The following is a 72,089-nucleotide window of genomic DNA, read 5'->3' as shown; positions in this document are numbered from 1 at the left end:
CCTTTTCTCGAGGCCACACCCCCTTTTCGTCCCGACCTCCCAACTTCAAAAGTTGAGAGGTATGCTATGGGGCCCACAAAGTTCTAGTTACGCCCCTGTATACGAGGCCATCAATGCTATTGACATTGATGATTTTAACTATTGATTTTCTGACCCATGGGGCAACCAGATCCTGGGGGCGGGATTTACAAGTGTCAGGTGTGGAGCTATGCTCTGTGTCCCGGCTCCCAGGCAAAAAAAATTATTCGGTTATGCTTTCACATCAATGAAGGGAAACCCTCTGTTTCTCTCCAATCGATGGCAAAACTATTCTATATCGGTCAGAAAGCAATGATGATTTTGAGTCAGCGATGGTTGATGGTTTTACTCGGTTATGTATGTTCTTATTTGTTCAGCTCACGGTTTAAAAAAAAAAATATTAAAAAAAATGGCAATAAATGATTGTAAAACAAATTATGCTTCGTTATTTCAAATTACCATTGTTCTTTCAAAGTTAACCGTTGACCCGCCCTAAAGATCCGGATCTTGTCACTTACGGGTCTGCTGGATCCCAGCTCTCGTTAGTGACCCGTTTTGCCCATCACTAATTACGACGCTAAATACACCTGGAACTAGTTAATCATGTGACAAATGCTGGGGTCCTCGGTCCAGGCAGGCGCAGATATTGCCCGTCGAGGAAAGGTCATAGGAAAAACAACGCACTGAATGGCGATAAGTGGATAGATCAGCTAAAACAATGTCATAGGTAGTTACCATAATTTGCAGACATAATTATACAAGAAATCATCTGATGGAATAAAATAAACCGGCATATGTGAAGACAGCTAAAAAGTAAAGCCTTAGGGGCCATTTTGTTAAGCGCCGCAGGTTCCTAGTAGTAAACGCCAGGTTAGGTCACATTGAGACTGACACTAGAGCTGGTGCCATGCTGATTGCTAAGGCGCTGGGTCCACGGTACCAGCAGTTGGCGAAGAGTTGGTAAGACACGAGGCCGTTTCACTGATTACACTGTGACTCTCCTGCTGTATAGACAATGCGTGTTCCCTGTTGTACAGTCCGCTGTGCTGTTCGGCTCCCTCATTATGTCCTCCATATCAAACTGTGTAGTAGGGTTATTTAATGTAAGCAAATAAAGAAAAGGCTGTTTATGTGTGTGTATATAATACGTCTCCCTTTTCTTTCTAGGACCCCCACTCTGCTCACATGGGGCTCCGTTGCAGGCGTGGGGCTGATTTGGGTTACAGACTGGAGGCTTTTTCTGGATTATGTTCCATATGTAAATGGCAAATTTAAGGAGGATAAATGAGCTTCCCACAATTTATTTGTGAGTAATGTATAAATTATAGTCCTTTTCGATTTATTTATATTCAAACATAGCTATATAGGTTAATATCTGCTTAGCGTTCTCATTTGTATACACATGGGTCTGGAGCAAACTAAAATATTTCTGTGATCCCTTATAGATGTACAACATCTCCTTAGGACCTTGGTTATACTGCAAATATGGAGTAAAAAACAATGGTTACGGTATAAAGGTGCCCATATACAGTGCGTTTTCACCGTGCGATGCACGCTTCCGCGGGCATCTCATCGCACAGTACAAAAATTATGTGCTGCACATACTTTTTGTACTGCCCTCGCATTGCACGCAAAATGCATGCGTTGCGATCCAGCCCATATCTGGTGCGATCATCGCACCGTATATGGGCACCTTGAGAGAGAGAGGGAAACAATGTCTAGGTCAGGGGTTCTCAAACTCGGTCCTCAGGACCCCACACAGTTCATGTTTTCCAGGTCACCTGACAGGTGCATTCATCACTCATTGACACATTTTAATAGAACCACAGGTGGTGCTAATTATCTCACTTGTGATTCTGTGAAGAGACCTGCAAAACATGCACTGTGTGGGGTCCTGAGGACCGAGATTGAGAAACTGTGGTCTAGGTCACTAGGTTTGCTACTAATTGTTGATACTGACTAGGTTGACAGCAGAAAATGGTCAACATACCATAGGTTGACATTGGTAGAAGGTCCACATGGGCATGGTCGACACTCACAAGGTTGGCATGAGTTTTTCCGGTTTTCTTTGGGGTCTATGTTAGCATATGACAAACACTACGTTCTTTTTGGATACAGTTAGTACAAGAACAGGGGTATGAGTGAAAACTGCAACCTGACAGGACGCCGGACCGATTCCATTCATCAATTTCTGTCATTTCCGGAGCTTGTAGTGTCGGTGAAGGGGGGCTGCCTGTGACTCCTATCGCCAGGGAGAGGAGGAGGAGGAGGGAGAGAATAAAACCTGCCTATATGGTCCTGGCATGTAGCAAAAACCAGAATGGTCTGGACCACACAGGGAGGCTGTAATATCCCGTTCCCGGCACCTCCCCGGTCTGGACTCTACAAGCTGCAAGGAATGCAGAGTTTGATGTCCATTCCGGGGTGTTGTCCAGTTATATTCCTTAACACTTTTCAATTGCACGTGCCACACTGAACAAAGTGACAACATCGTTAGTTTCCTCAGTTTATCTCGCTCTTGCGGCCGACGTGAGGGTCGCTTGTTTTCAGAGATCCTTGCCATTTAATCCCCTCGCCGGCCTTATTGAATACGGCCTTAAAATAACCTAATTGTGTATGTATATGCCCATGGTGTAGTGTACTTGCATCTATAGACTATGAAATTATCCTTATGGTTGTTTTTTTTTTTCCTTTATTTCTCAGATTACTTGTGGACCGTGGGATTTCAGAAAAAGTGAACAAACATTCATATGAACTTAGTTGGCTGTGACAGCTGTGTGCCCTGATTTATTTTTTCAATGAAAATCTTAAATTAGAGATCATGTTCGCATAATACTAATAAACACTTTATCTCTACTATTGATTATTAGTTTTGTTGAGCTGTTGAAAGTTATGCAGTTGTATTGATTATTAGGCCTTATGAGTGTATTTACTTAATATAACACTATTACTTTAATGTAATATAGGCATCCATATAAATTGCTGGTGTACAGTTATACCCCTTTTACACCGCTGAAAAATCTGGGTAAGCGGCGGGTCAGACCCGTATCTGCGGCGGTGTAAATGGGGTCAAGCCGTGTCCATTTATACTGGTCCTCTACCCAGGTCCTGACCAGGGTAGAACACGGTCAGGACCTGTGTAGAGGCCGTTGTGAATGGTCTCGCTGCAGTGGGTCCACGGCGTGCTGCGGGAGGAGCGGGGTGTCTGCGGCTGCTGAGGGGGAGAGTACCTGTCAACCTGCTGAGTGGGGAGACTGTGGGGATACTGTCCGCCGACGCCACTGCTGCTGTTCCTCTCCTCTGCAGCAGGTCGTCCACACCCCCCCCCCCCCCCCCCCTCAAGTAGAAACTTTTATTCACATATAGTGCATAGATTGACGTTTTAGTCCACTTAAAGACCTTTTTCAAGACCACCATAAGATCAGCTTCTATCCTTCTAAAAGCCTATCCTTTACCAACCAGACGCCATTTAAATACCCATGCAGCTCATTAGCAAGGCACTCCGCCCCGGAAGTCCACCTCCGTTACTACAAACACTTTATGTTAAAGACAAGCCCAGTGCTTAATAATTAGTCTCTATCACTGGTTAATAATATGATCATATGTTTTTACTTAGACCAAAAGCATTAGTTGCTAGCTCTCTGTATTCCTGTTTATGCGGTTTGCGTTTCACAGTGCTGGAATGCAGGCCACAGGAAGTCTGTCATCATTCAATGTCCTCCTTCCCTGTTAGAGGAGACCAGGCGCGTTACTGAGACGCATACTGCGGTCCAAATGCCGCTACTTCCGCTCTCAGGCTCCTATGTAGCACAACGGACACATCAGAGGCACACTATTATTTACAAAAGGTTATAAATAAACCACTGGTAATGATTAGTCTATATCTCACTCTCGCCTAACCAATAAAGATTACAGCCAGGGTATAAGTTACTTATATGCTAAAAAGGACTTCCAGTAACCATGGTAACTCGCCGCATAGGCATTTCCTGGTTCACCATTAAAGTGCATTGTGCAAGAAAGCAGCATACCCTATATACAACAAACATGTTTAGCTACTATAAACATACTGTAGGTTGAACTAGATGGACGCAAGTCTTTATTCAGCCTCACCTACTATGTAACTATGTACAAATATACAATATTAAAAAAATGAAGAACCTATTACCACCAGCAGCCCCTAATACTATGACAAAAAAATCTATTACTAAAAAAAATATATGTAGTAGACTATATTGGTTATTTGTTCTTCCATATTTCAACAATGGCACATTTCTTCCACATCACCAATCGTCAAAAAATATTTCTCTTTTTGTCATATGTGTCACAAATATGGAGAGGTGATTCACTTAATTCGGGCCTATCGTGCCAGAGTTTCCAGCTTGTGTATCCACCTGGCTTCAGCTTTAAGAAGAGTGAGTCCTCTATCGCCACCCCTGGGTGGAGGTGGGATCCAGTCTATAATCATTCCTCTTAATGTCGAAATCTGGTGTTGACATTTCAGGAAATGGGAGGCCACTGGTTTATCAGTAACCCCTGTTTCATTGGCCAGACGAATTGATGACCTATGTTGGGCATTCGGATTGTCTTCCCGACATATAAGAGCCCACATGGGCAGGTGAGAAAATAGACTATATGGTCCAGCTGACAGGTTAGTCTATATCTCAAATAGATCTTTTTCCCACTTTGCGGATGACAAAAAATGTTTCCAGTTTGCATGGCTCTACATGTCGTGCAGCAAAGCGGGAAAAAGATCTATTTATAATCTCTCACGCCCCCCCCCCCCCCCCCCCAGACGGCGGCATCAGGATACAAACAAGTCATACATCACAGTAACCTATTTATACATACCACCAAACGTAAGCACCGAATCAGCGTGTCCACAGCGTCCCGCCAGCAGTGTGCTGTCATCGAAGCCGCCGTCGCACTATACAGTTGGCGCCGCTGCGTCAAGCGGGTCATCTGAGCAAGCTTTTGGTTGCTATAGTAAATGCTACAAGCAAGACAAAATGTGCCATAAACCAATTAAAAAGCCACAGTCCGTGCCCGTATAACAGGCATCCAGGCTTGCTGCCAACTTACTAATAGGATTTACAATTACTAAAGCACCACATCTAACATAAAAAATGAAAACATACAAAGACAGATACATTATAGACAATATTTCAGACACAAACAGTATCAATCCAGCCAATTCACACTATCTACAAAGATTACTTTTTCATCATTGTCACGTGTTCAATAATATAACACCAGTATAGTAAATGTTAGCCCACATTCAAGAAGGACTATATTGTAAAGATAATGAGAGTGAAAGACTGGATAGTCAATAGACGAACTACAACAGCATCAGGGATACGACTATTATAAGAAGCAATGTAAACCTCTGTTCATTAAAGCCCATTGGGCGCTACCGTGTTCAAGCGCTGAATCCAATGTGCCTCACATTTAAGTAGTTTGAGAGACCAGTTCCCCCTACATATAGAAGCAGGAATGTGATCAATTACCATGTAGCGTAACATGGGCTTGGTATGGTGAGCCTGTAAAAAATGTCTCGCGACCAGCTGGTAGCTGCAACCTTTTTCCAGTGCCTGCTTGATGGAATGCCTATGTCCAGCCATGCGCTCCCGAAGGGTGCGCTCTGTTTTCCTGACATAATGTAAGGAGCACGGGCATGAAATCATGTAGACTACATTGAGTGGTACAGGTGACTATGCCTAAGAAAGTTTGCCACTTTATGGGTGACAAAAAGACTCACCTGTAATCAGTGCCCTGCATGTAATGCAACCAAGGTATTTAAAACACCCAGGTCGTGCCCCTAGGAATTGTACACTACTACTGTTGCAAGGTAGAAACATCCGTCTTGATGACCATGTCATGCACACTCCTGCCACTAGTGTAGCATATAGAGCAAAACTTGAGCGCTAGGGATGGTGTATTGTGCTTATACACAGATGGCTGCCTTCTGGGAGACGGTTGCCGCCCCCAATAGAAGAGATACCAGAAACAAGAACCAGTAGGCGCCTCCTGTATATCAGTATAAATTTATTACACAATTAACAATCACTAAATAACACACATAGAATAAAATAAAGGATAAAAGGTATTGGATAAATTGCATGCATGCACTATTCAATTAAAAGAAGGCCATATCAATGCATTAGCATAAATGTGTAACAAACAGTTACCAAGTCCTGGATTGGACCAAATGGGACAGTAGTAGCAGTCACTCCATGGGGGGTAATCCCAAATACAGTCTGTTTTGGTCGAATATTTTTTTGTAATCCTCCCGGCAAGGGTAAATGCTGGAAAAAATGGAGTGGATCCCTCACAGCTGCAGGTGACCGTTTGGGGATGGTGCCTTGGTCGCACACAGGCGGCTTTTTCAATTCACGAATCAATTCCTGAATTGAAAAAGCCGCCTGTGTGCGGCGAAACCGGTCTTAAGAGGAGCTTTCCCCTAACTATCGGCAGACTGAGGACACAAAGGGTCGATTGGGAGCATATACCCCCGGCAAAATTCCCCCTTGTACACTCTGGTCCAACCCACGGACATTCACAAGCAGCACAGAGTGTTCCCCCTGCCGATGCTGATACATGGAGGACCGTGATCAGCCAGTCTGCTTCCTACAGCAGCACAAGTCTACACGGAGTTGCGCCCGCCGGAGACTGTGTACTTCAGCCTACAGTCGGCTTGCTGGCCGCTGCAGCAGCTGTAGCTTGCACACCAAGGCAAGGCATACTGGTCAAGTGTTCCCACCCACTCCGCACTACACACTGTAGATTTGTGAGACAGTGTCAATCCTCCAGCCAAGTGACCAAGGCACCATCCCCAAACGGTCACCTGCAGCTGTGAGGGATCCACTCCATTTTTTCCAGCATTTACATTTGCCGGGAGGATTACAAAAAATATTCGACAAACAGACTGTATTTGGGATTACCCCCCCCCCCCCATGGAGTGACTGCTACTACTGTCCCATTTGGTCCAATCCAGGACTTGGTAACTATTTGTTACACATTTATGCTAACGCATTGATATGGCCTTCTTTTAATTGAATAGTGCATGCATGCAATTTATCCAATACCTTTTATCCTTTATTTTATTTTATTCTATGTGTGTTATTTAGTGATTGTTAATTGTGTAATAAATTTATACTGATAAACAGGAGGCGCCTACTGGTTCTTGTTACTAGTGTAGCATGGCATGATTGCCGTACCTGTCAGTTTCAGTGAGCCATCCATTTGAAGTAGTGGCCATAATTTCTTAGTAGTTGCATTAATGCCCGTACTGGCAACATTAAAATGGTTGACCCACAGCAGCCTTTTGATTATACACAAGCAGTGAATTCCTGTCACGGGATAAAACCTTAACCTTAGCTTCCTGTAAAAGCGAGGCCTTATAATCCCTATCCAAAAACTTGACAATCATGGAGTCAATCTGCTGTATGGCCAGCGCATCTGTGCTACAAATTCTCCTTGCACAAAGGAATTGGGAATAGGGTAAACTGAACTTGCTAGACTTCGGATGACAGCTGGTAGCATGCAGGATGGTGTTGCGGTCGGTGGGCTTTGTGAATACTGAAGTCACCACCTCACCGTCCTGTATGGTCAGAGAGACATCCAAGAAGTTAACTGACACTGTATCTACAGTAAATGTGAATTTCACTAGACACAAGGTTTTATTATAAGTTTCCACCATATCCCTAAAGGCTTCCTCAGTACCTCTCCATATCATGAAGAGGTCATCGATATAGCGTGCATAGAAAAAAATATTGCATGCTATATTGGGATTGCCAAAAAACAGGTCCTTCTCGACTTCCATCATAAACGCGTTGGCGTACGATGGGGCAAAATTGCTCCCCATCGCACAACCAACGAGCTGCAGATGGAAGGACCCATCATAAAAAAAGTAATGTTGAGTCATCATGAGGTGCATACCACCAGTGACTCTGATGGATCAGCCCGGCCCGCTAGATGTGCAAAGCAGCCAATTCCCCCTTTAGGGGTTCGAACACGACAGCTGCTGTCTTGATGAGAAGGTACAGGATGCGGAGAGGTGGTCAGTGCCAAAGGGCGAGGCAGAAGAGGCAGACCACCCCTGAGAGCTTGATTTTCAATCTGTCATCCCACACATTGACTGTTGCTAAGCACTATGTATTGAGCAAGGGGTTGTCATTTGTCCCCACCACACGTTTCAATGACATGCAGTGGGAAGTTGAAAAATACAAGCTTAATAGAAAGAAACAAAGAAGTTTATCAATCGCTCAGGAAAAAATAAAGTTTTATATCATGTGGTGGACCCTCTTTATTATCTTTTAGCAGATAGTTTTGCACCAATGAGGGTGTGATACCAGTGACACTAGTAACGTATAGGACTGGGGGACAGAAAAAAGAGTGTCTTGTGCTGGTGCACCTAAGAAACAAATTTACTCATAATATATAACTTTTAATGGTTCTTAGTTAAAAAATGTTGCAAAATAAAACCAAACATAAACAACATATGTATAACAGACACAATTAAAAGGGGAAGACCCCTCACTCAGCGTGACCCCCTTTCCCACACTCCCTTTTATTAGTAGTTGTCTATATGTACCGTGTGCAACTAGATTTATTATAGGGAATACACTGTCCCCGTAAAGCTATTTAGGCTGGACAATTATTAAGGCATATGAGTCTCTGCGTGGACAGAGGGGGGCCCTAGACTGCACACCCTGTAATGAGAGGTGCTACCTTGCTGAGATTTTTAGCTATATGCAAGACAGAGAGGGTTTGCAGGTGCACTATGCAATCATTACTGCTAAAGGTGCGTACACACGGGGGCGATTTTGTCCAAAATCGCGGGAAATATGGTCGCTGAGCGACCATATTGCCTGTGATGGGAGTGTGCACCAGCGATATATCGATGGGTGCGCGCTCCCGATTTTGCCCCTGTGGTGATCGCTGGTCGCAGGAACATGCTCCTGCGACCAGCTGATTACCACTGCCGGGCTCCCCCGGCAGTTTCTTTTTCATCAGCGACCATCTCTGGTCGCTGATGAACAGGAGAAACTGAGCAATATATGGCTCAGCCATATATTGCTCAGCCATATATAGCTGAGCAATATATCTCCCCCGTGTGTACGGGGCTTAACATGTATTCCTTTTATAATTAATTTATGAGGATGTTAGCATACATTTGGGCAAATATATCTACCTGCTCACCACGTTAAGGTCTCCTCATTAGAGCAGGTCCCTAGCACTATGGGGTTCATGCCTGGGGCGCAGGGCACCCCCAAGCCAGTCCAGCAAAACTACCCCAGGGCATCACATAAATAAAATAGAGCTGTGAAGTGTAATAGAGTGTAAAGCAGGGCTGGGCAACACCGGCCCTACAGATGTTGATGAACTACACATCCCAGCATGCCTTGCATCAGTTTCAGCATGGCCACATAGCAAAACGAATTCAAAGCATCCTGGGATGTGTAGTTCATCAACATCTGGAGGGCCGGTGTTGCCCAGCCCTGGTGTAAAATGTCATAGAATGTAGGGTATGTGTAAGCAACTAATAGTGATAAAGGGTGTGTCAAAAAGAAAAAAAGTGAAAAAAGACATACATAGAAAAATTATATGTTTATGTGAGTCTATGTGTAAAGTAGCGATGCCCTGGAGTGGTCCAGCCAGACAAGCTTAAGGGGGCCCCACACCCAGACAATTACCCCAAGAAAACTGACATTTATAAATTATTAGGACTTACTTGAAATTATGCCTTCATCACAGTTGTGCAGTCATTGCTAGTCCCTGCTTAAAAACATTTGAGAGTGGTGGGGGAGGGGTGCTAATCTAGGCAGAAGCAATCTCAGGCTCCAGGTGTGTACGAATACACAATATAGACTATGGACAGAGGGGGGCCCTAGACTGCACACCCTGTAATGAAAGGTGCTACCTTGCTGAGATTTTTTAGCTATATGCAAGACAGAGAGGGTTTGCAGGTGCACTATGCAATCATTACTGCTAACATGTATTCCTTTTATAATTAATTTATGAGGATGTTAGCATACATTTGGCCAAATATATGTACCTGCTCACCACGTTAAGGTCTCCTCATTAGAGCAGGTCCCTAGCACTATGGGGTTTATCGGTTCTGAGACACATAGACATCCTCAGAACCAATAAAGACCTGGAAGAGATCCTTGGCGACCAAGTGGACATCAGTTGGAGGAGATCTAGTAATCTCAAAGACCATCTGGTACATTTTGAGAAACAAACTAAGACCAGAATCAACAAAAAAGGCTCCTTTAGGTGTGGCACCTGTAAAGTATGAACTTACATGACAACCCTGAAAGAATACACTGACAGATATGGCAAGACATGGAAGATCAACCAATATATTACCTGTGACACCCAAGGAGTTATCTACAATATAGAATGCCCCTGCGGGAAGCACTATATTGGGAAAACCAAAAGACAACTCAGGAAACGTCTAACAGAAGCTTGAGCATCAAAAATTAAAAAAGAGGCCAACAATTAGGAAAGACCCTAACACCTGTGGTGAAACATTTCCTAAAATATCATCAAGGAAGCCTTAATGGCCTAAAAACCTATGGAATGACACATGTAGTCATGGGCATCCGACGGGGTGACTTAGACAAAGAACTACTCAAACAGGAAACAAGACTGATATTTTTGATGGAGACCATGGGCGAAATGTAATAGGGTGCGATTTTTGGACGAGTTCCAAACTCGCCAGAAATCGCACCTTTAAAAATCGCGTTTTTTGACGCTAAATCGCATATGTAATGAGATGCGAATTAGCGGCAAAAAATGCGATTTGCCGCGATTTCGGGCGATTTAAAGTCCTGAAAATGTGCGCATTTTCAGTCCTGAAAATGTGCGCATTTTCATATATGCGATTTTGGTTAAAAAAAATAAAATAAAAAAAACGGCGTGCGGTCCCCCCCTTAAGCATAACCAGCCCCGGGCTCAAAAAGCCGGTGCTGGTATAATAAAATCAAAGGAACAATCAAGTTGGGGTTCCCTGTATTTTAAGAACCAGCACCAGACCCACCAAGCCAGCAGGGTAATGCCACAGCAGGGGGACACTTATTATATAAGGTCCCGCGGCCAAAGCATTAACCCCCTGGCTGGTCATCATGGGCAGGGGTCCTGGGGAAGTGGGGACCCCCCAAAGAAGGGGTCCCCCCCCCTCCAGGACTTACCAGCCCATGCTGAAAGTCCAGGGCTGTCCCCGATGCCCCTGGGCGGTGGGCATCGGGCTGATGTAAAGTGTAAAAAAAAGATTAAAAACTATTGTCTTATGCTGAAGAACTATGAGTCCCAGCAAGCCTACCCCACATGCTGGGACTTGGAGAACCACAAGTCCCAGCATGCGGGGCATTAAAGGGCCCGCTGGTACTTGTAGTTCCATAGTACAAGAAATAGTTAAATAAAACACACTGACACCCTGAAAAATAAAAGTTTAATACATACACAGCCCACACACACTGATACTTACCTACCTTGAGCCCGTAGGTCGGTCCCTGGATCCGGGGCTCCAGGGCAGAAGAGTCCGGTTCCGGGGCCTTGGTCCTGGTTCCGGGGCTGGTCCTGGGGTTCCGGGGCTCCAGGGCAGAAGAGTCCGGTTCCGGGGCGTTGGTCCTGGTTCCGGGGCTGGTCCGGGGTTCCGGGGCTCCTGGGCTGAAGAATCCGGGGTCCAGGATCCAAAGTAGTCCCCAGGGGTACCTGAGGAAGGAAATCCTACTCACCTGGTCCCCGGCGATGACCCCGGCATCTTCAGCTCCAGGTGCGCTGCTCCCGGCTGCTGTGGTACCCGCTCACGGACTGGAGAGGCGCAGAGATGTTATATCTTCCGCGCCTTTCCTCCGGATGATTCTATTGGGCGCCTAGCGGCCAATCAGGAGCCGACTTTCTCGGGGGACCAGGTGAGTAGGATTTCCTTCCTCAGGTACCCCTGGGGACTACTTCGGATCCTGGACCCCGGATTCTTCAGCCCAGGAGCCCCGGAACCCCGGACGAGCCCCGGAACCGGACTCTTCTGCCCTGGAGCCCCGGAACCCCAGGACCAGCCCCGGAACCAGGACCAAGGCCCCGGAACCGGACTCTTCTGCCCTGGAGCCCCGGAACCCCAGGACCAGCCCCGGAACCAGGACCAAGGCCCCGGAACCAGACTCTTCTGCCCTGGAGCCCCGGAGCCCGGACCCAGGATCCAGGGACCGACCTATGGGCTCAAGGTAGGTAAGTATCAGTGTGTGTGTTATGTGTGTATTAAACTTTTATTTTTCAGGGTGTCAGTGTGTTTTATTTAACTATTTCTTGTACTATGGAACTACAAGTACCAGCGGGCCCTTTAATGCCCCGCATGCTGGGACTTGTGGTTCTCCAAGTCCCAGCATGCGGGGTAGGCTTGCTGGGACTCATAGTTCTTCAGCATAAGACAATAGTTTTTAATCTTTTTTTTACACTTTACATCAGCCCGATGCCCACCGCCCAGGGGCATCGGGGACAGCCCCGGACTTTCAGCATGGGCTGGTAAGTCCTGGAGGGGGGGTCCCCACTTCCCCAGGACCCCTGCCCATGCTGACCAGCCAGGGGGTTAATGCTTTGGCCGCGGGACCTTATATAATAAATGTCCCCCGGCTGTGGCATTACCCTGCTGGCTGGTTTGGTCTGGTGCTGGTTCTTAAAATACGGGGGACCCCTAGTCATTTTGTCCCCCGTATTTTGGGAACCAGCGCCGGACCTTGAGGCTGATGCTGGTTTTATAAAATCCAGGGAACCCCAACTTGATTGTTCCTTTGATTTTATCATACCAGCACGGGCTTTTTGAGCCCGGGGCTGGTTATGCTTAGGAGGGGGACCGCACGCCGTTTTTTATTTTTATCTTTGTTTTTACTCTTTTAACAGGGTTTTGGTAAGGTCCCATATGCGACTTTAGAACTCGCATCCTATTACATATGCGAGTTCTATAGTTTCCTATGGGAAAACATCTGGATGCGATTTTCAGTGTGACTGAAAATCGCATCTTTTAAATGTGCGAATTCACGGGAAAAAATGCGCTTTTTCCTGCGAATCGCACCCTATTACATGTGCGATTTTTAGAAAAATTGCGATTTTGGCCGTTTTTGACCAAAAATCGCAAAAGTCTAAAAATCCCACCCTATTACATTTCGCCCCATGTCTCCTCTAGGTCTTAATGAAGAAAACTCATACACAGTCTTCCTATAGAGCTGTGTATATATTTCTCATCACAGCCGATTCCGTATCAGCAATTTTTATGGTGCATCTTTCTTTCCTCCTACCAGGAGAAAACAAATAAATAATCTTTCGGAGATACATAACAAAAGTGACTCCAGTTCACAACAACACCAAGAATAAAATATCAGATTAATAAACCTCTTTGCAAACATTACCCTCAACTCATTGAGTAGTTCTCTGATAAATCAATTTGCTAAGACTGAAGATGACATAGTCGTTCATGCTACAAAGACCTATTAGTGGATAATTATCTGTATCTTCCACAGCAATGGTAATTGACAATATAAGGCACAGGGTGCTACGATATAATTCATATCAAACCCTGAAGTTATATTAGACTCTCACCATACCGCACCAACCACTATATTCAATCAAAACAACTATAACTTTCAATAAATTATATCCTATATGAATAATTATAATGGGATGCAGTTAAAATCCCGGCGGTCGGGATCCCGGCGTTAAGAATCCCGACACCGGAATCCCGACCGCCGAAATCCCGACACTTTCTCCCTCCGTGGGTGTCCACGACACCCCTGGAGGGAGAATAAATTAGCGTGCCGAGCGTAGCGAGGCACCGGGCCCACTGCGTGGCGAGCGCAGCGAGCCCGCAAGGGGGGCGATCCACGTCCCCCCCCCCTTGTTGGGATTTTGGCGGTCGGGATTCCGGCATTGGGATTTTGAACGCCGGGATCCCGAATGCCGGGATTTCATACTGAATCCATTATAATTTATGCTTCAATCACAAATTAAACTAATAATGGAGTATTGAAAATGCAATACACGTAACCTCACCGATTTGCACACTACACCTAGATATCTGGGACCCACACCTTTCTGTATAACATGCACCCCTACGAATGACACTGGAGCCACACACTGGGCAATTTCCTATCAGCACGATTGCACAATTTGATTTTTACCAGCACTGATATTTTGTTTAATTACCCACATTCACATCAACACAATAATTGACCCAGCACTGGCCCTCACAAGCCCAATTCCTTCTCACATCACATTTTATTGTTATGAATGTCAGTAATAAATCCAGGTATAGATCAATATACTCCGGATGCCAAAGGGTCTAAAGAGAGAGAGAGGATAGGAGAAATGCATATGACGGATGACTAACATCATGAGCTCTTACCTAATTTAAATAAGGATCAGTCACATAAGATCAAGGACTCTGACAGGGTATATCATTGCAAAATATATCCACCGATTTGAACGCCAGGACTTACACAAATACAGGAACATAGATGACCTCCAGGAATTATTATGTATGCAATGCATTTCCATAACAATAGACAGTTAGATTATAGATGGACAGATAGAGCGCAGCAAGGAGTTCAGATTTTTGCGATTAAACACCATTTCGCTGCAGATAACTGGTAATAAGAATCCCCTTATTGGTATAAGAAACCCTGAATCTATAATTTAATTTGATCCATACAGATATAAACCCAGGTCTTTATCTAAAACTACGCACCGGTAGATATACTAACCAAGAAAAACACTATACGGCAGCGTCTGTCTATAATCTGAAATGCGTTCTACAAGAATAAGTAACAAGTTTATACAAATGAGTGATTGCTAATACTCAGCTATCTACCTACAGAACGGATGACAGAGATACCCCCATAATTTTCAACTGATTAAAATGAGAAGGCAATTCACTAAAAGGTATCCAATTGAATGTAGTCGATAATGACGTCGAGACAATGGGCCTTATTCTAATTCACTCTTTCTGACAAAATCCTTCTTAGATGAACAAAACCATGTGCACTGCAGGGGGGGCAGATGCAAAATGTGCAGAGAGAGTTACATTTGGGTGAGTTATTTTGTTTCTGTGCAGGGTAAATACTGGCTGCTTTATTTTTACACTGCAATATAGATCGCACTTTGAAGTAATACCCCGCCCAAATCTAATTCTCTCTGCACATGTTACATCTGCTCCACCTGCGGTGCACATGGTTTTTTCCATCTAAGAAGGATTTTGTCAGAAAGGGTGAATTAGAAAAAGTCCCATTGTCTCGACGTCATTGTCCACTACATTCAGTTGGATACCTATTAGTGATTGCCTTCTCATTTTAATCAGTTGAACTAGAATAACCCCAATGACACACCCCACAAACAATTAACATCTCATGAATATGTATGAAACAGGTGGTATATAAAGAGCTTCCGGACGCCCAGCGGGTGGTCCTGAGGAAGCGTTCTTGCGAAGCGTACGCTGACCGATCACACACTCAGTGTGTTAAAACCCCCCTATCCCCTCCCCACATACCACTGTTTTTTTTGATCTGCACTGTTGCGCAAGTGAGGTCTCCGGCTAACACCGTGCCCACAAGTGAGGGACGCGGTCTGGCGCCAGATCCGGTGCTCTCACAAGCTTGCCTGGCTGGGTGAACGAGGTAGGTGCACGCCAGCACACCTCAGATCCAGTTCACCAGCGGCAACCAGACGGGGGACTAGTGGCTCCTGGAGTAAGCGGAAGCTCTGTAGCGGGACCGTTACCCGTGTTCGGCGCCTGCCGGTACTGCCTGTGCAGCGTCTGATTCTCCCTGATCCACACATTTATGTGCATGAAACTCGTATGCCTTAATAATATATATATATTTTTTTTAATTTCCACTTTATTTAACTTTTTCTTTTTCATATCAACATATAAAAACCGTATGTATTTTGGTTCACATGGGGGTTTATTCTAGTTCATTCTTTCTGACAAAATCCTTCTTAGATGGACAAAACAATGTGCACTGCAGGGGGGCAGATGTAACATGTGCAGAGAGAATTAGATTTGGGTGAGTTATTTTGTTTCTGTGCAGGGAAAATACTGACTGCATGATTTTACACTTCAATATAGATCTACTTTGAAGAAAAACCCCACCCAAATCTAATTCTCTCTGCACAAGTTACATCTGCCCCACCCGCAGTGCACATGGTTTTGTCCATCTAAGAAGGATTTTGTCAGAAAGAATGGACTAGAATAACCCCCATGGTTATTTACATAAACATATCGGCATCCTCTCTCTCTTATATGCCCACCATATACACCAACCGATAAAATACTAGAGTAGATCAAAGCATAAGTGACTGGTACGTCAGCAGAGAAAAGAGTTTGACAAATACATAAAATCCCCTCCTTTCTATCGCGTGCTGTGCTACACCATCTTCCGCCCTGTGTGATATTTAACAACTCCTTTCTTGATCAGCTGAATATCAGCTATTATTTAACTTTAGTGTTTAGTGTCTTTTCTTTTACGTGCGTCTTATTTTAATAGGTGTGAGTCTTTAGTGTTGTATCAGTTTATATTGCGTGCTTTCCTAAAAAAAATAATTATTTTTTTATTTTATTAATTTATTTATTTATTAATTAATTAATTTAATTATCTACCTATATATCTTTTCGTGGGTCTATTTAAAGCGCGTGTTCATTATATAGTGTATTCCTACCTTGTTAACCAGAGACAGTGGAGCACACCATGCGATTCACATCTTGTTTCTAAGCATCTACCCTTTCCCTCCCACTCCTATCAACCATCTTGATTTACAAGAGAGATTCAATCCCTTTATGCTCGCGTACTGTATTTCAAATCCCTGCATATGTAAAGATTTTCCGGCTGGTGAAAAGAGATTTAGAGGGCCCCCTCCCCTCAGGTGGGAGGCCCAAATGAGGAATGGTGCCTAATTAAACCAATCTGTCGATAACCTGCGAACCTTTATACATACTTTACTTTATGATTTACTTCAACTTAATCCCCCCCAGATTAGGCTGATCCCAACTCCCCTATTCCCATTTCTCACATCTCTCAATTAACCTCTATTCACCCTATTTTGATTTTTCATTATAGATGGGTTTACCCTCTAGACCATGGGTCCTCAAACTGCGGCCATCCAGATGTTGTGAAACTACAAATCCCAGCATGCCTTGCCACAGTTTTAACACTCCCTTATAGCAAAACTGTGGCAAGGCATGCTGGGATTTGTAGTTTCTCAACATCTGGAGGGCCGCAGTTTGAGGACCCATGCTCTAGACCAGGGGTGTCAAACTCAAATTCATCGGGGGGCCGCATCAGCAGTTTGGTCACCCTCAAAGGGCCTGTGGATCTGTAGGACTATGTGTCCACTCTTTATTATCATAATAGTGTCCTTCATACAAGTATGTCCCAAATAATACCACTGTAACTCAGCAGTAGCATTTCCCTCCTGCTATTGCTGTGAACTGCAGTGCATTAGGGCACACGTTGCCTGCACAGGGGGGCAGCACTCAGTCTTAGGGCATATGTCCTGCTTATTATAATGGGACACAGCAATTAATGATGGGCTGCAATGTGCCAGTGCACACACAGACACACATAGGCAGAGAGTTTGACACTTACCCGCTCTGATGCGTCCACTCCAGTCTGAGCTGCTCCACCACCAAGGACACAGCTGCGCTCTCACACAGGCGCATTTCCCCCGCCCTCCTGTGAGTAGCGCTCCTCGCACTATCTATCCAAGAGTGGGGGGCAGCGTGTTCCCGGTCACTGTGCAGTGCACACTCAGCAGTAAGTGACCTGGAGTGCACAGCAGCAGCAGCACCATTCACGACGGACCTGCTCTTTCCTCTCTCTGGCTCCTATACAGCAGGTGGGAGCGGAGGAGGGGTTGACGACCGGCGGCACTGCGCTAGAGGGCAGACGTTCTCTGGCTTGTAGGCTGCCGCGCACAGGGGTGCCGAGAGAGGGGGGGAGCAGGTACAATTTACCCGGGCCCAGGCCTGTCAGGGGGGCCCTGGTCTGGACACACAGGTTTTTTTTTATTTGGTGGCAAGTACCCCTAACATGACCCATTCCATTAGGTACAAAATGCTCTGTTCCTGGATTTCCCTGCCAGTGGTAGTTACAGAGGTTGGACTCCAACACAGTCCAAAATTCAAAGAGGGGGGTCACATCAACTGCCAGTGTGTCCAGGACAGTGATGCTTGGGGTGGCAGTATATGTGACCCCCCCCCCCTTTTGAATATTGGACTGTGCTGCAGGCTCACATCTGTAATTGCCACTGGTACCAGGAACAGAACATTTTGTACCTAATGAAATGGGCCATGTTGGAGGGTGTGTGTAAATCCTTTGCAAAGAGCATGTAACCCCTGGCAGAGCATGTAAATCAGGGCAGACAGGTTAATCCCTGGCACAGAATGTTAACCCCTGGCAGAGCATGTTAACTCCTGGTAGAGCATGTTAACTTCTTAATATGCAATGAGCATTACGGTGTGTGGCATAACGTGAAATGAGCATTATGGCATGTGGTATAATATGTAATGGGTGTGTGACATGTGTAATAGACATTACAGTGTAAATTTTTGCACATGTATCCACCTTGGAAGCAGTGGTGTAACACCGGGTCCGCAGAGTGTGCGGGGATCTCCGTCCATGGGGGCCCCAGGAAGTTGTTGTACCGGGGCCCAGGATTTCTCTTGGCGGCCCTGGCCGCGCATGCGCTGAAGAGGCGGCTTTCTTGTTTTAAAAAAAAATCGAGAATAAAAGGTGAAGGCTGGCGGCGGCTGCGCGGGCCACATGAAGAGGTCTGGCGGGCCGGATTTGGCCCGCGGGCCTTGTGTTTGACACCCCTGCTCTAGACCTTCCAATTGCTCCATATCTTATGGTATGTTCCTACAGCCCCTCTTGCCATATAAGTAAATTTTTCATGGGACATTGTTACGTCCATCAGAGCTTTCCACTCCTCCAGCTCGGGACCCTCTTTAGCAAGCCATTTCCTGGCTATACAAATTTTTGCCAAGGTATAAGCATTTATAACAAATTGTCTAAGATGTCTATCCATAGAACCATAGAACCCTTCTCAATTACTGCCAGTAGACATGCTGCTGGCGTGCTCTTTTCCTTGGGGACTCCCCTAAGAGACAGTTCTTCAATTACCAATTCCCAGAACCGGCTATCTTGGGACATGCCCAGAGTAAATGCCAGAATGATCCTATATTCACCATGCACTTGGGGCAGTTAGCATCTTCCCTGCCTCCAATCCTATATAATAATTCAGCTGTCATATATGTTCTGTGTACTACATACAGCTGAGTCTGCTGCCGACTAAGTTGGTTAGTTTCTAGCCCTACATTTGCCAGGGCGTCCTGTTCAATGGAGATAGGACCCAAGTCCCTCTCCCATACATTTTTTGGTTCTATTAAGTCGTCCTTTTGGAGTTCATGACTTAGGGCAGGGGTGGCCAAAGCGTCGATCGCGATCGACTGGTGGACCGCAGGCCTGTCCCCAGTCGATCGCGATGCCGAGCAGGCAGCTGTCGGGAGGCTGAAGCGCAGGTGTCCTTCCCCATGTCATGTAGGAGGATCCATACTATAATAAATACACTGACACTGGCAGGATCGAGTGCCAAATCATCACAGAACTACTGAATACTATCTATTTTAACCTGTTCATGTTGGTGCTCGTCCTCCCGGTGAGTGTGACTGGTGCTCTCTGCTCTCACAGGCTCTCTGCAGCACGTACGGAGAGATGAAGCCGGCACAGGAGACACACTGCACCGGAGCTGAAGCGCAGGTGTCAGACCCCTGTGTCAGATGCTGCGGCTTGCTGCAAATACAGAGGGACGAGGCACAGGAGACACACTGCACCGGGGACACACAGCCAAAAGGGGTCTGACACACTGCACCGGAGCTGAAGCGCAGGTGTCAGACCCCTGTGTCAGATGCTGCGGCTTGCTGCACATACGGAGAGATGAAGCCGGCACAGGAGACACACTGCACCGGAGCTGAAGCGCAGGTGTCAGACCCCTGTGTCAGATGCTGCGGCTTGCTAAACGTACAGAGGGACGAGGCCGGCACAGGAGACACACTGCACCGGGGACACACAGCCAAAAGGGGTCTGACACCTGCGCTTCAGCTCCGGTGCAGTGTGTCTCCTGTGCCGGCCTCATCTCTCCGTACGTGCTGCAGAGAGCCTGTGAGAGCAGAGAGCACCAGTCACACTCACCGGGAGGACGAGCACCAACATGAACAGGTGAAAATAGATAGTATTCAGTAGTTCTGTGATGATTTGGCACTCGATCCTGCCAGTGTCAGTGTATTTATTATAGTATGGATCCTCCTACATGTGCGGTTTCAGTGCTTCAGCGGCGCTTAGCTCATCACTAACAGGGGAAGGACACCTGCGCCCCAACCCAAAATTGCCTACTCTCCCATAAAAATAAAGTACCTTTTAATAGTGGAGGGGTCAGCTATGTTGGCGACAGGATTAGGATTAAAGGGGTTAACTGTGTCTTTGACAGCACTGGCAGGAGAGGGGTTAACAGTGTCGGGATACAAGAACCAATCAGACGCTGTGGTCTCTCCTGCCCTGTAAAAGCTTTGTTCTGGGGAAATGGGGAGGGGCCATTCAGTTCCACTCTGCACTAAACGGGCTGTGATTGGTTCACAGCCTGCCTGTAAGGGAGGGAGACATTCTATTGGTTGGGCTAGGAAGCAACTGTACCTCCGTCACCCTTACTGCCCGCCATTTGCTGTGAACACTGACACACAGCAGTCGTGTTAAGTGAGCTCTCTGTGCAGTGTAGGAATATATCTAAAATAGTGAGAAAATCTGGGCGTCCTAAGTATTCTGAGCCTGTTCGCTTTCATTATCTGAAAAATCCATCCAGGGATCTGGGTGCGTCCTAAGTATTCTGAGCCTGTTAGCTGGCATTATCTGAAAAATCCATCCAGGGATCTGGGTGCGTCCTAAGTATTCTGGGCCTGTTAGCTGGCGTTATCTGAAAAATCCATCCAGGGATCTGGGTGTGTCCTAAGTATTCTGGGCCTGTTAACTAGCGTTATCTGAAAAATCCATCCAGGGATCTGGGTGCGTCCTAAGTATTCTGGGCCTGTTAGCTGGCGTTATCTGAAAAATCCATCCAGGGATCTGGGTGCGTCCCAATTATTCTCTGCCTGCTAGCTTGCGTTATCTGAAAAATCCATCCAGGGATCTGGGTGCGTCCTAAGTATTCTGGGCCTGTTAGCTGGCGTTATCAGAAAAATCCATCCAGGGATCTGGGTGCGTCCCAATTATTCTCTGCCTGCTAGCTTGCGTTATCTGAAAAATCCATCCAGGGATCTGGGTGCGTCCTAATTATTCTGAGCCTGCTAGCTTGCATTATCTGAAAAATCCATCCAGGGATCTGGGTGCGTCCTAAGTATTCTGAGCCTGTTAGCTGGCGTTATCTGAAAAATCCATCCAGGGATCTGGGTGCGTTCTAAGTATTCTGGGCCTGTTAGCTGGCGTTATCTGAAAAATCCATCCAGGGATCTGGGTGCGTCCCAATTATTCTGAGCCTGCTAGCTGGCGTTATCTGAAAAATCCATCCAGGGATCTGGGTGCGTCCCAATTATTCTGAGCCTGCTAGCTTGCATTATCTGAAAAATCCATCCAGGGATCTGGGTGCGTCCCAATTATTCTGAGCCTGCTAGCTTGCATTATCTGAAAAATCCATCCAGGGATCTGGGTGCGTCCTAAGTATTCTGGGCCTGTTAGCTGGCGTTATCTGAAAAATCCATCCAGGGATCTGGGTGCGTCCCAATTATTCTGAGCCTGCTAGCTTGCGTTATCTGAAAAATCCATCCAGGGATCTGGGTGCGTCCTAAGTATTCTGGGCCTGTTAGCTGGCGTTATCTGAAAAATCCATCCAGGGATCTGGGTGCGTCCCAATTATTCTGAGCCTGCTAGCTTGCATTATCTGAAAAATCCATCCAGGGATCTGGGTGCGTCCTAAGTATTCTGAGCCTGTTAGCTGGCATTATCTGAAAAATCCATCCAGGGATCTGGGTGCGTCCCAATTATTCTGAGCCTGCTAGCTTGCATTATCTGAAAAATCCATCCAGGGATCTGGGTGCGTCCTAAGTATTCTGGGCCTGTTAGCTGGCGTTATCTGAAAAATCCATCCAGGGATCTGGGTGCGTCCTAAGTATTCTGAGCCTGTTAGCTGGCGTTATCTGAAAAATCCATCCAGGGATCTGGGTGCGTCCCAATTATTCTGAGCCTGCTAGCTTGCATTATCTGAAAAATCCATCCAGGGATCTGGGTGCGTCCTAAGTATTCTGGGCCTGTTAGCTGGCGTTATCTGAAAAATCCATCCAGGGATCTGGGTGCGTCCTAAGTATTCTGAGCCTGTTAGCTGGCATTATCTGAAAAATCCATCCAGGGATCTGGGTGCGTCCTAAGTATTCTGAGCCTGTTAGCTGGCGTTATTTGAAAAATCCATCCAGGGATCTGGGTGCGTCCCAATTATTCTGAGCCTGCTAGCTTGCATTATCTGAAAAATCCATCCAGGGATCTGGGTGCGTCCTAAGTATTCTGGGCCTGTTAGCTGGCGTTATCTGAAAAATCCATCCAGGGATCTGGGTGCGTCCCAATTATTCTGAGCCTGCTAGCTTGCGTTATCTGAAAAATCCATCCAGGGATCTGGGTGCGTCCCAATTATTCTGAGCCTGTTAGCTGGTGTTATCTGAAAAATCCATCCAGGGATCTGGGTGCGTCCTAATTTCTCTGAGCCTCCTGGCTAGTATTATCTAAAAAATCCAGGGATCTGGATGCTCTAAAATCGTTCTGGTCCTGCTGGCTTTTATTTCTCTAAAAACACAGGTGTACCCTGTTGGGTTCATTTTAAAATACATTTTTATATTTAATTTGTGTTTTAGCATACTTGCTGAGCATGAGTGTTTCTAAAAGGCCCAAAACGTACCATTTTCATGAAGAATGGGAACATGATTTTTTTTTTACAATGTTTAAAGACAAATGCATATGTTTAATATGCCATGCTAAGGTTGCTTTGGCGAAGAAGGGGAATTTACAGAGACATTACTCAAGTCTGCATCAAAAATATGATGAAGACTTTCTGCCTAACAGTGAACTAAGGAAGATTAAAGTGAAATCCCTGAAAACTCATTTAGGAGCGCAACAGCTCACATTCACAAAACCTATTGTGCAGTCCCAGGCTGCAGCTGAAGCATCTTTCCGTATAACAAATATTTTAGTGAAACACAAGAAACCTTTCCAGGATAGTGAAATGTTGAAGGAAGCTTTCCTTAGTGCTGGAAGTGTTTTATTTGAAACATTTAAAAATAAAGATGACATCTTGAAAGCAATTAGAGATATGCCACTATCTCGTCAAACTACAGTGAGACGAGTAGAGGGAATTGGCAATGACTTACAGAGGCAAGTGAGAAAACACATCAGTAACTGTTGTTACTTTTCCTTGCAGTTTGATGAATCCACGGATATAGTGGATACTTCACAATTAATTGTGTTTATAAGAATGGTTTTTCCTGATATGAGTAGTATGGAGGAGTTTTTAACTCTCATCCCTATGAAGGGAAAAACTAGAGGTGAAGACATTTACCAAGGCTTTCTGAATTTTGCCAAGGAAAATAATCTTCCTCTTAGCAAACTAGTGTGCATTGCCACAGATGGAGCCCCAGCCATGGTTGGCAAGAATAATGGGTTTCTTGGACTATGTAAAAAAAATGAGGATTTTCCTGATTTTACAAGAATCCATTGTGTTATACATCAGAATGCACTGTGTGCTAAAGTTTTAAACATGGATGATGTTATGGACATTGCAATGAAAATCGTAAACTCAGTTCGGGCAAGGAGTTTACGAAGACGACTTTTCCGTACTCTACTGGAGGAAAGTGAGGCTGAATATGAAGACCTGCTGTTGTATAATGATGTAAGATGGCTTAGTCGGGGGCAGTTCTTAGAACGATTCCAGTCCTTGTTGCCTGAAATAACGGAGTTCTTGGAATCACTTGGAGAAAGTCCATCTCAGCTGCATGATTCATCATGGTTGCTACAGCTAGCTTTTCTAACCGATTTAACCAGTCACTGCAATGCATTTAACCTTGAACTTCAGGGCAAGGATAAAAATATTATCCAATTAATAAGTTCAATAAATGCTTTTAAATCAAAATTGCAGTTTTTAAAGTCACAGCTTTCAAAGGGAATTTTGAGGAATTTTCCCAGTTTTGAGAAAATGATAGACAAGAATCCCAAGAGCAGCAGCACATATGATACATTCTGTGCTGAGATCCAAAATCTTTGGGAAGAACTAGAGAGGCGATTTCAGGACATTAAGCAGCTTGAACCTATCCTAGCCTTCATGTCATTTCCATTTGCTGATGTTGACATTGCTGACATTTCTGGTAATATCTCCTCTATGTTCAATCTGAATACATCAAATGTAGAGGAAGAAATATTAAAACTGCAATCTGATATCCCTTTGAAAGCAAGAGCTTCTGATAATAATTTTTGGAAACTACTCAGTGCAGAACTGTATCCATGCTTGAGATCAGTAGCTCTTCATTTGACGGCATTTTTTGGGTCAACCTACCTTTGTGAATCTGCTTTTTCACAAATGAAAATAATTAAATCAAGATATAGAAGTCGTATGACTGATGAGCATTTAAAATACTGCCTTCATATGTGCCTAACTAGCTTGGAACCGTCGTTTAGGGAGTTAACACAAGACATGCAGCCTCATGCAACAACTTCACATTGCCAATAATTTTATGTGTAAAACACCCTTTCATTAGAGCCTAAAATGAATGTTTTGTTTGTTTATGTATCGCATTATGATTGTTTACTATGGTAGATCCCAAAAGATTTTTTACATTTACAGTAGATCCCCAAGTCCGAAAGTGTGGCCACCCCTGACTTAGGGCCTTATATAAATAGGACACTGCGTGTCTGTTAGGACACTTCTTTAATATTTTTTTAGTTAATGATGGTTCGATCTTGGGCCCAACCTGGTTAAATTGTGTATTGCAAGCGTGCCTCAGCTGTATATAGCTATACAGGTATTTATTTGGGAGGGAGAACTCAAGCTTTAATGACTGAAAGGATCTAAATTCCAGATTCAGGTACAATTGCCCAACCGATTTTATTCCTTCCTCACACCAGATCTTCCTAACCTGTAGCTTGTTTACCTCTGTTAGTGCTCTAGCATTATTAAGTGGTGTATCGGGGTCTATGCCCTGGGTCCCCAGAATACCTTCCACCTGTTTCCATACTAGAGTCATCTGCTGGATTATAGGTGGCCAGCTACGTTTCCTGTTTCCACTCAAGAGCATCTGTATGGGTGTGTGTCCTGAAGATAAGATTTTTATTATCTCTATAAAACTGTCATCCTTAAACCCTTCTTGAATTAACCCTTTAAGGTGTGCAAGTTGGGCTGTGAGATAATACAGTCAAAGATCTGGCAACACCAGACCACCCTCTCCCTTCGGCCTCATCAAGGTTTTTAATTTTATCCTCGGCCTCTTATTTGACCAAATCAGAGATGAGATCAATCCTTCTATCTGTCGAAAGATTCGTCTTGGTAGATATTTAGGTGAGTTCTGGAGAACATACAGTATCTTTGGCTGTACTATCATTTTCACAAGGTTCACCTTTCCGGTGACTGTGAGTGGAAGCCGTCCCCAGGGTTCTATTTTAGACTTTATGAATTCTATTTGAGGTATGATATTTAATTTCTCAAACTCCAAGGTGTCCCTGGTCACCCGTATGCCTAAATACTGGAACTCCTGAACCCATTTTAAGGGTGCCGGGGCAACAACTAATGGGGGGCACGGGCCCTGTAACGGTAGAATACATGACTTAATCTTAAGTCCCGAGTATCCCCGATATCTCTTCACCATCCCTACCACCCCCGGCTGTACAAAAAGGAGGATGTCATCGGCATATAGAGCAATCCGATCCTCCCTCTTGCCAATGTTAAGTCCTCTGATGCTTGAACTTTCTCTTACCAGGCATGCCAGGGTCTCCATAGCGACGGCGAAGAGAGCGGGGGACAACGGGCATCCCTGCCGTGTACCTCTTCCTATCTCGAACCGAGGGGAGATATAGTTGTTAACTGAGACTCTGGCTGATGGAGACTGATATAGTAACTTAATCCAGTTAACAAAGACTGGACCAGCCCCTATCCACTCCAGAGTCTCCCACAAATAGCTCCATTCTATTGTATCAAAGGCTTTGGCCGCATCGAGTGAGATTACGGCCGCATCTTCTATCTCATCTCGATGGGCCTGTAGATGTAAGAAGAGCCATCTCAAGTTAGAGGTTGTAGACCTGCCGGGCATAAACCCTGCTTGGTCATTATGTATTACCTCTCCTAATACTTGATTCAGTCTTTTAGATAGCACTTTCGCAAGGACTTTGACATCATTAGTAAGTAGAGATATGGGCCTGTAGGATCCCACCTCTCCGGGTCTTTTTCCTTTTTTTAAATTACCGTGATCAGGGCCTCGGACATGGATAGTGGGAGTTTCCCATGTACATATATATCATTAAATACTGTAAGGAACCTTGGAGAGAAAAAATGACTATATTTTTTGTATATTTCCTGGGGTATCCCATCCATCCCGGGGGCTTTACCTGCCGGGATAGATGCGATAGCCTCTTGGATCTCGCCCAAAGTAATCAGAGCATCCAAAAGTTCCCTTGACCTTAGAGACAGAGTTGGGTGTTTTATAGTGGCTAAATAATTCTGAATTTCTAATGGTGTATGTTTTTGACGAGATAGATACAATTGCTGATAGAAATTTCTAAATTCTTCGACTATATCGGGGGTCTGGTACACGGAACTCCCCTCTCTTGTCTTAATCTCTGTTACAATATTAGCTGTTCTGTCATGCCTTACAAAGCCTGACAGAAAGCTTCCTGGTCTATCACCCTCCTAGGTATCTTACATGACCAGCAGACAATTCCCGGAGCTTCTCTTTTTCTGTCAGGCATTGGAGCCATGCCTCTTGGGCCTCCCTCCATTTCTGTTTATTTTCCTCGGTAGGGTTTTGGAGATATTTCAATTCCAAGTTCTGGCTTTTTACCTCTAAATCTCTTTCCTTAGCTCTAAATGAGGCTTTAAGGCCGGCTATCTCCCTTATCAGGGTGCCCCGAACATTTGCTTTAAAAGCGTCCCATATTATTTCTGTTGATGCCGAGCCTTTATTTTTGACTAGGAACTCGTTCCACCCACCCTCCAGGCCCTCCCCAAATTGGGTCTGGGTTAGCCAGAATGTATTTAGCTTCCAAAATGAGTATCCCTTTTCATCTCCTAGGTCTAATTTAAGCAAGAGTGGGGAGTGGTCTGATATTCCCCTTGTCAGATATTCGACTTCTTGTATATTGGGGATCAAATCCTCCGTTACCAGGGCCAAATCAATTCTGGAAAAGGTGCTGTAAGAGCTCGAGAAGCAATTGTTGTCTATCAGGATATTTTTCCCTCCAGACATCTCTCAGCCCCATCTCCTTGATCATATCCGCAAATCCTGTTTTCCGTGCTATATTGACTGTGCCCCCCCCCCCCCCTTTTCCTATCCAGCATTGGGTCGAAGATATTATTAAAATCTCCCATCATTATAGCTGGGGTAGAAGGATAGAGAGCAGAGAATTCTGCAGCTGTTTTCAATATATCATGGCCAAACGGCGGTGGAACGTATACAGCCATTATTAATAGGGTCCTAGAACCAAGCCGGCATTTGAGGAACACATATCTACCCTGCTGGTCTACTACAATTTTTTCTGCTGTGAAGGGAACCCCCCTCCGGGAACCCCCATGCCTTAATAATTAATAATAATTACCCAGCCTAAATAGCTTTACGGCTAGGACTCCACAAAGCGGCAATAAAGTAATACACCATAAGAGGGACAGTGTATTCCCTATAATAAATCTAGTTGCACATGGTACATATAGACAACTAAAGGGAGTGTGGGAAAGGGGGTCACACTGAGTGAGGGGTTTCCCCTTTTAATTGTGTCTGTTATATGTTGTTTATGTTTGGTTTTATTCCGCAACAATTTTTAACTAAGAACCATTAAAAATTATATATTATGAGTAAATTTGTTTCTTAGGTGCACTCACCCTTCTAAAGGAGGCTGGGCCTGCAGCAGTGCCTGCCTGGGAATCCTGACCTGAGCCGCACTTACTCAGCCCAGGACCATCCTAAACCTGTGCCCCGTCCAAATGTCCTAGAAACCCCATTGTACCCTAGAGCCCGGTGGGGCCCCAGCCTCTTCTGGGGGCTTCCTCTTGCTCTCCTGAGGTCACTGTGAGACGTAGTTCCTGGGCTATGGATTACCCAGACCTGAGCCTGTGAAAGCCACCTGAGCAGGGGATGGGGGCAGTTTAGGGACCTCCTGGGACTGGCATAAGGGATTGTGGTCCCCTGTAAGGATGGAAAGGTCAATTTACTAGTTATCTCCCAGTATTGTTACTGCCGACTTCCTGCGGACATGTCCTGTTACTGTGTACTGTATGTTCTATTACCAGCAGCGTGGACTGGATACTGGAAAGGAGGGTGCTACGGACACTGGGTGCGCCTGATTTTCTGCCTTATTCTACGTTCTAGTCCTGTCACCCTTCAGGGCCCCCATGTGTATGCTATCCACTCTTCAGGGCTCCCATGTGTATGCTGTCCACCCTTCAGGGCCCCCATGTGTATGCTGTCCCCCTTCAGGGCCCCCATGTGTATGCTGTCCCCCTTCAGGGCCATCATGTGTACGCTGCCCCCCCCCTCAGTGTCCCCGTGTGTATGCTGCCCCCCCTCAGTGCCCCCCCCCATAGTGTAATGGGCAGTACGGTGTTTGCTATAAAGTGTAATGGGCAGTACGGTGTTTGCTATAAAGTGTAATGGGCAGTATGGTGTTTGCTATAAAGTGTAATGGGCATTACGGTGTGTACGCTGACCCCCCTCAGTGCCCCCCCCCCGTGTGTACACTGTCCCCCCTCAGCACCCCCTCTGTGTGTACACTGTGCCCCCTCAGTGCCCCCCATATGTACACTGTCACGCCTCAGTGCTCCCCGTGTGTACGCTGTCCCCCCCTCAGTGCCCCCGTGTGTACTCTGTCCCCCCCTCAGTGCCCCGCCGTGTGTACGCTGTCCCCCCCTCAGTGCCCCTGTGTGTACGCTGTCCCCCCTAGTGCCCCCGTGTGTATGCTGTCCCTCCTCAGTGCCCCCGTGTGTATACTGTGCCCCCTGTGTGTATACTGCCCCCCTTCAGTGCCCCCCATGTGTGTCCGCTGTGCCCCCCATGTGTGTCTGCTGTGCCCCCCATGTGGGTCCGCTGTGCCCCCCCATGTGTGTATCTCCCTACAGGTCCCTGTGGCAAAAGAGCGGCTGCTGCTGCGTGTAAGCCTGGTGGTCCCTGCGGCAGTTACGTGAAAGTCCTGGTGGCGATAGACAGCAGGTCCCTGCGGCATGAGTATGGCGGCTGCTGCTGTGAGTCAGCCTGGAGGTCCCTCCGTGTGTACGCTGTGCCCCCCTCCATGTGTACGCGGTGCCCCCCTCCGTTTGTACGCTGAGCCCTTTAATATTATTATATTTCCTGCCCAGACGCTGACCTCCCCTTGTCCACAGCCTGCGGACTAGATTCAGGCGCTTCCTTGAGTTGCCTCAGCCACCGGGAGGGCAGTAAGAAGCCACCCGGGCCATCAGAGGAGCAGCTGCACCCAGGTAAATCCGTCCCTCCACTGTCCCTGTGTGTACCCTGTCCCCCACCCCACTGTCCCTGTGTGTACCCTGCCCCCACCCCACTGTCCCTGTGTGTACCCAGTGCCCCTGTGTGTACCGTCCCCCCCAGTGCCCCCGTGTTTACCCTGTCCCCCCAGTGCCCCCGTGTGTACCCTGTCCCCCTAATGCCCCCGTGTGTACGCTGCCCCCAGTGCCCCCGTGTGCGAGCCATCCCCCCTCAGTGCCCCCCGTGTGTATGCTATGCCCCCCCGAGCGCGTATGCTGTGCCCCCCGAGCGCGTACGCTGTGCCCCCCCGAGCGCGTACGCTGTGCCCCCCCGAGCGCGTACGCTGTGCCCCCCCGAGCGCGTACGCTGTGCCCCCCCGAGCGCGTACGCTGTGCCCCCCCGAGCGTGCGCTGTGCCCCCCGCCCGTACGCTGTGCCCCACCCCGCGCATACGCTGTCCCCCTCAGTCCCCCTCAGTGCCTCTTGTGTGTACGCTGTCCCCCTCAGTGCCCCCCGTGTGTACGCTGTGCCCCCCCACGTTTACGCTGTCCCCCTCAGTGTCCCCCGTGTGTACACTGTCCCCCTCAGTGCCCCCAGCGTGTATGCTGTGCCCCCCGCGTGTACGCTGTGCCCCCCCGCGTGTACGCTGTGCCCCCCGCGTGTACGCTGTGCCCCCCCCGCGTGTACGCTGTGCCCCCCTGCGTGTACGCTGTGCCCCCCGCGTGTAACGCTGTCCACCCTCAGTGCCCCCATGTGTAACGCTGTCCACCCTCAGTGCCCCCGTGTGTGCGCTGCCCCCCGTGTGTGCGCTGCCCCCCCAGTGCCCCCCGTGTGTGCGCTGCCCCCCCAGTGCCCCCGTGTGTGCGCTGCCCCCCCAGTGCGTGCGCTGTCCCACCCTCAGTGCCCCCCGCGCGCGTACGCTGTCCCCCTCAGTGCCCCCGTGTGTACGCTGTCACCCCTCAGTGCGGGGGTGCCCCCCGTGTGTACGCTGTCCACCCTCAGTGCCCCCCGTGTGTACGCTGTCGACCCCCAGTGCCCCCGTGTGTGCGCTGCCCCCTCCAGTGCCCCCCGTGTGTGCGCTGCCCCCCCCAGTGCCCCCCGTGTGTGCGCTGCCCCCCCAGTGCCCCCCGTGTGTGCGCTGCCCCCCCAGTGCCCCCCCGTGTGTGCGCTGCCCCCCCAGTGCGTGCGCTGTCTCACCCTCAGTGCCACCCGCGCGCGTACGCTGTCCCCCCTCAGTGCCCCCGTGTGTACGCTGTCACCCCTCAGTGCGGGGGTGCCCCCCGTGTGTACGCTGTCCACCCTCAGTGCCCCCCGTGTGTACGCTGTCGACCCCCAGTGCCCCGTGTACGCTGTCGACCCCCAGTGCCCCCCGTGTACGCTGTCCCCCTTCAGTGCCCCCCGTGTGTACGCTGTCCCCCTTCAGTGCCCCCCGTGTGTACGCTGTTCCCCCTCAATTCCCCCTGTGTGTATGCTGTCCCCCCTCAGTGCCCCCCCGTGTGTACACTGTGCCCCCTCAGTTCCCCCTGCGCGTATGCCGTGCCCCCTCGCGTGTACGCTGTGACCCCCCGCGTGTACGCCACTCCCCGCCCCCTAGTGCCCTCAGTGCCCCCCGTGTGTACGCTGTGCCCTCTGTGTGTACGCTGTTCCCCCATGTGTGTACGCTGTGCCCCCCACCCCAGTGCCCCCCCTGTGTACACTATCCCCCCTCAGCGCCCCCTCCGCGTGTACACTGTGCCCCCTCAGTGCCCCCTCCGCGTGTACACTGTGCCCCTCAGTGCCCCCCATATGTACACTGTCATCCCTCAGTGCCCCAGTGTGTACGCTGTGCCCCAATGTGTACGCTGTCCCCCCTCAGTGCCCCTGTGTGTACGCTGTCCCCCCTCATTGCCCACCCATGTGTACGCTGTCCCCTCTGTGCCCCCCCCCCGTGTGTACGCGGTCAACCCTCAGTGCCCCCCTCGTGTGTACACTGTCGACCCTCAGTGCCCCCGTGTGTACGCTGTCCCCCTTCAGTGCCCCCCGTGTGTACGCTGTCCCCCCTCAGTTTCCCCGTGTGTACGCTGTGCCCCCGTGTGTACGCTGTGCCCCCGTGTGTACGCTGTGCCCCCCCATGTGTATGCTGTGCCCCCCATGTGTACGCTGTTGTGCCCCCCCATGTGTACGCTGTTGTGCCCCCCCATGTGTACGCTGTTGTGCCCCCCATGTGTACGCTGTGCCCCGTGTGTACGCTGTGCCCCCCCATATGTACGCTGTGCCCCCGTGTGTACGCTGTGCCCCTGACTGTACCCCCCATGTGTACGCTGTGCCACCCATGTATACGCTGTGCCCCCCGTGTGTACGCGTACGCTGTGCCCCCGTGTGTATGCTGTGCCCCCGTGTGTACGCTGCCCCCCCCCAGTGCCCCCCGTGTGTACGCTGTTACCCCCCAGTGACAGTTGGAATTTTAGATCGCTCCCAATTGCTCATTTTTTTAATATTTCGCCCTGAAATTTGGCATGCAGCACCGGTTGGCAATTCTACGCGTACATGCCAAATTTCAGCTCAGTATGTCCAGTCACTTTTGAGGTGTAGTCCCTCAAACACCATGCCCCCATTCCAAAAGTTCCCTATGGGAAAAATCTGTTTGATGGATTCAGCCTTAATATACTACCGTGCCCTTATAATTTATGTGTGTGCGCGTGTATATATATATGTGTGTGTGTGTGTGTGTATGTGTGTATATATAATATCCACTGCTGGTCGGCACTCTTTACACTGGGCCAAGTCCAGGTGCGCTCTGCAATCTAGCATACAAGTCCAAAGAAAGAGGCACTCCGGTAGTAGTAATCAAAAGTGGTTGTATTGGTAGCGCCAAGCGCTTTCGGGGATGAAAGCCCCTTCCTCAGGGCACAACAGCAACAACCAAAATCACAACAATCCCCCAAATAAATACATTATCCTGTGCAGCAGCCGCTCCTTCGCATCGCGCGCCGGCATCCGATTCGCCGGAAGTCGTCATCCAGGAACTTCCGGTAAGACGCGCTGTCAGCGAGCGGGGAGCGTTCATGCGTTCCACCCGCCGCTGGCTTGCGTTCCACCTATCTTCCGGACATCCTCTCCTCGGCTGAAACCGTTGCCAGGCGCCCTATGATACAAAGGATGAGGCTATTACTGGACAGGCAATGTGCAACCCGCAATCACAGAAACTTCATAACATTACAAAACATAAATAAATATGCAAAAAAATACACCAAAAAGTTACATGAAAAACATTTACATGAAAAAAGAAAAGGTTATATACAATTATCAATGGCCAGGTTCTTAGATGGAATACCACAGCTGTCCAATATGTATGTAAGACACATGACCCTAGTGTGCATAGGCCACCTGGGTGGGGGATGCCACTATAATAATCAGGGATGTAAGAACTAGGTCAAACTGTTCCAGTTAATGTTTTCATTGAGACCCCCGGGATTTGTGGTCCCGAGTCTCATGATCCACTGTGATTCCTTGATGAGCAACCTTTTCGCCCGATCCCCTCCCCTTAATGACATAGGGACGTGGTCTATCATAAAATAGCGGAGGGACTCTAGTGGGTGATTTAGTGCTTTAAAGTGGCGCGCCACAGGTTGGTCAATGTTACGGCCCCTGAGTGCTAGACTAATAGAAGATCTATGGCCTCCCATACGCTCTTTAAACTTGCAAGTGGTTTGACCCACATAGTACAGTCCACAAGGACACATTACTATGTAGACCACGTGGGTAGAATTACACCCCAACACAAATCTGATATCATATCTCTTATCATTGTGCGGGTGTTTAAAATTCTTACATGGGACCAGCAATTTGCAGGTAGCACAATCACTGCATTTGTAGCATCCTGGTGCTTTAAAGTAGGTGTTAGGGCATCTTTTTTTACCCATGTCGGTGATGTCCGTGCGCACCAGTCGATCCCTCAGGTTACTCCCCCTTGAAAATGCCACAATAGGTTTTATGCGTTTAAATCCTGGGAGGTCAGTGTCAGTACTAACAATGGGCCATAAAGCCTTGGTGGCCCGTTGAATCACAGGGTTCGAAGTAGAGTATTTACAGACCAATGGAATCTTGTTATCATCAGCCCTGGGTTTTGGAGTAAGAAGATCATTACGATCCATCCTCAAGACCTGCTTTTTAGTTTCCTCAAGTAACTCCTTCTGATACCCCCTGCTCTCAAATTTGTGGACTACCTCGTCCAAGCTCTGAGAAACCTTCTCCCTATCGCTAGTGACCCTAGCTGTGCGGATCATCTGCGACAGGGGGAGGCCCCTCTTCAGAGCTTTCGGGTGGAAGCTCGATGCTTCCAAGAGAGTGTTACGGTCAGTGGGTTTGTTGTAAATGCTCGTAATAATGTGGCCATCTACAATAGTCAGATCCACATCCAAAAAATTAGCCCTTACTGGGTCACAGGTGAATGTAAATTTAATAAAAGGGCTTGAAATATTAATTTCAGTCATCAGACGACTAAAGCTCTCCGCCCCACCTGTCCACAATACAAAGACATCGTCTATGTATCTAGTGTACATAAGCATTTGATCACTAATGGAAGGATCTGAAAAAAATAAATCATGCTCCGTCTCAAACATATATACATTCGCGTAGGAGGGTGCCACAGAAGATCCCATGGCACACCCCCTACGCTGTACATAAAACTCCCCGTCAAATAAAAAATAATTGCGGCGGAGTGTTAATTCAAGAAGTGACAGAAACAATTGATGATTAAATTGAGCATTATCCACATTAGCATTAACCCCTTCCTGACAGAGCCAGTTTTTGCGTTCCTGACAGAGCCCTTTTTTTCAAATCTGACATGTATCACTTAAGTGGGGATAACTTTTTTTTGCTTTTACTTATCCCAGTGATTTTGAGATTGTTTTTTCGTGACACATTGTACTTCAAATTAGTGGTAAATTTTCAGTCTGTGTTTTTTTGTGAAAAATACCAAAATGTCGGAAAAAAATGGAAAATTTAGCAATTTGCAAAATGTTAAATTTTCTGCTGTGAGACAAATAATCATACCACTCAAAATAGTTAATAACTAACATAGACCATATGTCTACTTTATGTTTCCATCATTATTTCAACTTCCTTTTAATTTTTTTGGACACTAGGAGGCTTACAATATGAATAGCAAATTCTAAAATTTTCAAGAAAATTTCAAACACTGATTTTTTTAGGGACCAGTTCAGTTCTGATGTGACTTTGAGGGACTTGTATGTGAGACACCCCCATAAATGATACCATTTCAAAAACTGCACCCCTCACAGTATTCAAAACAGCATTTTGGAAGTTTGTTAACCCTTTAGGTGTTTCACAGGAATTAAAACAAAGTGTAGGTGAAATTTCAAAATTTCATTTTTTTTGCAGATTTGCAATTTTAATACATTTTTCTAAGGAACACAGTACATTTTACTAGAGAAATGTGACTAAAAATTGATTCCCCCAATTCTTTTGTTTTCATAAATATCCTATATGTGGCCCTAGTGTGCACGTTGACCAAACCACAGGCTTCATAATAGAAGGAGCACCTACTTGATTTTGGAGCCTCCTTTTTATGAGATTATTTTTTAGGCACCATGTAGGTTTCTAGGCACCATAAGATGCTAAAAGTTAGGAACCCCCCCACAAGTGACCCCATTTTGCAAACTACACCCCTCAGGGAATTCATCTAGGGGTATAGTGTACATTTCAAACCCCCAGGGGTTTCACCAATTGTGGTACAACTGGGCAGTGAAAATGAAAAATTAATTTTTTTACACAAAAATGCAGTTCTGGCTCCAAATTTGTCATTTTCACAAGTAATGAAGGAGACCAAGCACCCCAAAATCTGTGCCCCAATTTCTCCCGAGTACGGCAATGCCTCACATGTGACCAAAAAATACCATTTGGGTGCATGGCAGGACTCAGAAGGGAAGGAGTGATTTTTGGATTTTGCAGCTCAGATTCTGGTGGAATGTTGGTGGGTGCTATGTCGCATTAGCAAGACCCCCAAAGCACCAATACAGTGGAACCCCCCCACAAGTGACCCCATTTTGCAAACTACACCCCTCAGGGAATTCATCTAGGGGTATAGTGTACATTTCAAACCCCCAGGGGTTTCACCAATTTTGATACAACTGGGCAGTGAAAATGAAAAATTACATTTTTTTACACAAAAATGCAGTTCTGGCTCAAAATTTTTCATTTTCAGAAGGTATGAAGGAGAAAAAGCACCCCAAAATCTGTGCCCCAATTTCTCCCGAGTACGGCAATGCCTCACATGTGACCAAAAAATACCATTTGGGTGCATGGCAGGACTCAGAAGGGAAGGAGTGATTTTTGGATTTTGCAGCTCAGATTCTGGTGGAATTTTGGTGGGTGCTATGTCGCATTAGCAAGACCCCCCAAGCACCAATACAGTGGAACCCCCCCACAAGTGACCCCATTTTGCAAACTACACCCCTCAGGGAATTCATCTAGGGGTATAGTGTACATTTCAAACCCCCAGGGGTTTCACCAATTTTGATACAACTGGGCTGTGCAAATGCAAAATTACATTTTTTACACAAAAATGCAGTTCTGGCTCAAAATTTTTCATTTTCACAAGGAATGAAGGAGACAAAGCACCCCAAAATCTGTGCCCCAATTTCTCCCGAGTACGGCAATGCCTCACATGTGACCAAAAAATACCATTTGGGTGCATGGCAGGACTCAGAAAGGAAGGAGTGATTTTTGGATTTTGCAGCTCAGATTCTGGTGGAATGTTGGTGGGTGCTATGTCGCATTAGCAAGACCCCCCAAGCACCAATACAGTGGAACCCCCCCACAAGTGACCCCATTTTGCAAACTACACCCCTCAGGGAATTCATCTAGGGGTATAGTGTACATTTCAAACCCCCAGGGGTTTCACCAATTTTGATACAACTGGGCAGTGAAAATGAAAAATTACATTTTTTTACACAAAAATGCAGTTCTGGCTCAAAATTTTTCATTTTCATAAGGTATGAAGGAGAAAAAGCACCCCAAAATCTGTGCCCCAATTTCTCCCGAGTATGGCAATGCCTCATATGTGACCAAAAAATACCAGTTGGGTGCATGGCAGGACTCAGAAGGGAAGGAGTGATTTTTGGTGGTGGAATGTTGGTGGGTGCTATGTCGCATTAGCAAGACCCCCAAAACACCAATACAGTGGAACCCCCCCACAAGTGACCCCATTTTGCAAACTACACCCCTCAGGGAATTCATCTAGGGGTATAGTGTACATTTCAAACCCCCAGGGGTTTCACCAATTTTGATACAACTGGGCAGTGAAAATGAAAAATTACATTTTTTTACACAAAAATGCAGTTCTGGCTCAAAATTTTTCATTTTCAGAAGGTATGAAGGAGAAAAAGCACCCCAAAATCTGTGCCCCAATTTCTCCCGAGTACGGCAATGCCTCACATGTGACCAAAAAATACCATTTGGGTGCATGGCAGGACTCAGAAGGGAAGGAGTGATTTTTGGATTTTGCAGCTCAGATTCTGGTGGAATTTTGGTGGGTGCTATGTCGCATTAGCAAGACCCCCCAAGCACCAATACAGTGGAACCCCCCCACAAGTGACCCCATTTTGCAAACTACACCCCTCAGGGAATTCATCTAGGGGTATAGTGTACATTTCAAACCCCCAGGGGTTTCACCAATTTTGATACAACTGGGCTGTGCAAATGCAAAATTACATTTTTTACACAAAAATGCAGTTCTGGCTCAAAATTTTTCATTTTCACAAGGAATGAAGGAGACAAAGCACCCCAAAATCTGTGCCCCAATTTCTCCCGAGTACGGCAATGCCTCACATGTGACCAAAAAATACCATTTGGGTGCATGGCAGGACTCAGAAGGGAAGGAGTGATTTTTGGATTTTGCAGCTCAGATTCTGGTGGAATGTTGGTGGGTGCTATGTCGCATTAGCAAGACCCCCCAAGCACCAATACAGTGGAACCCCCCCACAAGTGACCCCATTTTGCAAACTACACCCCTCAGGGAATTCATCTAGGGGTATAGTGTACATTTCAAACCCCCAGGGGTTTCACCAATTTTGATACAACTGGGCAGTGAACATGAAAAATTACATTTTTTTACACAAAAATGCAGTTCTGGCTCAAAATTTTTCACTTTCTTTAGGTATGAAGGAGAAAAAGCACCCCAAAATCTGTGCCCCAATTTCTCCCGAGTATGGCAATGCCTCATATGTGACCAAAAAATACCAGTTGGGTGCATGGCAGGACTCAGAAGGGAAGGAGTGATTTTTGGTGGTGGAATGTTGGTGGGTGCTATGTCGCATTAGCAAGACCCCCAAAGCACCAATACAGTGGAACCCCCCCACAAGTGACCCCATTTTGCAAACTACACCCCTCAGGGAATTCATCTAGGGGTATAGTGTACATTTCAAACCCCCAGGGGTTTCACCAATTTTGATACAACTGGGCAGTGAAAATGAAAAATTACATTTTTTTACACAAAAATGCAGTTCTGGCTCAAAATTTTTCATTTTCAGAAGGTATGAAGGAGAAAAAGCACCCCAAAATCTGTGCCCCAATTTCTCCCGAGTACGGCAATGCCTCATGTGTGACCAAAAAGTGGCAGGACTCAGAAGGGAAGGAGTGATATTTGGATTTTGCAGCACAAATTCTGGTGGAATGTTGGTGGGTGCTATGTCGCATTAGCAAGACCCCCCAAGCACCAATACAGTGGAACCCCCCCACAAGTGACCCCATTTTGCAAACTACACCCCTCAGGGAATTCATCTAGGGGTATAGTGTACATTTCAAACCCCCAGGGGTTTCACCAATTGTGGTACAACTGGGCAGTGAAAATGAAAAATTACATTTTTTTACACAAAAATGCAGTTCTGGCTCAAAATTTTTCATTTTCAGAAGGTATGAAGGAGAAAAAGCACCCCAAAATATGTGCCCTAATTTCTCCCGAGTACGGCAATGCCTCACATGTGACCGAAAAATACCAGTTGGGTGCATGGCAGGACTCAGAAGGGAAGGGGTGATTTTTGGATTTTGCGGCTCAGATTCTGGTGGAATGAATGGTGGGTGCTATGTGGCATTAGCAAGACCCCCGAAGCACGGTGAAATTATGAACCTAATAATCCATAGATGTGTGGTATATTTTAAAACACTCCTTTATACATAGGCCGGGTTTGTCGGGGCAAGTGTCACACTGGAAAATAGTTTGCTTTCTTATTCCCTTTTTATAGCAAACTTTGCACCTTTTTTGTGTCCTGCCCTTTTTTCCAGTGGAGGGGATTTCATCAGGAAAATGCTGCCCTGGTACAATACGGGGGCCAGTACTAGAAGTACTGGGGCCCTCTGCCTGCTGGTTCCCAAATATTAGGCCCTTTATGACTTCCTCTTGAAAGTGCATAAATGTCCCCCTCTGGCCGGTAGAACGGAATAGCACGTAAGCGTTATACAGTGCCATCTGGATGATATACACGGCCAGCTTCTTGTACCAGATTTTTGTTTTCCGCAGGGCACTGTACGGCTTCAGTACCTGATCTGAAAGATCCACTCCGCCCATGTACTTATTGTAATCCAGGATACAATTAGGTTTGGAGGTGTGGGTACTGGTACCTCGTACAGGGACGGAGGTGGTACTGTCTCCGTGAATTGTTGTCAGTATAATGACATCCCTCTTGTCCTTATATTTGACCAACAACATATTTTCGGTGCATATTCCCCTGCTTTCACCCCTTCTCATTACTTGGGCAATGTGCGTTTTTGGGAGGCCTCTTTGGTTCTTGCGCACAGTACCGCAAGCTGCTGTACCTCTTGAACCAAGGGCCTTAAACAGGGGGATGCTAGTGTAAAAGTTATCCACATAGAGGTGATAACCTTTATCCAGGAAGGGGTGCACTAAATCCCAGACAATTTTTCCACTAACACCTACGAGGGAGGGGGGGCATTCTGGCGGTTCAATTCTTGAATCCTTCCCTTCATATACCCTAAACATGTGGGTGTACCCTGAGGTGCTTTCACACAGCTTATACATTTTTATGCCATACCTTGCCCTCTTACTGGGAAGGTACTGGCGGAATTTAACCCTTCCTTTAAAATGTATAAGGGACTCGTCAATACAAATAAATTTTTCAGGGATGTACATCTCTGCAAATTTGGCACTGAAATGATCAATGACCGGCCTGACTTTGAATAGCCGGTCAAAGGTGGGATCATCTCTGGGAGGGCACTGTGCATTATCGTTGTAATGCAAAAATTTAAGGATCGTCTCAAATCGAGCCCGGGGCATGGCCATACGGTAAAATGGGGTGCTGTACAGAACATCTGTACTCCAATATTGCCTAATTTCTGGCTTTTTTACTATGCCCATATGAAACACCAGACCCCAAAACGTCATCATCTCTACTGCATCTACAGGGGTCCACCTAGCAAATGATGACGTGGGGTTTTGAGCAATAAACTGCTGGGCATATAAATTAGTTTGGTCCACCATTAAATTTATAAAATCATCAGAGAAAAATAATTTGAAAAAGTCAATTTCTCTGAGACCTGTGGAATCAAATTGGATTCCTGGCATGGCCAAAAACTCAGGAACCTGGGGCTCAAAATTGTCTGGTGGTGGGGTCCATACGAGATCAATTATTGGGGGGGGGGTCTCAGCTGCTCTACGGGGGCGTCTTTGAGGGGGTCCCTCATCACTAGAGGAGGAAGAGAAGCTTAAGATGAATCCTTCAAATTCCCCTCTTGCCTCACTGGCTGTGTCAGAATCAGAGGCAAGCATGGCATATGCCTCCTCCGCTGAATACATTCTTCTGGATGACTGGGATGACATTTGGGATGACATTTGGGATGACATTTGGGATGCCATTTTTATTTTTGTGTTACTGGTAGTGAAATGTTTCAACACGTGTATAGTGTAGGGGGGGGGGTACAAACTTTATTTCAACCCGGGGGGTATGTAGTGTGTAGTGTGTATGTAGTGCAGAAAAAAAAAATACTTTATACAGGAATTTGATCCCAATAAAAAAAAAAAAAAATTGAAGGGGTTAAAAAAAAAAAAAAAAAAAGCTCCTGCGCCAAAAATTGAGCACAGATGTTGGTCAGTAACGTCCGTCACTGAACAGCGCTCAAAGGCAACAGGAATTTGATAAAAAAAAAAAAAAATAGATCAACCCTGTGCCGAAAAAGCTGATCAGTGATGTACGTCACTGATCAGCGCACAGTGGCCACAGGACACCCACAAAATCACAGTGTGTGTAAAAAAAAAATTAAAAAAAGACCCCACAGCAGCCTCAAAAAAAAAAAGGTTATTAGTGATGCAACACTGATTACCAGTGAGGGGCAGCAGGTGCACAACCTTTGGTGCAACTGACAGTGCAACTGGCAGCAACTGACAGGTATATATATAAAAAAAAAAAAACCTGCGCCCCCAAAAAGTTGCTGATCAGCACAGATATACTGATCAGCACAAAAGGGGGGGGTAGCAGACACAAAATATACACTCTCTATCACTCTCTGTCACTATCTCTCTCTATCTCTCACTATCTATCACTATCTATCACTATCTATCACTATCTATCACTCTAGGACACTGCAGCAGCAGCACTGACAGTTATATGTATAAAAAAAAACCTGCACCCCCAAAAAGGGGGGTAGCAGACACAAAATATACACTCTCTATCACTCTCTGTCACTATCTCTCTCTATCTCTCTATCTCTCACTATCTATCACTATCTATCACTCTATGACACTGCAGCAGCAGCACTGACAGTTATATATATAAAAAAAAACCTGCACCCCCAAAAAGGGGGGGTAGCAGACACAAATCTCTCTATCTCTCTATCTCTCACTATCTATCACTATCTATCACTCTATGACACTGCAGCAGCAGCACTGACAGTTATTTATATATAAAAAAACCCTGCACCCCCAAAAAGGGGGGGTAGCAGACACAAAATATAGCTCTCTCTGTCACTATCTCTCTATCTCTCTCTATCTCTCTCTATCTCTCTCTCTATCTCTCTATCACACTGCAGCAGCAGCAGGAAGTCCCAAGAAGTCAGATCCAGGAAGCGTCCAGCACGCTACAAGCAGTGATCAGGTAATCAGGTAAGGTATTTGCAAGGATCAGGTAAGTATTAGCAAGGATCAGGTCAGTATCACGGCAGATAGGCACGGTGACCGCTCTGCACGCTATTCCAGACCGGAATGGCGTCTGCAGCGCAGTCACCGTTAGTTTAAATGTCGCGCCTTGGCTGTGATTGGTCCGTGGGTCCCACGGACCAATCACAGCCTTGGGGGCAGGTGGGGTGAGGGTGGGGTGAGGTGTCATCGTCACCGATGACCCCCTCATGCCCCCTGACGCCCGGCGGTGATTGACACCTGTGTTACCGAGCGTCTGATTCGCTGGTAACACAGGAAAACGCTGTGAATGGCTGTTCACACTGAACAGCCAATCACAGCGATCGCCGACGGGGGGGCGGCATCGCAGCCCCCCCTGGGCATGCAGGGACATGTCTGCTGTCAGGGACAGCAGACATCGTCCCTCTGTCACTGCGTCTCTAGACGCAGTGACAGTTTAAAGTCATGACGTACATTTATGCCATGTGTCGGGAAGTACATCCCGGCCATGACGTAAATGTACGTCAAATGTCGGGAACGGGTTAAGGAATCTCTGCATCGCCCTAAGGCCACCCTCATGCGGAATCGACGTGTACAAGCTGCACACGTCGAGACAGCACATCAAGGCACCATCAGGGATCCTACCAAGCTCCCTAAGCTTTAATAAGAACGATGTAGTGTCCTTTAAAAAGGTAGCTTGCAGGGGTAGAATTGGTTGGAGTATACTGTCCAATAGTTGCGACACCGGTTGGAGTAAGGATTCACGGGCCGATATAATAGGCCTCCCTGGTGGTCTAGTAGGATTTTTATGAATCTTGGGGAGTGAATATAAAATCGGAACCTTTGGGAATTCAACACACAGCGATTTCCAAACTTTAGTGGGTATCAACCCCTCTTGGTGTGCCTTAGAAAGGACTCCAAACAACTCCTGTTGGTATTCAGAGGTGGGGTCTTTCTTCAATTTCTGGTACACTTGTGAGTCCCCTAATTGGCCCAACAGTTCACCTCGATAATCGTCAAGATTCATGATAACGATCGCCCCGCCTTTGTCTGCGGGACGAATGATTATCGACTCATCCCCCTCCAGGGATTTCAAAGCCGCAAGTTCTTCCTTATTCAGGTTGGGGCATACTGCCCTAGGCGTAGCAAGAAAACGTGACACAGAGTCCTCCATCAACCGAGTGAACGATTTAATTGAACTATTGTGAGAGATAGGGTCGAATTTGGACCTTACAACTTTCTTGATAAATGGATTGAATATGGAAACAGTGTCCATTCCTGTAGACTGCTGGAAGTGCTCCTTGAGCCTCAGTCTCCTTGCAAACTGGTGCATCTCAAGTTTCCAGCTAAATTCATCAAAGCGATTAGTTGGTACATAGCTCAGTCCCAAATTCAATACCCGCTCTTCCAGTGATGTTAAAGGACGGCAGGAGAGATTAAAAATCAGACCTTGAGTTTTGTCGCGGCGATCACGGCCGCCTTTCGTGCCTCTTTTACTCTGACCCCCTCTACGGGTGGGCGCATATGTGTGCCTTTGGGCCGTACCTCTAAAGGGACACTACCCGTGGGGGTCATGTCCTCAATATCGGATACCCTAAAGTCACTGTCACTGCTGCTATGTTCAGCAGCAGGACCGGTCTTATGAGATTTATTCTTATTCCACGGTCTGCGTTTCCTCTGACTTCGGTCATTATATGTGGGACCCTCATTCCCATAGAGCCATCTGTACACTCTATTTTCTTCATAGTCAGTGTCAACAGCATTTTTCTTCTGATTCTTGAACTTAATCAACTCCCTGTAATATTTATCACATTTATCTTCCAGCTTTTGAAGCCATGTTGGACTTTTTTCTGGGTTCCAGATCTCACAATATTGGTCCTGGAAAGCCGCCATCTTTCTTCTAGTCACAGTTAATTCCCTGTTGGCCTCCTCCACGACGAGGATCATTAAATCAAAAGCACACTTATTCAGTATGGCTATCCATTTTTTAACGAACTCAGGATTCGCTCTCCCAATAGTAGGGACATTGCGAACCCTGAAGCCCCTAGGAATCTTACGTTCCTTGAAATAGCCTGATAGTGAGGCACTGTGCATTTTGAAATCTGTTTCTCTGCGTCGCAGACGGAATGCTTGAGACAACAGATCTTCCATATTTGGGGCCAAATCAGGGAGTTCCACTGGTTCTTGTGAAAGAATGTCCAATATTTGGGCCTCTGAAAAGCTGAAAGTGTCACCACTGAGTGTGGTTACAGGGTTTGAAATCAGTTCAGTATCCATCCTGAGTTTCCTCTGCCAAACTGATATTAACAGATCAGTGATAACACACTGTTAAAGATATTGCACTTAGAGGATTCGTGCATACGCACAATAAACAGCAATAAAAACTTCAAAGTTGCGGTGCCATACGACTTAGTATGGGACTCCAGGTGACCGGCTCCCACACCAACAAACAATATCCACTGCTGGTCGGCACTCTTTACACTGGGCCAAGTCCAGGTGCGCTCTGCAATCTAGCATACAAGTCCAAAGAAAGAGGCACTCCAGTAGTAGTAATCAAAAGTGGTTGTATTGGTAGCGCCAAGCGCTTTCGGGGATGAAAGCCCCTTCCTCAGGGCACAACAGCAACAACCAAAATCACAACAATCCCCCAAATAAATACCTTATCCTGTGCAGCAGCCGCTCCTTCGCATCGCGCGCTGGCATCCGATTCGCCGGAAGTCGTCATCCAGGAACTTCCGGTAAGACGCGCTGTCAGCGAGCGGGGAGCGTTCATGCGTTCCACCCGCCGCTGGCTTGCGTTCCACCTATCTTCCGGACATCCTCTCCTCGGCTGAAACCGTTGCCAGGCGCCCTATGATACAAAGGATGAGGCTATTACTGGACAGGCAATGTGCAACCCGCAATCACAGAAACTTCATAACATTACAAAACATAAATAAATATGCAAAAAAATACACCAAAAAGTTACATGAAAAACATTTACATGAAAAAAGAAAAGGTTATATACAATTATCAATGGCCAGGTTCTTAGATGGAATACCACAGCTGTCCAATATGTATGTAAGACACATGACCCTAGTGTGCATAGGCCACCTGGGTGGGGGATGCCACTGTAATAATCAGGGATGTAAGAACTAGGTCAAACTGTTCCAGTTAATTTTTTCATTGAGACCCCCGGGATTTGTGGTCCCGAGTCTCATGATCCACTGTGATTCCTTGATGAGCAACCTTTTCGCCCGATCCCCTCCCCTTAATGACATAGGGACGTGGTCTATCATAAAATAGCGGAGGGACTCTAGTGGGTGATTTAGTGCTTTAAAGTGGCGCGCCACAGGTTGGTCAATGTTACGGCCCCTGAGTGCTAGACTAATAGAAGATCTATGGCCTCCCATACGCTCTTTAAACTTGCAAGTGGTTTGACCCACATAGTACAGTCCACAAGGACACATTACTATGTAGACCACGTGGGTAGAATTACACCCCAACACAAATCTGATATCATATCTCTTATCATTGTGCGGGTGTTTAAAATTCTTACATGGGACCAGCAATTTGCAGGTAGCACAATCACTGCATTTGTAGCATCCTGGTGCTTTAAAGTAGGTGTTAGGGCATCTTTTTTTACCCATGTCGGTGATGTCCGTGCGCACCAGTCGATCCCTCAGGTTACTCCCCCTTGAAAATGCCACAATAGGTTTTATGCGTTTAAATCCTGGGAGGTCAGTGTCAGTACTAACAATGGGCCATAAAGCCTTGGTGGCCCGTTGAATCACAGGGTTCGAAGTAGAGTATTTACAGACCAATGGAATCTTGTTATCATCAGCCCTGGGTTTTGGAGTAAGAAGATCATTACGATCCATCCTCAAGACCTGCTTTTTAGTTTCCTCAAGTAACTCCTTCTGATACCCCCTGCTCTCAAATTTGTGGACTACCTCGTCCAAGCTCTGAGAAACCTTCTCCCTATCGCTAGTGACCCTAGCTGTGCGGATCATCTGCGACAGGGGGAGGCCACTCTTCAGAGCTTTCGGGTGGAAGCTCGATGCTTCCAAGAGAGTGTTACGGTCAGTGGGTTTGTTGTAAATGCTCGTAATAATGTGGCCATCTACAATAGTCAGATCCACATCCAAAAAATTAGCCCTTACTGGGTCACAGGTGAATGTAAATTTAATAAAAGGGCTTGAATACCAACAGGAGTTGTTTGGAGTCCTTTCTAAGGCACACCAAGAGGGGTTGATACCCACTAAAGTTTGGAAATCGCTGTGTGTTGAATTCCCAAAGGTTCCGATTTTATATTCACTCCCCAAGATTCATAAAAATCCTACTAGACCACCAGGGAGGCCTATTATATCGGCCCGTGAATCCTTACTCCAACCGGTGTCGCAACTATTGGACAGTATACTCCAACCAATTCTACCCCTGCAAGCTACCTTTTTAAAGGACACTACATCGTTCTTATTAAAGCTTAGGGAGCTTGGTAGGATCTATTGAAGTACATTTATTTATATATGCAAAGTCTATCTAATTTATTCATTTCGCACGCAACCAATAATTGAATGTCCAGATTTATAACCAATGAATATTATTTATGAAAGTAAACTGATGAAACTGTATCATGGATTACAAAATATAACAATACCGGTATTTATACATAATAACGATTATTATTCCAGCATCCTTAAATAAAGCTAACCTCAGTGTTATATACTGTGTATGCGAATACAGCGCGGGAGGGGGCGTGGCTATGAAGCAGCCATTTTAGAATAACTGCTTGTCGGCCATCTTAGCTAGAACACATGTTAGTCTGCCACATGGCATTCCTCCATCTTAGCACACAAAGGAAACCTTAGCAAAAGACTATTAACTTCCGCCTGGCAATCACACATAAACTGACTGTATGTTCATTTGTCTTTCCACAACATTTATTCCAAATAACCTCTAACCTGCATCATGCAATACTCACAACTATATTATATAACTCGCACATTCAGCAAACACACTTTACCTGCAGCATACAATCTATTAATATATATTTAATCTGTCTATGCACTTCCGCACAGAACACACAAATAGTACCACACAATCCAAGGACCAATCACATCACAATCTATTACACACACACCATCCGAGCATCACGCTATACAACACACACAAAGCATTCAAACGCTTCAATACAAAGAGTCTATACTTGCTCACGCATAGCCTTACACATGCGTTCAGATTCCTGCGTCCCTTTGAGAACACCTCACTGCCTTTCATACAATATAGTCCATACAATATACTACAAAACTCCTTTGCAATCAAAACTAGGACACACAAGGGCCAGTCCACACATCAATGTTAACCGATTAACTACACAAAAGCCACACTGCAGGCCTGAGCCTGAGCACATGTCTACAATTGATTCTAGGCCTACACTTTGTCCACATGTAAACGTACACAGCTATCTCTACCAATTTAAACATATCCTTGCTCACAAATCATAACAGCAACACATACCCATATGTATATCAGATTCCAATCCTCACTTTATCTCTTACAGTCACGTTTCACATACCTTCCAATCATATCACCTTCTCATACCATCAACACTCCATACCAGACCCATACTCTCATGAATAGCTCTATCCATTATCAATATTCCGAGCCATGCCTGATACACAGTAATATAAACATTTGGTACTTATTCCTTAATCATGTCCTGGCGAGTTCAGTCCCATCTCTCCTTTCGTCTGCTGCTACAAAAACACACTGAACCATATGATTCTCTCCTGCTTTCAAGAGAACTCTCGGGGGGAGGGGAGAATCTTATTGTCTTCCCCTGGTATCACTTAGCTTATAGACACGCCCCCTGATACTGTATTTCCTGGCTGACTTACTGGTGTAAGGGAATGCTAATGACTTCATTTCTAATGCTGGTTTTCCTATGGACTAACTTATAATTTGTATAACTTGTGAGTGCAATATCATATGGAATTCTAATAACTGTCATCTGACAGTTATTAAAATTTCGCACATTTGGAGTCTAAACATGACAATATATGTGAATCTAAAAATATCTAAATTAATATTCGATCTTTTCCTTACTTATGAGATATGAATAATATTTTTCTCAGACTATATTAATTTAGTGGGCATGATTATAATTATGATTATGGAAATTATATGCTGGGGAAAATTAGGCATTGATAGTCGTCCCTTTGACAGTAAATAAAACTGTCATATTAATAATGCATAATTTTCCGCATTAATTTTCACAATTCATAAAATTTCAATATTTTTCATAAAAATATTTTTCATTGATAAAAAAGATTTTTAAAGGGTGGAACTTATGTGTATGTGTAGAAAGAAGGGGATGTATCATTTTTGCGCAATGGCTTAATCCGAGATTAATAATAAATGGGGGAGTGCATTTACTTAACGCCGGCATATCCAGACTATGACCTCACAATAGTTGTAGGGCCACAGCCCAGACACACACGACTGAATGATACATTTGGGGAGTGTATGTGTAGTCTATGTGGGTGTAGTGTTCCTGCATAGGTGTTGTGTAACCTTCCGCAGGGTGTACAGGGTTGTACAACCTTCATATGTCCTACAAAGGATGCTGGGTAAACATGGATGAACAACATAACAAAAAAACTATTTTACAGAGTATTATAAAGATTTCCTGAAAGAGTGGAGAACAGTCATTTCTCCTAGTGCAGTTAGTGGACTAAAAACCTGGCTAGACCTCCCAGGATAAAAACCGTTCTAACGCACTTTTGGGTCATTCCTAGTGTCTCTAGACATTAAAACTAAGGGCCAAAGAAAGTCTCTAGTGGGTCTTCTGCTCATCACGACGTGGGGTCGTCTAGGGGTCATCATTCTCTTGGTTGGCTTGTGTCTTTCGTCGGCTCTTGGGGCTTTCTAGCTGGGTTCCTGTCCAGTCATCTGTCGGTATCCATGTCGTCATCTCGAGGACCATCGTCTGTCTACAGCTGGGCTTGTCTTTTCTTATCCATTGCATCTGTAGGAAAAAAAGAAGTATCAATATTTTTGCATTTCTACCTATTTTCCCTACCATCCTTGGCTTCTTGTATTCCATCCGATCCACTTGTAGACTTCCGATAGTTCTGTCGTCGACTTGTTTCCCTGCAGAGACATAAACAGAAAGAACTTCCCAAACGTTAAAAATATCCCGCCTCCCACATCAGTGAAGCTTCTACACTCTAGAGTGCTATAGTTTAACCCTTGCCTTACTGTCTTTTGACACTAGGTGGCGCTCTAATTTATTTAAGGGTATTTCTACCCTGTACTACCACAACTCTTTCAATTTAACCTCTATACCACTCCATATATTACAACTACAGTTGTCTGAGCCAAATTAATCTGTGTTCTTCTTCGGAAAAATGTGACTAGAGGAAATCTGAGATATTCAGCTTCAATATTTGATCTCTCATTTCCCTTGTCCAATCACTAGGGACTATCAGTTACTTGACATCTGGACCTAACACTATCAATATCTTGAGATTTATAATCATTTAAAACACTGTTATATATATATCTCGTTGTCTAGGGGATGAAACTTTTTCAATGTTAGGTCCATACGCTCTCCATGCAATTAGGAGCAATAGGGGTTTCCAAATCCAATGCGTCACATTTGACCGGGTCCAATCACAGCTCTTTCCGGCTTACTAAACAACACAAAGAAAAACAAATCATTAGACACCTTACATGACATATGTCTGATTCTGAGAACCATCAAAACAAACAATAACAATCAAACAAACAAAAGAGAGTACGTATAAACTAACTTCCATTTCTCCTTATCTGATTCCTAAGAACCTGGACTGACAATTACATCACATACAAGTCACCACTAGGTGGCTATTAACCTTTTAACCACTTCCCTATGCCTATGTGTTCACATACATATGTGTCATGGGAACTATATGTCATGTAATGAACAAGCATGTTTCAAAAACAAATTTCCTTACACGTCGTTACCCTGGTACCAAGGGCGGATCGTATGCAGTACTCCTTTGAATAGAACATGTTATCTTGTTCTCTACCTTTCCTCGTGTTCTATACCTGTATGTCTTACCATCTTCTAAACCTTCATGTGTTTGCTGTAATATTGTGTTCTACGTTTAAATCTTTGATCTACTTGCTAAAAGGGGAGAAAGAAAGTTTAGGCGTCTTTCTAGTTACCGTTCTTCATTTGTGCGACATCTCTGCTTCTCTATACCTACAGCAGTTATTAACCTGGGGATGTAATTAATTTCAAATACAATTTGGCATTCTCAATTTATCTTGTTACCTTAATACTTATTACCTGAGTCAGTGTGAAACCAGTATACCTACTTCTCCAGCTGTCAATTTGGCATTGACTGTACCGTCTCTTACCACTTGGGAAAAACAAACATCCTCTCTGGCTGTTCGACTCCGCCTTACATTTGACTTCTCTCGTCTCGGAGATGACAGCTGTCTGGAACATTACGTCAACACTTAATAATCCTTAACAAGGAGTTGACACAGGGTATAGGTTAGTCAGTTTCACAATTACATCAGACACTTTAAAATAACTGGTCCCATTATATACGAATGGGGGGGGTTATTGCTATTCCGCATTAACAGTCTAATTGCATCTTTGTCATCACTTTTCCTATTGCCTCTTCCTATACCACAGTTTTAAACAAACACTATGCCTCCTCTTACCTCGCGTTGATGAGAGCAGACATTATTTTCAATTCTTATTGTGTAATTCATCCGGTTCGAAGCTGCCAGTACCTGGAAATTCTACTATTTATATCTTGTGGTGAGTTACTGCATTACTCACCTGTATGTCTACCTGACATTTCCTTTGAACTCAGCGGTCCTTCTTGGGTCCGCTCGGTTCTTCCCTAAATATCACAGTATCCCTGTGTAGCCCGTATGGGCACAGCTAGCAGAAACCGGTGGGCCGTTTATCAGTGAGTCACTCCCAATTCACTCCTTCTCCACAAAATGGCACTATTCCGCACCTAAGCGTGAAGCCCACTATGCGAGGTAAAGTACTCAATCACCAAGTCTTTCAACTAGTAGCGAACTACTAGCCAACTTGCAAGGCGCGGCCAGATTTTTCCAGGACACAACAAAACTTATTTTTCCTGTATCCCCAAAAACTGGAGGAGCTCAGCGGAATTCGAAGTTCCGATTTTCGCTCCTATACCCTTCCGGTGGACCAAAATAGGTAGGTCCACGGAAGGGGCAGTAAAAATGGATACGTCGACTCGTACGTCGTCGCGTATCCCCCGTGTGTCCTATTTCAACACACAATCCTTAGCGCTAAGGGCAATCCTTTCACCTTCCAGGAATTTCTACATCTGGGTACCATTCACTTTAACATTACTATCTATATTTCTGTACAGAAAGATCCCATGGTTGGCAGCTCTTATACTGGATGTCACACGAGTGTTCCCTTGACTATCAATGGGAATTTAATCAATACTATTTGAATTTCTTGAATTTTGATCAATAATAAAAGAATCCTGTTTGTAACTCAACAGGAGTCTTACTCAATTTATGAATTGTAATTATCACACAATTAATTATCACTACCCATCCTTGGGCATTTACCTGTACAGCGTACCTAGGCAATCACATGCGCCCGCACATGTGTCCTTCACGCAAACAGTGTCTCTCTGAGCGGCAGACGTTGACACCCATGTGTCCGAGTCCCGCCTTCTTTTGCATACTTCGCAACATATTTGCCTCCTTATATAGGCACTTCACTTCTACTTAACTTAACTATTCAAGAAATCCCAATAGCACACTCTTTCTATAACATTTGTGGTTTGCAAGGATATGGCACTATGAATTTAACACCTCTTACAACACTGTAGATATCTCATATTCACATGGGAAAACAAATGCAATTTTTCTCTTAACAGGTACAAACTCCACACAGTACAATACCTCTTACTAGTTTTCATGCACTTATGCATTTGGGGTAACAGATCATAGCAGAAAAAAAACTTTTGTTTCTATTGTGAACTATTGAAACTACAGTTGCTGTTGAGAGAGAGAAAGCAAATGAATGAACCATTCCTATTCAAATTTTGCCTTTCTAAGTGGAGTTGCTTTGTCTAAGTTTCCAGGTTAAAATCTATTGTCTCAACACCTTAATTTACATCTAAATACCCGCTGGCTGGCACTTTTAAAAGTTTAAGGAATCTTTCTATGCAGGTTATTATGCTTAGGGGAAATCTGTCTTTTAGCCTGAAATAAAAAAAAAGAAAAATGTTATATATCATACTTGATAACCATTAGTTTCAGTTTCAACTTTAATACCTCAGAGTAACATTCAAATTTCATGCTGCTTGGAATTTGTTGATTTTTAACTGTACCTGATTTTTCTATTGACTGGTATTTTATCTCTCTCTGCTTTTATCTTTCTAAAGTTAAAATACTTATGACTCAATCCTATCAATTATGGGAATGAAAGCTTACCATTAAACACTCTTAGCCACCTTGCCTACTATTCTCATTACCATATGTTGAAAGATATACTAAAAACAAAATAAATTTATTTAGTAGACATAGCAGTTTTACCCAGAGTTCTTTGCAGCATACAATTATACAATGGCCTTCTCAGGTTGAGATGGTCTGCAGTAAAATACCTGCAATTTATGGCTATACATTGTTCCCTTATAATCCGCTTCTGCTGCAATTATAAAAAAAAATGTGCATTTATTTAAAATTTGCACTGCTTATAAAACAATTCAAATTTAAAAAAAACAATTCAACCTGAAACAGCCCTTGCCAATCATATATGGCTATTATTTAAAAGATAAACATCAAAAGGAGATAACATTGCGTGTGAGAAAACAAATTATTATAACAAATATATACTTATAGAATTGCATCTTGATATTTAAATATAAATAAATGTTTTTCCTTTTGTCCCAAAGTTCAAATTAGAGCTTTGTAATACTACAGATCCAACACAGGCCCCTAACCGGCAGTAACATGGAAACACACAAAAACGCACCAGAAAAAAATAAAAAAAACTTTTTCTTCCCTTCTGGTAGATGATCCCACACCTGCCGATATTCGCAACCCTGCGCATATCTGCACATCGTCAAATGCTTAATCCCCGGACTGAGACCCCATCTATTGAAGTACATTTATTTATATATGCAAAGTCTATCTAATTTATTCATTTCGCACGCAACCAATAATTGAATGTCCAGATTTATAACCAATGAATATTATTTATGAAAGTAAACTGATGAAACTGTATCATGGATTACAAAATATAACAATACCGGTATTTATACATAATAACGATTATTATTCCAGCATCCTTAAATAAAGCTAACCTCAGTGTTATATACTGTGTATGCGAATACAGCGCGGGAGGGGGCGTGGCTATGAAGCAGCCATTTTAGAATAACTGCTTGTCGGCCATCTTAGCTAGAACACATGTTAGTCTGCCACATGGCATTCCTCCATCTTAGCACACAAAGGAAACCTTAGCAAAAGACTATTAACTTCCGCCTGGCAATCACACATAAACTGACTGTATGTTCATTTGTCTTTCCACAACATTTATTCCAAATAACCTCTAACCTGCATCATGCAATACTCACAACTATATTATATAACTCGCACATTCAGCAAACACACTTTACCTGCAGCATACAATCTATTAATATATATTTAATCTGTCTATGCACTTCCGCACAGAACACACAAATAGTACCACACAATCCAAGGACCAATCACATCACAATCTATTACACACACACCATCCGAGCATCACGCTATACAACACACACAAAGCATTCACACGCTTCAATACAAAGAGTCTATACTTGCTCACGCATAGCCTTACACATGCGTTCAGATTCCTGCGTCCCTTTGAGAACACCTCACTGCCTTTCATACAATATAGTCCATACAATATACTACAAAACTCCTTTGCAATCAAAACTAGGACACACAAGGGCCAGTCCACACATCAATGTTAACCGATTAACTACACAAAAGCCACACTGCAGGCCTGAGCCTGAGCACATGTCTACAATTGATTCTAGGCCTACACTTTGTCCACATGTAAACGTACACAGCTATCTCTACCAATTTAAACATATCCTTGCTCACAAATCATAACAGCAACACATACCCATATGTATATCAGATTCCAATCCTCACTTTATCTCTTACAGTCACGTTTCACATACCTTCCAATCATATCACCTTCTCATACCATCAACACTCCATACCAGACCCATACTCTCATGAATAGCTCTATCCATTATCAATATTCCGAGCCATGCCTGATACACAGTAATATAAACATTTGGTACTTATTCCTTAATCATGTCCTGGCGAGTTCAGTCCCATCTCTCCTTTCGTCTGCTGCTACAAAAACACACTGAACCATATGATTCTCTCCTGCTTTCAAGAGAACTCTCGGGGGGAGGGGAGAATCTTATTGTCTTCCCCTGGTATCACTTAGCTTATAGACACGCCCCCTGATACTGTATTTCCTGGCTGACTTACTGGTGTAAGGGAATGCTAATGACTTCATTTCTAATGCTGGTTTTCCTATGGACTAACTTATAATTTGTATAACTTGTGAGTGCAATATCATATGGAATTCTAATAACTGTCATCTGACAGTTATTAAAATTTCGCACATTTGGAGTCTAAACATGACAATATATGTGAATCTAAAAATATCTAAATTAATATTCGATCTTTTCCTTACTTATGAGATATGAATAATATTTTTCTCAGACTATATTAATTTAGTGGGCATGATTATAATTATGATTATGGAAATTATATGCTGGGGAAAATTAGGCATTGATAGATCCCTGATGGTGCCTTGATGTGCTGTCTCGACGTGTGCAGCTTGTACACGTCGATTCCGCATGAGGGTGGCCTTAGGGCGATGCAGAGATTCCTTAATGCTAATGTGGATAATGCTCAATTTAATCATCAATTGTTTCTGTCACTTCTTGAATTAACACTCCGCCGCAATTATTTTTTATTTGACGGGGAGTTTTATGTACAGCGTAGGGGGTGTGCCATGGGATCTTCTGTGGCACCCTCCTACGCGAATGTATATATGTTTGAGACGGAGCATGATTTATTTTTTTCAGATCCTTCCATTAGTGATCAAATGCTTATGTACACTAGATACATAGACGATGTCTTTGTATTGTGGACAGGTGGGGCGGAGAGCTTTAGTCGTCTGATGACTGAAATTAATATTTCAAGCCCTTTTATTAAATTTACATTCACCTGTGACCCAGTAAGGGCTAATTTTTTGGATGTGGATCTGACTATTGTAGATGGCCACATTATTACGAGCATTTACAACAAACCCACTGACCGTAACACTCTCTTGGAAGCATCGAGCTTCCACCCGAAAGCTCTGAAGAGGGGCCTCCCCCTGTCGCAGATGATCCGCACAGCTAGGGTCACTAGCGATAGGGAGAAGGTTTCTCAGAGCTTGGACGAGGTAGTCCACAAATTTGAGAGCAGGGGGTATCAGAAGGAGTTACTTGAGGAAACTAAAAAGCAGGTCTTGAGGATGGATCGTAATGATCTTCTTACTCCAAAACCCAGGGCTGATGATAACAAGATTCCATTGGTCTGTAAATACTCTACTTCGAACCCTGTGATTCAACGGACCACCAAGGCTTTATGGCCCATTGTTAGTACTGACACTGACCTCCCAGGATTTAAACGCATAAAACCTATTGTGGCATTTTCAAGGGGGAGTAACCTGAGGGATCAACTGGTGCGCACGGACATCACCGACATGGGTAAAAAAAGATGCCCTAACACCTACTTTAAAGCACCAGGATGCTACAAATGCAGTGATTGTGCTACCTGCAAATTGCTGGTCCCATGTAAGAATTTTAAACACCCGCACAATGATAAGAGATATGATATCAGATTTGTGTTGGGGTGTAATTCTACCCACGTGGTCTACATAGTAATGTGTCCTTGTGGACTGTACTATGTGGGTCAAACCACTTGCAAGTTTAAAGAGCGTATGGGAGGCCATAGATCTTCTATTAGTCTAGCACTCAGGGGCCGTAACATTGACCAACCTGTGGCGCGCCACTTTAAAGCACTAAATCACCCACTAGAGTCCCTCCGCTATTTTATGATAGACCACGTCCCTATGTCATTAAGGGGAGGGGATCGGGCGAAAAGGTTGCTCATCAAGGAATCACAGTGGATCATGAGACTCGGGACCACAAATCCCGGGGGTCTCAATGAAAAAATTAACTGGAACAGTTTGACCTAGTTCTTACATCCCTGAATATTATAGTGGCATCCCCCACCCAGGTGGCCTATGCACACTAGGGTCATGTGTCTTACATACATATTGGACAGCTGTGGTATTCCATCTAAGAACCTGGCCATTGATAATTGTATATAACCTTTTCTTTTTTCATGTAAATGTTTTTCATGTAACTTTTTGGTGTATTTTTTTGCATATTTATTTATGTTTTGTAATGTTATGAAGTTTCTGTGATTGCGGGTTGCACATTGCCTGTCCAGTAATAGCCTCATCCTTTGTATCATAGGGCGCCTGGCAACGGTTTCAGCCGAGGAGAGGATGTCCGGAAGATAGGTGGAACGCAAGCCAGCGGCGGGTGGAACGCATGAACGCTCCCCGCTCGCTGACAGCGCGTCTTACCGGAAGTTCCTGGATGACGACTTCCGGCGAATCGGATGCCGGCGCGCGATGCGAAGGAGCGGCTGCTGCACAGGATAAGGTATTTATTTGGGGGATTGTTGTGATTTTGGTTGTTGCTGTTGTGCCCTGAGGAAGGGGCTTTCATCCCCGAAAGCGCTTGGCGCTACCAATACAACCACTTTTGATTACTACTACCGGAGTGCCTCTTTCTTTGGACTTGTATGCTAGATTGCAGAGCGCACCTGGACTTGGCCCAGTGTAAAGAGTGCCGACCAGCAGTGGATATTGTTTGTTGGTGTGGGAGCCGGTCACCTGGAGTCCCATACTAAGTCGTATGGCACCGCAACTTTGAAGTTTTTATTGCTGTTTATTGTGCGTATGCACGAATCCTCTAAGTGCAATATCTTTAACAGTGTGTTATCACTGATCTGTTAATATCAGTTTGGCAGAGGAAACTCAGGATGGATACTGAACTGATTTCAAACCCTGTAACCACACTCAGTGGTGACACTTTCAGCTTTTCAGAGGCCCAAATATTGGACATTCTTTCACAAGAACCAGTGGAACTCCCTGATTTGGCCCCAAATATGGAAGATCTGTTGTCTCAAGCATTCCGTCTGCGACGCAGAGAAACAGATTTCAAAATGCACAGTGCCTCACTATCAGGCTATTTCAAGGAACGTAAGATTCCTAGGGGCTTCAGGGTTCGCAATGTCCCTACTATTGGGAGAGCGAATCCTGAGTTCGTTAAAAAATGGATAGCCATACTGAATAAGTGTGCTTTTGATTTAATGATCCTCGTCGTGGAGGAGGCCAACAGGGAATTAACTGTGACTAGAAGAAAGATGGCGGCTTTCCAGGACCAATATTGTGAGATCTGGAACCCAGAAAAAAGTCCAACATGGCTTCAAAAGCTGGAAGATAAATGTGATAAATATTACAGGGAGTTGATTAAGTTCAAGAATCAGAAGAAAAATGCTGTTGACACTGACTATGAAGAAAATAGAGTGTACAGATGGCTCTATGGGAATGAGGGTCCCACATATAATGACCGAAGTCAGAGGAAACGCAGACCGTGGAATAAGAATAAATCTCATAAGACCGGTCCTGCTGCTGAACATAGCAGCAGTGACAGTGACTTTAGGGTATCCGATATTGAGGACATGACCCCCACGGGTAGTGTCCCTTTAGAGGTACGGCCCAAAGGCACACATATGCGCCCACCCGTAGAGGGGGTCAGAGTAAAAGAGGCACGAAAGGCGGCCGTGATCGCCGCGACAAAACTCAAGGTCTGATTTTTAATCTCTCCTGCCGTCCTTTAACATCACTGGAAGAGCGGGTATTGAATTTGGGACTGAGCTATGTACCAACTAATCGCTTTGATGAATTTAGCTGGAAACTTGAGATGCACCAGTTTGCAAGGAGACTGAGGCTCAAGGAGCACTTCCAGCAGTCTACAGGAATGGACACTGTTTCCATATTCAATCCATTTATCAAGAAAGTTGTAAGGTCCAAATTCGACCCTATCTCTCACAATAGTTCAATTAAATCGTTCACTCGGTTGATGGAGGACTCTGTGTCACGTTTTCTTGCTACGCCTAGGGCAGTACGCCCCAACCTGAATAAGGAAGAACTTGCGGCTTTGAAATCCCTGGAGGGGGATGAGTCGATAATCATTCGTCCCGCAGACAAAGGCGGGGCGATCGTTATCATGAATCTTGACGATTATCGAGGTGAACTGTTGGGCCAATTAGGGGACTCACAAGTGTACCAGAAATTGAAGAAAGACCCCACCTCTGAATACCAACAGGAGTTGTTTGGAGTCCTTTCTAAGGCACACCAAGAGGGGTTGATACCCACTAAAGTTTGGAAATCGCTGTGTGTTGAATTCCCAAAGGTTCCGATTTTATATTCACTCCCCAAGATTCATAAAAATCCTACTAGACCACCAGGGAGGCCTATTATATCGGCCCGTGAATCCTTACTCCAACCGGTGTCGCAACTATTGGACAGTATACTCCAACCAATTCTACCCCTGCAAGCTACCTTTTTAAAGGACACTATATCGTTCTTATTAAAGCTTAGGGAGCTTGGTAGGATCCCTGATGGTGCCTTGATGTGCTGTCTCGACGTGTGCAGCTTGTACACGTCAATTCCGCATGAGGGTGGCCTTAGGGCGATGCAGAGATTCCTTAATGCTAATGTGGATAATGCTCAATTTAATCATCAATTGTTTCTGTCACTTCTTGAATTAACACTCCGCCGCAATTATTTTTTATTTGACGGGGAGTTCTATGTACAGCGTAGGGGGTGTGCCATGGGATCTTCTGTGGCACCCTCCTACGCGAATGTATATATGTTTGAGACGGAGCATGATTTATTTTTTTCAGATCCTTCCATTAGTGATCAAATGCTTATGTACACTAGATACATAGACAATGTCTTTGTATTGTGGACAGGTGGGGCGGAGAGCTTTAGTCGTCTGATGACTGAAATTAATATTTCAAGCCCTTTTATTAAATTTACATTCACCTGTGACCCAGTAAGGGCAAATTTTTTGGATGTGGATCTGACTATTGTAGATGGCCACATTATTACGAGCATTTACAACAAACCCACTGACCGTAACACTCTCTTGGAAGCATCGAGCTTCCACCCGAAAGCTCTGAAGAGGGGCCTCCCCCTGTCGCAGATGATCCGCACAGCTAGGGTCACTAGCGATAGGGAGAAGGTTTCTCAGAGCTTGGACGAGGTAGTCCACAAATTTGAGAGCAGGGGGTATCAGAAGGAGTTACTTGAGGAAACTAAAAAGCAGGTCTTGAGGATGGATCGTAATGATCTTCTTACTCCAAAACCCAGGGCTGATGATAACAAGATTCCATTGGTCTGTAAATACTCTACTTCGAACCCTGTGATTCAACGGGCCACCAAGGCTTTATGGCCCATTGTTAGTACTGACACTGACCTACCAGGATTTAAACGCATAAAACCTATTGTGGCATTTTCAAGGGGGAGTAACCTGAGGGATCGACTGGTTGCCACGGACATCACCGACATGGGTAAAAAAAGATGCCCTAACACCTACTTTAAAGCACCAGGATGCTACAAATGCAGTGATTGTGCTACCTGCAAATTGCTGGTCCCATGTAAGAATTTGAAACACCCGCACAATGATAAGAGATATGATATCAGATTTGTGTTGGGGTGTAATTCTACCCACGTGGTCTACATAGTAATGTGTCCTTGTTGACTGTACTATGTGGGTCAAACCACTTGCAAGTTTAAAGAGCGTATGGGAGGCCATAGATCTTCTATTAGTCTAGCACTCAGGGGCCGTAACATTGACCAACCTGTGGCGCGCCACTTTAAAGCACTAAATCACCCACTAGAGTCCCTCCGCTATTTTATGATAGACCACGTCCCTATGTCATTAAGGGGAGGGGATCGGGCGAAAAGGTTGCTCATCAAGGAATCACAGTGGATCATGAGACTCGGGACCACAAATCCCGGGGGTCTCAATGAAAAAATTAACTGGAACAGTTTGACCTAGTTCTTACATCCCTGATTATTATAGTGGCATCCCCCACCCAGGTGGCCTATGCACACTAGGGTCATGTGTCTTACATACATATTGGACAGCTGTGGTATTCCATCTAAGAACCTGGCCATTGATAATTGTATATAACCTTTTCTTTTTTCATGTAAATGTTTTTCATGTAACTTTTTGGTGTATTTTTTTGCATATTTATTTATGTTTTGTAATGTTATGAAGTTTCTGTGATTGCGGGTTGCACATTGCCTGTCCAGTAATAGCCTCATCCTTTGTATCATAGGGCGCCTGGCAACGGTTTCAGCCGAGGAGAGGATGTCCGGAAGATAGGTGGAACGCAAGCCAGCGGCGGGTGGAACGCATGAACGCTCCCCGCTCGCTGACAGCGCGTCTTACCGGAAGTTCCTGGATGACGACTTCCGGCGAATCGGATGCCGGCGCGCGATGCGAAGGAGCGGCTGCTGCACAGGATAAGGTATTTATTTGGGGGATTGTTGTGATTTTGGTTGTTGCTGTTGTGCCCTGAGGAAGGGGCTTTCATCCCCAAAAGCGCTTGGAGCTACCAATACAACCACTTTTGATTACTACTACCGGAGTGCCTCTTTCTTTGGACTTGTATGCTAGATTGCAGAGCGCACCTGGACTTGGCCCAGTGTAAAGAGTGCCGACCAGCAGTGGATATTGTTTGTTGGTGTGGGAGCCGGTCACCTGGAGTCCCATACTAAGTCGTATGGCACCGCAACTTTGAAGTTTTCATTGCTGTTTATTGTGCGTATGCACGAATCCTCTAAGTGCAATATCTTTAACAGTGTGTTATCACTGATCTGTTAATATCAGTTTGGCAGAGGAAACTCAGGATGGATACTGAACTGATTTCAAACCCTGTAACCACACTCAGTGGTGACACTTTCAGCTTTTCAGAGGCCCAAATATTGGACATTCTTTCACAAGAACCAGTGGAACTCCCTGATTTGGCCCCAAATATGGAAGATCTGTTGTCTCAAGCATTCCGTCTGCGACGCAGAGAAACAGATTTCAAAATGCACAGTGCCTCACTATCAGGCTATTTCAAGGAACGTAAGATTCCTAGGGGCTTCAGGGTTCGCAATGTCCCTACTATTGGGAGAGCGAATCCTGAGTTCGTTAAAAAATGGATAGCCATACTGAATAAGTGTGCTTTTGATTTAATGATCCTCGTCGTGGAGGAGGCCAACAGGGAATTAACTGTGACTAGAAGAAAGATGGCGGCTTTCCAGGACCAATATTGTGAGATCTGGAACCCAGAAAAAAGTCCAACATGGCTTCAAAAGCTGGAAGATAAATGTGATAAATATTACAGGGAGTTGATTAAGTTCAAGAATCAGAAGAAAAATGCTGTTGACACTGACTATGAAGAAAATAGAGTGTACAGATGGCTCTATGGGAATGAGGGTCCCACATATAATGACCGAAGTCAGAGGAAACGCAGACCGTGGAATAAGAATAAATCTCATAAGACCGGGCCTGCTGCTGAACATAGCAGCAGTGACAGTGACTTTAGGGTATCCGATATTGAGGACATGACCCCCACGGGTAGTGTCCCTTTAGAGGTACGGCCCAAAGGCACACATATGCGCCCACCCGTAGAGGGGGTCAGAGTAAAAGAGGCACGAAAGGCGGCCGTGATCGCCGCGACAAAACTCAAGGTCTGATTTTTAATCTCTCCTGCCGTCCTTTAACATCACTGGAAGAGCGGGTATTGAATTTGGGACTGAGCTATGTACCAACTAATCGCTTTGATGAATTTAGCTGGAAACTTGAGATGCACCAGTTTGCAAGGAGACTGAGGCTCAAGGAGCACTTCCAGCAGTCTACAGGAATGGACACTGTTTCCATATTCAATCCATTTATCAAGAAAGTTGTAAGGTCCAAATTCGACCCTATCTCTCACAATAGTTCAATTAAATCGTTCACTCGGTTGATGGAGGACTCTGTGTCACGTTTTCTTGCTACGCCTAGGGCAGTACGCCCCAACCTGAATAAGGAAGAACTTGCGGCTTTGAAATCCCTGGAGGGGGATGAGTCGATAATCATTCGTCCCGCAGACAAAGGCGGGGCGATCGTTATCATGAATCTTGACGATTATCGAGGTGAACTGTTGGGCCAATTAGGGGACTCACAAGTGTACCAGAAATTGAAGAAAGACCCCACCTCTGAATACCAACAGGAGTTGTTTGGAGTCCTTTCTAAGGCACACCAAGAGGGGTTGATACCCACTAAAGTTTGGAAATCGCTGTGTGTTGAATTCCCAAAGGTTCCGATTTTATATTCACTCCCCAAGATTCATAAAAATCCTACTAGACCACCAGGGAGGCCTATTATATCGGCCCGTGAATCCTTACTCCAACCGGTGTCGCAACTATTGGACAGTATACTCCAACCAATTCTACCCCTGCAAGCTACCTTTTTAAAGGACACTACATCGTTCTTATTAAAGCTTAGGGAGCTTGGTAGGATCCCTGATGGTGCCTTGATGTGCTGTCTCGACGTGTGCAGCTTGTACACGTCGATTCCGCATGAGGGTGGCCTTAGGGCGATGCAGAGATTCCTTAATGCTAATGTGGATAATGCTCAATTTAATCATCAATTGTTTCTGTCACTTCTTGAATTAACACTCCGCCGCAATTATTTTTTATTTGACGGGGAGTTCTATGTACAGCGTAGGGGGTGTGCCAAGGGATCTTCTGTGGCACCCTCCTACGCGAATGTATATATGTTTGAGACGGAGCATGATTTATTTTTTTCAGATCCTTCCATTAGTGATCAAATGCTTATGTACACTAGATACATAGACGATGTCTTTGTATTGTGGACAGGTGGGGCGGAGAGCTTTAGTCGTCTGATGACTGAAATTAATATTTCAAGCCCTTTTATTAAATTTACATTCACCTGTGACCCAGTAAGGGCAAATTTTTTGGATGTGGATCTGACTATTGTAGATGGCCACATTATTACGAGCATTTACAACAAACCCACTGACCGTAACACTCTCTTGGAAGCATCGAGCTTCCACCCGAAAGCTCTGAAGAGGGGCCTCCCCCTGTCGCAGATGATCCGCACAGCTAGGGTCACTAGCGATAGGGAGAAGGTTTCTCAGAGCTTGGACGAGGTAGTCCACAAATTTGAGAGCAGGGGGTATCAGAAGGAGTTACTTGAGGAAACTAAAAAGCAGGTCTTGAGGATGGATCGTAATGATCTTCTTACTCCAAAACCCAGGGCCGTTGATAACAAGATTCCATTGGTCTGTAAATACTCTACTTCGAACCCTGTGATTCAACGGGCCACCAAGGCTTTATGGCCCATTGTTAGTACTGACACTGACCTCCCAGGATTTAAACGCATAAAACCTATTGTGGCATTTTCAAGGGGGAGTAACCTGAGGGATCGACTGGTGCGCACGGACATCACCGACATGGGTAAAAAAAGATGCCCTAACACCTACTTTAAAGCACCAGGATGCTACAAATGCAGTGATTGTGCTACCTGCAAATTGCTGGTCCCATGTAAGAATTTTAAACACCCGCACAATGATAAGAGATATGATATCAGATTTGTGTTGGGGTGTAATTCTACCCACGTGGTCTACATAGTAATGTGTCCTTGTGGACTGTACTATGTGGGTCAAACCACTTGCAAGTTTAAAGAGGGTATGGGAGGCCATAGATCTTCTATTAGTCTAGCACTCAGGGGCCGTAACATTGACCAACCTGTGGCGCGCCACTTTAAAGCACTAAATCACCCACTAGAGTCCCTCCGCTATTTTATGATAGACCACGTCCCTATGTCATTAAGGGGAGGGGATCGGGCGAAAAGGTTGCTCATCAAGGAATCACAGTGGATCATGAGACTCGGGACCACAAATCCCGGGGGTCTCAATGAAAAAATTAACTGGAACAGTTTGACCTAGTTCTTACATCCCTGATTATTATAGTGGCATCCCCCACCCAGGTGGCCTATGCACACTAGGGTCATGTGTCTTACATACATATTGGACAGCTGTGGTATTCCATCTAAGAACCTGGCCATTGATAATTGTATATAACCTTTTCTTTTTTCATGTAAATGTTTTTCATGTAACTTTTTGGTGTATTTTTTTGCATATTTATTTATGTTTTGTAATGTTATGAAGTTTCTGTGATTGCGGGTTGCACATTGCCTGTCCAGTAATAGCCTCATCCTTTGTATCATAGGGTGCCTGGCAACGGTTTCAGCCGAGGAGAGGATGTCCGGAAGATAGGTGGAACGCAAGCCAGCGGCGGGTGGAACGCATGAACGCTCCCCGCTCGCTGACAGCGCGTCTTACCGGAAGTTCCTGGATGACGACTTCCGGCGAATTGGATGCCGGCGCGCGATGCGAAGGAGCGGCTGCTGCACAGGATAAGGTATTTATTTGGGGGATTGTTGTGATTTTGGTTGTTGCTGTTGTGCCCTGAGGAAGGGGCTTTCATCCCCGAAAGCGCTTGGCGCTACCAATACAACCACTTTTGATTACTACTACCGGAGTGCCTCTTTCTTTGGACTTGTGTGTGTATATATATATATATATATATATATATATATATATATATATATATATATATATATATATATATATGTATGTGTGTGTATATATGTATGTGTGATACCCTGAAATGTATAGCATGACCTTCTTGTATCTGAGTTGTCTATATTGCTGTATATGGATTGCATTGTTATGAAAATATCAGATATCTGTTTATAAAGTTATGGTGAATTTGTTTACAGTGGTGAATTATTCCCAGCAGCCTCTGCAGCTGCAGAGAAAGTCTGTAGTATGACTGAAAGTGTTTTTTTTTTTTTGTGTTTGCGAAGATGCAAACCAAAAGAAAGTAAACGCTTTGTGGGCGCACTCTTTGGAAAAAATTGAATTATGAAGTTAGTTTAAAACATAACTTTTATTGTGAACTGACTTAAAAAATTGTGGCGCAAAAGAAATAATCATTGATATAATAATTATTTTGTTGTGTGGTTGTATCTCATGATATTATATATTATTTTATTAAATAAATCAATTTAAACCACACTTTTATATATAATTTACTGCATATAGTCATCTCAGGTATAGGAACCAGAGTGACCGTAGGCTGCAAAAATGAGTTGATCCCCAAGGGGTTGAAATTTTAAGGGGGGATTAGCTGACCCACGTCATATACATTCAATGCCAATATTGGCAACAATTCGGACACAGGCAGTGGGCGGCTCCAAAACTGCAAGTCTTGTGACAAATTGACCCCAAATTTGTAATACCACACCTAGACTTCTCCAGGGGTCACCCACCTGGATACTGCCCAGGCCCTTCACTGCTTGGCTAGCCCCCGTGTGCGCGCTGCCCCCCCCCCCCTGTGCCCCCGTGTGTGCGCTGCCCCTCCCAGTTGTCATTTCTGAAGTGGCAGAAAAAACTGACAGTTGGAAGTTTAGATCGCTCCCAATTGCTCTTTTTTTTTTATATTTCGCCCTGAAATTTGGCATGCAGCACCGGTTGGCAATTCTACGCGTACATGCCAAATTTCAGCTCAGTATGTCCAGTCACTTTTGAGGTGTAGTCCCTCAAACACCATGCCCCCATTCCAAAAGTTCCCTATGGGACAAATCTGTTTGATGGATTCAGCCTTAATATACTACCGTGCCCTTATAATGTATGTGTGTGCGTGTGTATATATATATATATATATATATATGTGTGTGTGTATGTGTATGTATATATATATATATATATATGTATGTATGTGTGTGTATATATGTATGTGTGATACCCTGAAATGTATAGCATGACCTTCTTGTATCTGAGTTGTCTATATTGCTGTATATGGATTGCATTGTTATGAAAATATCAGATATCTGTTTATAAAGTTATGGTGAATTTGTTTACAGTGGTGAATTATTCCCAGCAGCCTCTGCAGCTGCAGAGAAAGTCTGTAGTATGACTGAAAGTGGGTTTTTTTTGTGTTTGCGAAGATGCAAACCAAAAGAAAGTAAACGCTTTGTTGGCGCACTCTTTGGAAAAAATTGAATTATGAAGTTAGTTTAAAACATAACTTTTATTGTGAACTGACTTAAAAAATTGTGGCGCAAAAGAAATAATCATTGATATAATAATTATTTTGTTGTGTGGTTGTATCTCATGATATTATATATTATTTTATTAAATAAATCAATTTAAACCACACTTTTCTATATCATTTACTGCATATAGTCATCTCAGGTATAGGAACCAGAGTGACCGTAGGCTGCAAAAATGAGTTGATCCCCAAGGGGTTGAAATTTTGGTTTAAAATTTTTTATTTTTCAATAAATGAGTTTTGATATCAATTGCAGCGGTGGTTTATACACAGATTTACAGTATTGCCTCAACGCAGTGAGGTGAGAGTGTGACATAACAGTGATCTAAGTCTGAGTCATAAGCAGATTTACACTTATTCCTAGACGGTGCTAGCAGAGTAAGTCCTTGACTAAAAGGGTTGTTCATCGTTATTTTCCCAGCAGCACATAAACCATTTTAGCAGCCGATATACTTTGTTAGCAGAAATATTCTAATACTTTAAATTCAAACCATAACTAAGCAATATATGGATAGAAGTAGGACTTAATGTCTATTACTATTTGAAGTGGGGGGGGGGAGACGGTTTGAGACAGAAGGATAAGAGGGGAGGGATGGAGGGGGGGGGGGTGACCAATATGATGTATGATATCATAGAGGTAGAGACAAATATAAATGCATTGTATTCTTTACTCTATGCTCTTATCGGTCATGGGAAGATTAGTCCCTTTATGGAAATTGGGTTTGTAATTGGTGTTTTTGGATATTATAGTAGACGGCGAACAAGGGGATCTTCATCCGTTGATATCAGGTTTAAGGCTGTCTTCTTCTGAGGATCTGAGATCATCGTTATGTAAGGGGACCATTTCTCGAGAAAGAGCTTGGGGGTGGGCGTGTTTGATACTAGTAATGAACGTTTGTCAAATAAAAGGATTTGATAAAGTCTGGAGTGTAGCTCAGTCAACGTCGGAGAAGCCGGGGTTATCCAGTGTGTCAAGATAAGTTTTTTTGCTAATGTGAATATTAGCGTAAGTAAAGGGATGTATTTGGAGCAGTTGTATGCAGTGGTCCAGTGGTCAAAGCATAGACACAGGGCTACCTGGGGGTCAAGAGGGAGGTGAGAACCGTACATGGAATTAATGAAGTTCATTACTTTCCTCCAAAATTTCAATATTTTGGTGCAGTTCCATAGGCAGTGATAAAGTTTAGCGTCCAACATGCCACATTTTGGGCATCGACCAGTGGCGTCTGGGGACAGGGGTTGAAATTTTAAGGGGGGATTAGCTGACCCACGTCATATACATTCAATGCCAATATTGGCAACAATTCGGACACAGGCAGTGGGCGGCTCCAAAACTGCAAGTCTTGTGACAAATTGACCCCAAATTTGTAATACCACACCTAGACTTCTCCAGGGGTCACCCACCTGGATACTGCCCAGGCCCTTCACTGCTTGGCTAGCCCCCGTGTGCACGCTGCCCCCTCCCAGTTGTCATTTCAGAAGTGGCAGAAAAAACTGACAGTTGGAAGTTTAGATCGCTCCCAATTGCTCTTTTTTTAAAATATTTCGCCCTGAAATTTGGCATGCAGCACCGGTTGGCAATTCTACGCGTACATGCACAATTTCAGCTCAGTATGTCCAGTCACTTTTGAGGTGTAGTCCCTCAAACACCATGCCCCCATTCCAAAAGTTCCATATGGGAAAAATCTGTTTGATGGATTCAGCCTTAATATACTACCGTGCCCTTATAATTTATGTGTGTGCCTGTGTATATATATATATATATATATATATATATATATATGTGTGTGTGTATATATATATATATATATATATATATATATATGTGTATATATGTATGTGTGATACCCTGAAATGTATAGCATGACCTTCTTGTATCTGCGTTGTCTATATTCCTGTATATGGATTGCATTCTTATGAAAATATCAGATATCTGTTTATAAAGTTATGGTGAATTTGTTTACAGTGGTGAATTATTCCCAGCAGCCTCTGCAGCTGCAGAGAAAGTCTGTAGTATGACTGAAAGTGGGTTTTTTTTGTGTTTGCGAAGATGCAAACCAAAAGAAAGTAAACGCTTTGTTGGCGCACTCTTTGGAAAAAAATGAATTATGAAGTTAGTTTAAAACATAACTTTTAAAACATAACTTTTATTGGCTAGCCAAGCAGTGAAGGGCCTGGGCAGTATCCAGGTGGGTGACCCCTGGAGAAGTCTAGGTGTGGTATTACAAATTTGGGGTCAATTTGTCACCAGACTAGCAGTTTTGGAGCCGCCCACTGCCTGTGTCCGAATTGTTGCCAATATTGGCATTGAATGTATATGACGTGGGTCAGCTAATCCCCCTTAAAATTTCAACCCCTTGGGGATCAACTCATTTTTGCAGCCTACGGTCACTCTGGTTCCTATACCTGAGATGACTATATGCAGTAAATGATATATAAAAGTGTGGTTTAAATTGATTTATTTAATAAAATAATATATAATATCATGAGATACAACCACACAACAAAATAATTATTATATCAATGATTATTTCTTTTGCGCCACAATTTTTTAAGTCAGTTCACAATAAAAGTTATGTTTTAAACTAACTTCATAATTAAATTTTTTCCAAAGAGTGCGCCCACAAAGCGTTTACTTTCTTTTGGTTTGCATCTTCGCAAACACAAAAAAAACCCACTTTCAGTCATAGTCACTAAACGCTGGGCACACCGCCAACCCCGTAACTACGAACATTAGCCCCAAGTAGTTCCTTATGTTGGTCTCCATCAATTATTCAATCAACTATTCATACCAAATTTCAGCTGTTGCGGGTCCACCCTCCCTTTTCTAAAGTCTGTAGTATGTCACATGACCTGGGTCAGAAGGAGGGTGAGCAGTTGGACAGGGCAGTTGGTGAGGAGAGGTCCAGGCAGAAAGAGTGTGGCAGACAGAGGGAGCATGGAGGATGCTTATACTTACTGTCAAGTTATTGCTGTCACCTGTTGGACTGTACATGAATAAAGGAGAGGTGTGGTGAGTCCAGCCCCAAAATACATACATACATACATACATACCCGTACCAGCCCAGGAAAGGGGTTTTCTCATATTTACCTACACAGCTGTATACAGTTTAAAGACATTTTACCTCAGAAAAGGATATTTTACCTCATAGGGCAGTATTCAATGAGGCTGATTCGCCATGTTTTATGGCGATTTTGTGCTATTTTCGTGCTGTACGGCGATTTTTTGACTAAAACGGTGAATCACCCTATTCAATGACCAGATGGCGAATACATTTCAAGGTTTGGTACTTATGTACTATCTGGGCGCCCGATTTTTTGATTGTATGCCTTAACTTAAGGCATACAATCGATGCGACGCGATAATCGCATCGCATCGCAAATCGGATGCGATGTGATGCGATGGACCCGATTTTTCCATAGGATTCAATGTTAAAATGGTCTGAGTCCATTTTAACATAGAATTCAATGGGGAAAAGGGGTCCTGTTCCTTGCCCCACTATCCAAGTGGGCATGGAGTTGGATATAAACCTGTGGCGAGCGTAGCGAGCCACCGAGCCCGACGCGTCTGGGAGCTGGACTTCCATAAACGTGAGAGTGTAACCGCTCTGACTGATTTTTATGCTGTTATTCCTGCGGTGGCTAAGACCGCCCAGTGTGGTACGTGATTTTATCTATCTGTACGGAGAAAGTTCATTTTAAGAAATAAATACTTTGATATATTGCACTATGGAGCGCTCTTGTCTATTCTTCTAGAAATTGCTTCACCTGTGGGATTCAGGTGCCTCTGGAGCTGCCGGGTCAATTGAGATACCCTGAGTGCATTTGAAAGGAACACTGAACGGGACTATTAACCCTCACTACTGTGGAATAACCACGTGTTCTTTGGTTCACCAAGGTTTCTTTTACGCACTTATTTCCTTTGTTATATATATATATATATATATATATATATATATATATATATATATATATATATATATATATATATATATATATAGACAGCACTTACCTATCCTGGGAACCAGGTTAGGAAACAGACCAGCACTCACGTAGTTTGAGTTGAAGAAAAAAAAAAAAAAGGTGTATTTTCAAAACATTATACAAAGTGTAGTGCAGCAAGGCTGACCCTTGCGGGTCAGCCTTGCTGCACTACACTTTGTATAATGTTTTGAAAATACACCTTTTTTTTTCTTCAACTCAAACTACGTGAGTGCTGGTCTGTTTCCTAACCTGGTTCCCAGGATAGGTAAGTGCTGTCTATCATTATCCCTCTTGGACCCTGCACCGCATCATTCCTTCAACATCTGAGTGCCGTTTTGCTTCTCTCTCTCTCTATATATATATATATATATATATATATATATGTGTGTGTGTGTGTGTCCGGGGGGTCCTAATGCTCTTAAGATGGCCCTGCCTCTTGGCAACGGACAATTTCACCCCCCTTGCAACGAGCAACCCCCCGGCAACAAGCAATTTCACCCCCTTGGTAACGAGCAAGCATTTTTAATGACATCCACACGAAAATGCAGGGTTGACCCAGGTTCAGTGTAAATGGTGCAGACCCAGGTCGAAGTGCTGTGTAAATGGGGTATAAAGCAGGGTCAAATCCTGGAAACGCTAGAATTCAAAGACCAGGGTTTTTGGTGTGAAAGGGGTATTACTGTATATCGAGGTAAGCAGGATACAATGAGATCCTACAATGATAGGATTCCTGCTGTGCCTATCTGCAATATATCTCTATTGCTAGTGTGTACTGTAAGGTCACCACCCAGTATAGGCAAATTATTGTCTGGTTTGAAATGTTATATTTAGGTATGTGGCTATGTTTAGACTGTCCTAAACATCAGGTGATATAGTGTTCACTCTAGAATTTTTTTAGGGTGGGTGCTGACCACGGGGAGGGCACATTTTTCAATTGTGAGGGCACATTTTTCAGTCAGGAAGGCACATTTAAATTTTAAAGGGCAAGATGATGCGAGATAGATAGATAGAGATGAGACAGTGTTCGGTGTGGAAACTTTAATGTGGGGGTATGGAAAAGTGAAGGTTGGGGTTATTGCTCCAGGAAAAGTGGGCGTGGTCACTTAAAATGGGACATGTCCTTGAGTGTCGTGTGCAACGCCATATACCTCTTATGTACTGTACATTATGCAACACAATAATAGACCCCCTTTTTTGCTTTGCTGGAGCTTCACAAGATGTATCACCCCTGAATAAATTTGGAAGGGCTAAAGTTTGGGGTGTATTTTTACAGAAAGACCAAACTACCTATTTTATTTCACAGGTTGGTTTAAAAACACCTAACAAGGGGCCTTATTCTGGTTGGTGCGTACTTTCCCGAATTCTTTCGGATGGCGTTTTTTAGCCGTCTGCGCATGCGTGGGGAACGCTATGCGCATGTGCCACGCATGGTCTACGTACTTGTTCTCACTAATACCGTACAGAAATGTGCACCGCAATCACTCGTGAAATATGGGCGTATTATGGGCATCATTCGGAAATACACAGGGGCGTAGTTTCAAAGTGGGCTAAACTGGGCGGAACCATGGGCAGACACGGGGGAGTGCACTTATTTTGGTAGGCATGCATTCGGATAGCACGCCAAATGCACGCGAACAAAAAGGCAAGAAATATGCGGTGTCCATAAGCAAGTATTGCTTTGCGGGCACCACTCGTTCATGCGCTAGGCAATCGGAACGCCTAATCACTAAAACCAATGTCAGCTGAACACAATACAATCCACTCCTTTACTCATTACTCGTTAATTACACGCTTGTCAGTACTTCAATTGGAACCATTGCAGCTTAAATGGTCCATTACTAAGCACACACATATATGCTGCACTTT

General features: G+C 44.8%; 2 protein-coding genes across 2 annotated transcripts; both read left to right on the top strand.

Moving 5' to 3' along the window:
* Positions 1–821: 821 nt before the first annotated feature.
* On the top strand, positions 822–2,874 carry UQCR11 (ubiquinol-cytochrome c reductase, complex III subunit XI). Its single transcript, XM_083179201.1, has 3 exons — positions 822–978; positions 1,186–1,324; positions 2,722–2,874. The coding sequence occupies exons 1-2, from the start codon at positions 926–928 to the stop codon at positions 1,304–1,306; spliced, it is 174 nt and encodes a 57-aa protein (XP_083035327.1). The 5' UTR covers positions 822–925; the 3' UTR covers positions 1,307–1,324; positions 2,722–2,874.
* Positions 2,875–22,962: 20,088 nt separating this feature from the next.
* LOC146064014 (general transcription factor II-I repeat domain-containing protein 2A-like) lies at positions 22,963–24,813 on the top strand. The gene has a single exon (XM_083177019.1). It carries the CDS (start codon positions 22,963–22,965, stop codon positions 24,811–24,813), a length of 1,851 nt encoding a protein of 616 aa, XP_083033145.1.
* The last annotated feature ends 47,276 nt before the right edge of the window (positions 24,814–72,089 follow it).

Source organism: Crinia signifera, chromosome 1 (assembly GCF_055691185.1).
Source record: "Crinia signifera chromosome 1, ASM5569118v1, whole genome shotgun sequence".
NCBI lineage: Eukaryota > Metazoa > Chordata > Amphibia > Anura > Myobatrachidae > Crinia > Crinia signifera.
This window is presented reverse-complemented; position numbering and strand designations above follow the sequence as displayed.

Bases quoted from the DNA above. Each gene is read 5' to 3' on its own strand.
- UQCR11 (XM_083179201.1), top strand. From the start codon at position 926: ATGCTGATTGCTAAGGCGCTGGGTCCACGGTACCAGCAGTTGGCGAAG. The intron at 979-1,185 runs GTAAGACACGAG...TTTTCTTTCTAG, and splicing joins CAGCAGTTGGCGAAGAGTTG to GACCCCCACTCTGCTCACAT.
- LOC146064014 (XM_083177019.1), top strand. From the start codon at position 22,963: ATGAGTGTTTCTAAAAGGCCCAAAACGTACCATTTTCATGAAGAATGG.